General features: G+C 43.3%; 1 protein-coding gene across 1 annotated transcript; it reads right to left on the bottom strand.

The window, feature by feature from the left end:
• Nucleotides 1-14,771: 14,771 nt before the first annotated feature.
• On the bottom strand, nucleotides 14,772-51,386 carry LOC139640036 (glutamate receptor ionotropic, kainate 5-like; the record flags this gene model as incomplete). The annotated part of the gene is made up of 6 exons (XM_071514195.1): nucleotides 14,772-15,569; nucleotides 21,198-21,319; nucleotides 27,318-27,446; nucleotides 44,424-44,649; nucleotides 46,496-46,661; nucleotides 51,187-51,386. Coding segments are annotated over 6 exons (1,641 nt in total), but the record flags the coding sequence as incomplete, so codon positions are not given.
• Nucleotides 51,387-52,500: the final 1,114 nt, after the last annotated feature.

Here is a 52,500-nt window from a genome sequence, read left to right as displayed (position 1 = left end):
AATCTGAAAAGTGGAAATAGTTTTTTTTTTGGTTGCACTGGTCACCGCTCTGTATGTGACCCCTGAGTGGGCGGGGCTTCACTTTACATCACAAAAAAAACTGTCTGAGAAGCTCTGACGTAAATTCAGTGGAACTGTTCCTCATCTTAATATGTAAACACTGATGAGCGTCACTGCGTCCGTTATGGAGATTCTGCATTATCAGCAGAGGGACCCGATGTGCTCACACACACACACACACACACACACACACAAACACTCACTATCTGTCTGTGATGGGAGTGAAACCGTCACCCAGCCTTCAGCCGCTGATGCGAGCCGCTCTGTGGCTCCAGAGAGATAAACAGATAAACTAAACCCTAACCCGCATCACAAAGTTTTCAGTTACGACCAGAAACTAGTGAAAGAGGAGTTGGTGTCAAAAACCCCAAAATCTCCTGGACCCATTGCAGTTTGCTTACAGGGCCAATCGAGGGGTGGAAGACACAACTGCCACACTGCTAAATATGGTGTTCAAGCATTTGGAGGGACATGCAAAACTGCTTTTTATTAATTTTTCATCTGCTTTTAATACGATCCAGCCCCATATTTTAGCTAATAAACAAATTGCAAATTTTAATCTAGATTTGAATATGGCGGGATGGATTTTAGACTTTTTAACCCAGAGAACCCAGAGGGTAAAAGTCAATGGCTGCCTCTCTGAACTGCTGGTGCCCTCTACTGGATCTCCACAGTGTGTCCTGTGTGTCCTGTTGCCCCTGTTGTATATCCTGTAGGGTTAGGGTTAAGGTTAGGGTTAGGGTTAGGGTTAGGGTTAGGGTTAGGGTTAAGGTTAGGGTTAGGGTTAGGGTTAATGACTGCTGTAGCCAGTACGAAAACAGACACATTGTGAAGTTTGCTGATGATTCTGTTATTGTCAGCTTACTGGAGGAGGAAGAGACAGGCCATGGTCCAGTTGTTGATGATTTTGTTGCTTGGTGTGATGCTGCCTTTTTACAGTTTAATGCAGAGGTGGTGGACTCGAGTCACATGACTTGACTTGAGTCAGACTCGAGTCGCAAATGTGAGGATTTGAGACTTGCTTGACTAACACTGATAAAAGACTCGACTTGACTTTGACTTGGTATTCATGACTTGAGACTTGAGACAGATGACTCGAAAGGACTTCACTTTTTTTTTTTATTAAATATTTGCATTTTTCTAGATATTGATATTGAGAAGTTACTATTACCTGGCTGAAGGGGAGCCAGGGCAGGAGGCTTAACATTGTGATGTAAATTTTTTGTTTCGTACTTCTGTTTTCACTTCAGAGCCCTTTAGAGCTTTAGGGCTATATTATAATTTCAGAGCCCCACTCTCCATTGTTGTTCATTTAGGAGGCTTGTTATTGATTGCCACAAAATGTCAAATATCAGTAAGATTTATAAGATGTAAGCAGGCTGCAACAGTTTTCATTAATGTTGAAAATAAAATTCAACTTTTCATGACTACTGTCTTTTAACTGATTTAAATGTGGAAACTGGGGTAGATCATCAGAATTTCGTATGACTTGACTTGTGACTTGCTTGACTTATAGCAGGGACTCGACTTGACTTGCTTGATTCTCACCACAGTAACTTGGGACTTGCTTGAGACTTGAAGGTTAAGACTTGGGACTTGCTTGTGACTTGCACATGTGTGACTTACTCCCACCTCTGGCTTAATGTAACCAAAACCAAGGAGATGTCCATTGATTTTAGACGAAAACCCCTGGCTCCTATACATACCACTATCAAGGGCCAGGTGGTGGAGAGTGTCAAGACATATACTATAAGTATCTGGGAACTGTCATTGACAGCAAACTGTGCTTTGACACAAATACTGATGTCTTATGTAAGAAGGGTCAGCAACACTTGTTTTGCTTGAGCAAACTGAGGTCTTTCAATGTTGACAAGACACTAATGACCATGTTTTACAAATCTTTTATTCAGTCAGTATTGTGTTTTTCTGTGATTTGTTGGTTCGGAAATCTAAGTGTGAAAAGTAAAAACGCTCTTAGCCGGATTGTTCCAGACTCTCTCCTCAGGTTCCCGTCTCAAGGTACCGAGGATTAAAACAAACAGACACGAGCACTCATTTGTTCCAACAGCTGTTAGCTTGTTAAATAGATAAATAGATTAAAATAAATAGTTAAATAATAATTAAATAGATAGGCACTCACACTTTGCTGTAGTAATACGTTACTGTAATGCACTTTATTTTACCCTAGACTACAACCCACTGCGATGTGTGTTTCATTATGTCTTTTTTTAACTTTTGTATTGTGTTGTCTATTGCTGTGTTGCTTTGGGCCTGTGAAGCAATTGCCCTCTGGGATCATAATAAAGTTGAACTTGAACTTGAACTTGAACTTCTCTTCTTCTTATTCTCTGCTTCTGAACACATCAGATACCTTCTGCATGCTGGTGATTAATTATGTTGTTCATTTTAAACTCTTGTCTGGTTTAGAACCTCTACGAACCGGCAATCCCTTAAAATACCCTTACATTTACATGAATTCACCCCTTAATTCATGCAAATCCCATTAAAATGAATCAAGGGAGGAGATCCCATCAAAACCTCTTTCAACACCCCTTAATTTTTGACTCCTTACTTTCTAATTTAATGTAAAATTCAGGGAGACAGGAACCTTCCCTTAATAACTCATTAATAACCTGTAAACCTGCACAAAAGGCATAAGAAAAACCCTTAATTACTATAGTATCCACAAATCAACCAATGAATAAATCCCTTAAAACCCAGGATACTAACCTTACTTTTGTTTTGTTTTTTACAGCTATGTTATTTTTAATGGATAATTAACCCCTTGTACCCTGACTTTACCCTTAAATTTCCCCTTAAGCAGCTTCAAAGTTAGAAAAAAAAAATTTAACTGTACAACAACGTGCATCATTTTCTACACATTTCCCTGTAATTCAGCCTGACATGTTTGGTATCTTTGAAAATCTTGGGATCTGGACTAGAAATTAAAATAAAGTTCTGTGGGTTTGAACAAAGCTCGGCCGTGCAACATGTGTTTGTAATGACAGAGCCAGTGGTGGGGCCGGCAGGGAGGAAGTAGGATAGGGCTGCAACTAATGATTATTTTCACTGTCAATTAATCTGTCGATTATTTTCTCGATTAATAGATTAGTTGTTTGGTCTATAAAATGTCAGAAAATGGTGAAAAATGTGGATCAGTGTTTCCCAAAGCCCAAGATGACGTCCTCAAATGTCTTGTTTTGTCCACAACCCAAAGATATTCAGTTTACTGTCATAGAGGAGGAAAGAAACCAGAAAATATTCACATTTAAGAAGCTGGAATCAGAGAATTTTGACTTATTTTTCTTAAAAAATTACTCAAACTGATTAATCGATTATCAAAATAGTTGGCGATTAATTTAATAGTTGACAACTAATCGATTAATCGATTAATCGATTAATCGATTAATCGATTAATCGTTGCAGCTCTAAAGTAGGATAGCAGAGAATAGCAAAACAGACATTTATTTACATGAACATTTTAATTACTTTCAGGTTGAAAGTGCTCAAATCCGAGTCCAGAAAATGAAATGACCTCCAATGCAGCTGCTGTACTGTTCCCCTGAATTCAAGGGGAAAAAAATGTTTAATATGCAGCTAGTAGAACAGATAGCACACTGAATAAATCAAAGAAATCAAAGAACTACTTTTAATTTTTAATATATATGTCTCTTCACATGATATCTATTATCAGCTCCACTTTACAGATCATCTGACTCTCATTTTAATGTGGCGCTCTTCACTTCTGGACTTCATTTGTAAAATTACACCACATTAATTGAATTAGATTTAGACTTTTCTTTTTTCCTGTTTTAATTGAACTTAATTTGACTAATAAAAATGTTCCAAGTATTCCATTCCATTTCACAAGCATCTGTCTCCTTTATTTAATGTTATTATGATGGATTTCCCTTCTACCTTTAATATGTTAATTGACCCTGAACTGTTAATTGAGCTGTTTAATGAGGTGATTGAGTTGAACTGGGTGTGTAATGAGTCCAGTGAAGCAGAGCAGAGAGTGGGTGAGCTCAGTCAGATTCAAATCCCACCTCTTCTCTACTTAACCTCTTCCAACTTACTGTTGTCAGTCATGTGAACAACTGTATAAATAATACGATGAATGATGAAGGTGGTAAACACAGTAATAGGGCACTAAGTTAATTAACTGTCCATCCTTTTAGCTTCTGAGGATCTGAGTGTTGTTTTGATCCCTGATGATTAAGGATTGTTATTGATAAATCTCATTGTTTGTAAAGCATTGTCTATATTTCACATATGCAGCTTCATCTGGAAGTGTTCTGTTTCGGGCTCATGTGTGAACAGGAGCCGGAGTCAATAATCTGTTAATAAAAGTTGATCCGACTATTTCCCCCCTCAAAAGCAAGTAAAATTCCCGGGAATATTCCTTTGTACCTCTATAGTGTGAACAAAAGATTCCTGGGTGGAGCGTTCAAAAGGTTACGACTTTCATAATATGCTTTCATATTTTCATGTTTCATGCTTTCCAATCACAGAGAGCAGTGGCGTATACGTCACTGGCAGATCTTTCTGTTTCTGTTGAAATACGGCAGCCATGTTTGTGAAAAGGGCCTACATGGACGCTTGAATAAACAACCTGCAAAGTCATATTTTTCAGTAATGTGAACAAACAAGACACTGCAAAACCAAAACCCTTCCTTTTATCCCTGAAATGTCCTTAATTTCTCATTACATAAATACTAATTATCCATTAAAAATAACATAGCTTTAAAAAAGTAAGGTTAGTATCATGGGTTTATAAGGGATTTATTAATCGGTTGATTCATGGAGACATTGGTAATTAAGGGATTTTTCCTGCCTTTTGTGCAGGTTTACAGGTCATTAATGAGTTATTAATGGAAAGTTCCTCTCTCCCTGAATTTTACATTGAATTAGACAGTAAGGAGTCAAACATTAAGGGGTGTTTAAGGGGGTTTTGATGGGGTCTCCTCCATTTATAGTAATTGCAAGAATTAAGGGGTGAATTAATGTAAATGTAAGGGTATTTTTAAGGGATTGCTGGTTCGTAGAGATGATAAATGAAGGTAATCATGTATACACCTGGAGTTATGAGTCAGGTTTTGGATTTGGAAAATGTCTGTTGCATATTAAATTGTGTTTTTGATTGTGTGTTAAATTGTATTTTTGATAATTTTTGATAAACCTCTTGTTGTCTCAGTGTTGTGAAGCGAGAAGGAAACCCCCGGCCTCGGTGTGACGAGCGGATGCCTCTGATGCTGCCGGCTGCCAGCTGAAATCCCAACATGCCTCTGTGTGTTTTTTTTTTTTTCTGAGCCGTTGTCAGTATTGTGAACGCTCGTATAAAAGCAGAGAGAATGACTCAACGCTCGGAAACAGCTCAGCGGAGTGAAAACAAAGCCGAGTGTGAGTGTGAGTGTGAGCTACCTGCACCTGAGATTCAGAGAGTTGCTTTGATCCCCGATGTGGTTTAACTAAATGAGAGGAAACCAGTCTGCAGTTTGATATTAAAGACACTGGTGCTGCTTATAGAAAATACACACTGTTTTTTAGCCTTTACTCTGGGTCTTGGCTTTAAAAAAACACACTTAAGAGTCTAAAACAAACATCTCACCCTCTCTGCCCACAGAGCCACACAGTCTTCCTCCTTTAGCATTGTGTTTTTTTGCTTTTCAGTCTTTCCTCTGGACAGGGCTTGAACCCATAACCTCCATACTTCCATATCAACACCCAGCCTGTTGAGCCACAGGGTCTTAATACTTCTGCAGCTTGTTTTCTGATGGATTTTAAGTCTTTCCTCTGCAAAGTTACCTTTCAAAATGCCATTTCAGCTTAAGAGTAGAAAGGGGTCTTGAACCACCAACCTTAATCCCGTCAGGCAGCTGTTAAACCCACTGAGCTAATGCACATTTCAATATTTCCCCTGGCTATCGACATTCAGAAAGTATTCAGAACTGAAGCTCAGAGTCGGGTCTTGAACCTGTAAACTTGTGTTTCCATGCAGCAGCAGCAGCTTAACCTCTTGAGCTGCTGTGTGTTGAGCAGCTTGTTCTCTGCTGTTAAAAGTCAAAGTCATCAACTCAACAAGTTTGTGCATCTGCTCATTTACAAGTACAGTTAGCATGGTTTCATTTTTCTGACGTTTCAGTATTTCCTCTGGTTAACGGCTTTCAAAAGTTGCGCAATTAAAGAAATGAAACAGGGCTTGAACCCTTAAGATCGTCACTTCAGTCTGACTCACTCAGCACTTCTTCTTCTTCTTCTGAGACGTTTTCAGTGTTTCCTCTGAATGCTCAAACCAAAGTCAGGCATTGTGCCATAACCTAAACAGATGTATCTGCTTATTGCGATGAAATAATGCTTTGTTATGTTTTTTCTCTTAGTTTGTCCTCCAAGAGATTTTCTTTCCACCGGATGCTGCAGCTCTCAAAACACAACTGGACATTTAACATTCACAGTGAAGATCGGACTTTGTATAAAATCTCTTCCTTTAAGCAGCCGAGTCTCGTGGCAGTTGAGCTTCTCTCATTTCCATTTCCTTTCTAACCTGACGTGCCAGATGGTTTGTTACACAGAACCATCTGGGAAGTCGTCCTTGGAAACTGTTTGGAAAAGGGCAGGCTCTTTCAAAAAATACTTGGCAGGTGATTGGATGAACCATCTGTCTATCACCGTCTATCACAGGCTAACTTCAACCAATCAGATCAACGAACCACATGACGCAGTAGGACAGCGCCGAAGAGGAAAAACAACAACAAATTATGTAGTTAGCATGTCGGGAGATGATTCTTGCCGTCTTTGTAAGGAAAATTTGCGCATAAAGGGCAAACTCGTACTCTCCAGTTCAGAAATAACTGATGTTACAGCAGCATCTACGCAGCCTCTTTAGGAGCCGCCATTGTTGTGAACGAACAGTCGCTTCTCTCTGTCCTCACACCTAAGCCCCGCCCCCAGCTGCCCTCATAGGACACTGATTGGTCCAAACCACTGTGGTTCGGCCACAACCGCATAACTTGAAGCCTGGCAAGATGGATTCTCGCGTGATCGTGATCTCGTGAATCCAGCTGCCTCGCAAGTTCATTTCCTTTCAGCACTGCCATCAAAACACGACCCTCCGCTCCAGCAGGACCTGAACTCAGAACCTCTGGGCTTCTGACTGGTTTCACTTCCTGTTCAGCTGGAAGAGCTGAGAGTGTCAACCTGCCACAGATTAATGTAATCTAACCTGAGCTGTCACATGCTACTGTATGATACACTCAGTGGTGGAAGAAGTACTGAGATCTTTTACTTCAGTAAAAGTAGCAATACAACAATGTAAAGATACTCCATTACAAGTAAAAGTCCTGCATTCAAAATCTTACTTAAGTAAAAGTACATAAGTATTGGCAGCAAAATGTACTTAGAGTATCAAAGTAAACGTATTCATTATGCAAACTGTCCCCATTTAGAGAGTTATATTTTTCATAAATTATTGGAATATTAATACTGATTTATTGACATACATGTACATGTAAGCAGCATTTTAAAGTTGTCAACGTGAAGCTAATCTTAACAATTTAGCTCTACTTTTGGGTAGTCTAATCTATAACAATGCTATTTTATAGTTATTTTATAAAGATGATCAAATGTTTTAAATATAAAAAATTGATCTGAAAAGTAACTAGTAACTATAGCTGTGAAATAAATGTAATGGAGTAAAAAGTACAATATTTCCCTCTAAAATGTAGTGGAGTATAAGTACAAAGTAGCATAAAATGGAAATACTCAAGTAAAGTACAAGTACCTCAAAATTGTACTTAAGTACAGTACTTGAGTAAATGTACTTAGATACTTTCCACCACTGGATACACTATATTATAATGAGACACTATGACCTTCTGCGACACCAATCATGCAATATGATCAGCTGACAGGCTGTCACAACAACACATTTCACAGTGTCACTGTCAGATGCCAAAACTCAATATTCAAACTTTTTTGTGACAAAAAAAAAAACAAAAAACAAAAAACAAAACAGAAAAGAGCTTTATAAGTTGTCATTTCCAAAACAAAGGGAAAAAAATGCTTACTCCTTGAATTTCACCATTCAGTATTTCCAAAACAAAGAGGATCCGGTCTGTAAAAGTGTTTTTGTCAACCAAGCACTTGAGTTACTTACTCACATTTATAAAAAGTTTTTTTTTAATTTATGTGTGTTCATTGTAAGAGTAGGTGACACTTATTTTTCAAGTGGTCTCTTGTTTTATAAGGAAGCTCATTTTTTCTTAAATTTCCTTAAAAACCTTAAATCAAAAAGTCTTACATTTCTATTAAAATCTTTTATGTACTATTTATATTACTTTATGATTATATTATTATATTTTTATTGTATTTTAGGCTACTATATATACTATTCTACATACACTACCTCAAAAAGAGACTTATTCCCTGATTTATACTTTACATTCTTTTTATAACTTAGTGTTGTTTTATGTTAAATATGACCTACAGGAGCAAACCACCCAGCTGAATTCCTTGTAGGCTGTAAACTCACTGGTCCAGTAAATCTGATCCTGGTGCAGTTTTAGCCTGCAGCGCCCTCTAGTGGCTCACTGTGGGGAAACAGCAGCTGCAGTCTGGACAGATACTTCAGTCTCTTTTGGCTCAGTTCCTCCTTCTCTCCTCTGTCTGTCTGTCTGCCTGCTTGTCTGTCTCTCTCTCTCTGTCTGTCTGTCAATCTGCTTGTCTGTCTCTCTCTCTCTGTCTGTCTGCTTCTCTCTCTTTCTCTCTCTGTCTGTCTGCTTGTCTGTCTCTCTCTCTCTCTGTCTGTCTGTCTGTCTGCTTGTGTCTCTCTCTCTCTCTGTCTGTCTGTCTGTCTGTCTCTCTCTCTCTCTCTCTGTCTGTCTGCTTCTCTCTCTTTCTCTCTCTGTCTGTCTGCTTGTCTCTCTCTCTATCTGGCTGTCTGTCTGTCTGTCTGCTTGTCTCTCTCTCTCTCTCTCTCAATTCAATTCAATGTTCTTTATTGGCATGAAAGTTCACAGACAATATTGCCAAAGCATCAATGCTTGTCTGCTTCTCTCTCTCTCTCTGTCTGTCTGTTTGCCTGTCTCTGTCTCTCTCTCTGTCTGTCTGTCTGTCTGTCTGTCTGCTTGTCTCTCTCTCTCTCTCTGTCTGTCAATTCAATTTCAGTACAATTCAAGGTGCTTTATTGGCGTGACATACAAAAGTACATATTGCCAAAGCAAAGTCAACATGTCTCTCTGTCTGTCTCTCTCTCTCTCTCTCTCTCTCTGTCTCTCTCTCTCTCTCTCTCTCTCTCTGTCTCTCTCTCTCTCTGTCTGTCTATCTGCTCCTGCTGCTCTTACCTCCGCTCTGTGTTTGTCTGCAGTAATGCCCTTGGATATCTTGAAAGGGAATTTTTCAGAATGTAATTTTATTATTACAGTAACATCTTGGCAACACGGCCGGCGTTATGTTCTGCCAAGAAACCTGAGCTGAGAGAAAGTCCTGTCTGAAAACCTGTAAGGACTCACTGCACTGTTCCCCCACTGACAGGAGAAACAGTTAAACAGTTCATATCAAATCATATCTACATTAACTACAAAAATCTTGTTATTAAAGGGGTTTGCAGTGGAAAATCAAAAGGTGGCAAACTGTGACACACTCTGGCGGCCATATTGGAGGTCTTTTGGCAAAAGTAGCTGTGTTCAGAATGGTTCACTCATTCCCTCACTCACTAATCCCCATGTAGTGTTTATCATATAGTGAACTATATGGGCAACGACCAAACGAAATTTCAGACACTACAGTAAATAGCATCAAAAAAATGTGCTGGATATTGGTGTGACGCACCGGGACACGCCCAGCATCATGTAAACAAACCAAGCATCATGACAGCAGGTTGAAATGGACTCAGGTCGTATTGATTTTGACAAGTTTTGAACATTAAATTACAAATAAATTGTTGAAATTCTAATCATGTGCAAGTGTGGTTTTGTCAACTTGTGCTGTCACCTGGTGCTGTCTGCTAATGGCAGCAAGCTGTTTTGGTTTGGTAAACAAGCTTGTGAGCTAATGACTAGCACAAGCTTTCATATCACCTCCTGTATTGGTGGATAAAGTTAGCTGACCTGTAACGATGATTCCTGCAGTTTTGCTGCTCTTGGTTCAAAATGGAGGTGAACTTTAACTCGAACGAGGTGTCTAATACGTCTTTTGTTGATTTGCCAACGCTGTCAACCGGTAAATAGACCAGTTTCTATTAGCTAACATGTTAGCTAGCTGCTTCTTCTTCGGTAAGACACGATCACATTGCATTGTGGTATACAGGAGAAATTGTAGGGTACACTGTCTGTTCACTACAATTTGTAGTGCATTGTGGGTATCTTATAGTGGACTATTTAGTGAATCAAATTAACCGTTGAGAATTCGGACACTAGTAGAAAATGGCGGATACACTATATAGTGCATTATTTCTGTAACAGGGAACGGTTTCGAACAGAGCTAGTGACTGAAAACACCTGATTGAGTTTGTAAAAGTACAACCTGTCTGTCTCAACAGAATTGAACAGACGGTTAATTTCTGTCTGTTTGTGACTGAACTGATCATTTCATCACTGATCCATCTGATTGATTTAGTGTTTAGATCATGTCAGCTTGTTAGCTAGCTAACCATAGCATCTGGTCAGCTAACCATCACTGTCTTGTTGTCTTGTTGTTAACACATCTGATTAGCACACTAGCTAACATATCTAGTAGCAGCTAGTGTTAGCATGTTCACATTAACATCAGTGTGTTTGCTGGTTAGTTAGCTAGCTAACAGTTTGTTCAGGTTAACTGAGCTGACTCTTCTCAAGCTACAACTCTTCATGTTTTGGAGTAGAGACTAGGGCTAAAGACAAGACAGTTTACTGTGTCACAGTAACCTACATTTGGAAACAAATCCACCTTATCACACTATTCACTTTTATTTAGGACGTTACTCACAGATGGGCAGGATTATGTTAAAAAATAACATGCAACTTGTATCAAGATACTTTTGGAAGCGGTATTTTTGTATTTCAAAGTAGTCAAATTACTTTGCAGAATCTATCAGATTGCTATTAGAGACTTTCAAATTCAGACATTGTCTACAGCACAGAGATGATGCAATGTCAAGACAAGTGTGTTGGAGGAACCCAGAATAAAAAAACAGAACCTTCAAAATAAAACCTTTTGTGATAGATTTGTTGCATTGCACCCTTTGAACCTCAGGTAGGCTACCTGTAGGATGTCATTTTGGTTCAGTTTGTTGGTTGGTAAGCTTCTGTTTTGTCACTGCTGCTTGGCAGTTATTTTTGAGTGGGTATTTGCATGTCATTTTGGTTGGTGGTTTGGTTTTTTTTTTTTCCCTGTTAAGGAGACACATGTTTTTTCCCCAGTTGTATCCTGCTTTGTTTTGGGTAGTACTTTTCATTTGAATCCAGAGTCATCAGACCCTGTCACATCATTTAGGTAGGTCCTTACACCTTCACCCACTCACCTTGTACCTTGACTCACCTTGCTGTTTGTCTGGTGGGATTTGAACCCAGACATCCAGACCAGCTGACTCCAGAGGCGACGCTCTTAACCGCTCCTCTATCTTCGTGCACAACTGGAAAATGTTTGAGTAACACAAAGTACCAGCGTCACAGTGAAGAACCCAGGTAATGCTGATTTTTCCCAAAAGACATTTACACAGCAGAAATCCACAGGCCGAGGCTGGATGCCATGCAGCCAGTTTCACTTCATGTTTGATATGATTTTGTAGTTCTGTCCACTTCAAGTTTAATTATTCATTTGTTCAAGTGAGTGAAAAACTTCATGTTGGCCCTTGTGACTCAGTCTGCTAGGATGTTGTTCATGTAACTGTAATGTCCCGGGTTCAAATCCCACCTGACACTCCTCCCTCTACCTGCCTCTGTTTAAAGAGGAGGCCGGGCTACAATATAATATGGAAGCCCATTGAGGACACTTTCCTGTGATAAGGAGCTAAGTTTCTTTTTGTTTCTCAAGATATCAAGTTATGTCGTTATCTTGAGATAACACATTTTGTTTACCCGAGATAACGAGAAAATTCTCATTTTTCTACCCCGGGATCTCAAGAAAATGTTCTCAATATCTCAGGATAATAAAAAAAATGTTTTCTCGTGATAATAAACAATTTTCTGCTTGGAACTAAACATATTATTCAAAACCCAAATGCTGAAGTTGGAAATCTCGAGGAACAATACAAATTAATTCAAAGTTTAGTTTTCTCGAGATAACGACATTATTACTCTCTGCCCATTACTTTATTTTGAGATAATGAGAAAATTGTGTCGTTATCTCGGGAAAACAAAATATGTTCTCTAACTCAAGATAATGACATACATTACACATAAAATTAAAGAAAAATAACTTGTTATCAAAGGAAAACTTTGTAAATAAAATGTACGAATGTCTGTCCTCAATGGGCTTCCGTAGAGAAACATTATGAGTAACTGAACCTGGATCAGTTAAAAATCCCAACAAACCACAGCGTTTTTGGTACATTGATTTTTTTCTTTTATTCCAAACGTGTGTCTATATATTGAACATAAGAGGGCCGGACCCCTCCTACAGTTACCCCACACTTCAATAGCAATAATAATGATAACAATATAATCATCAGAATAATATCCATGTGTCGTCTTTTTTCTTAAGTATCCGTTGAGCACTGGTGTAGAAATCTGAGGGGGGTTAGAAAGAAAAGAAGAAAGAAAGAAAGAAAGCAAACAGCAGAAAATATGACGAAACGCATCATCCTTTCTCTTCTCTCTCTACACACACACACACACACATACACACACACACACACTTCTATCACCCATTGAAATCACATTGAACCACTCACATGTACATTGACATTCCTCTCGCCGTAAAACCAAAGCGGACTGTGCGTTTATCATTTTCATAAACAAACGTTTTCCCCCTCCTCTCTAAATAAATTTCTTCTTCTTCTCCTCTGCTGCTGGCTTCTTCTCTCAACATGGCGACCGTTTCTTTAACAAAGCACACATCATCATGTCTCTAAAGTGTAATCGCTCCCAAAATGTGCATTTGGCTCCTCCTCCTCCTCTGTACACCGCAATGGACTTGTTTTTTGACCCAACCGGGCCACCGTAAAGCAATTACATGTGATATTGATTAGCACTTATGTCTTGGATCAATCGGGACGGGAGTCGCTTTGCTGTCACCGTCGATACGAAGGATGGAGCTTGGAGAAACCTCTGACCTCATACATCCTGGCTCGGTGATTGGCTGGTGAGAGAGAAGGGGAGGGCGGGGGGGGGGGGGGGGGGGGTCTGTTACCTCGCAGTACAGTTGTCATGACAACAGTAGACAACTTTAGAAACCCGGATGGCGCGTTTGTAAAACCAGGACCCGATATTACAAGGAAAGAAAGAAAGAAAGAAAGAAAAACAAAGAAAAGAAATGCTACTCAGATAGACAGAGGAATCCCAATATTACGATGAAAGAAAAAAAGAAGGAAAGAAAGAAGGAAAGAAAGAAAGAAAGAAAGAAAAGAAAAGAAACGCTACTCAGACAGACAGAGGAATCCCAGGATGACACACTGACAGGAAGGAAATTACAAACACAAAATTTCTGTTTTTTCCTCTCTGGGTTGAAACTTTCAAAGCTCTCGCTGTTCTCGGAGGAAGAAAACAATCAATTCTGCAGTGACTTCTCACTCTGCCTTAGTTTCTCTGTAACTCTGTGTGTGTGTGTACGCGTGTGTGTGTGTGTGTGTGTGTGTAGGAGGTGTGTGTGTAGGAGGTGTGTGTGTGTGTTTGTTTGGAGCCTCTATGCTGCCTGGACTTGGGTTACTTCAAGTCCTCCAGCGATGTCCAAGTGAATGAAAACCCGACTGTACAGCTCCTCTGTTACTGTGTGTGTGTGTGTGTGTGTTTGTGTGTGTTTGTGTGTGTGTGTGTGTGCATGTGTGTGTGTTGGTCACCACGTAGTCCCCTCTACACACACAGAAACACACAGGTTCAGTATTCAAATGACATACTGCAGCGTCACAGCAGTATCTGTGATTAGCACGTCAAAAACTCCTCCACGCTCGACACGGAGCTCACTGATTGGTCGGTGGAGGCGGCGGCGGCGGCGGCGGCGGCGGCGGGTCGCACACAGGCGTGGCAGGGAGCCAAGATGGCGTCCCGGCTGTTTCCTGTCCGTTTAGAGTCCGTCAGACGCCTCGACGCAGCTGGTATAATCCAAACTTGGAGAAAACTCTCTCTCCCTACAGATGGGTGGTAAAGTGGTTTCATCCATCCACCCCCTACATTAAGGTGATTGGTTTCATCCATTCAGCCACAGAAAAGGGTTCAGAATGGTTTTGTTGTCATGGATACGCCTACAAACAGGTCAAAGTGGATTCATCCACCCAGCCTTGCACATGGGTGAAGGAGGCTGCATCCGTCCGCTACAAATGGGTCAAGTCGGTTTGGTTTTTCCCTAGAAAACGGGTCAAAGTGGTTTCATCCATCCCCCCCCCCCCACCCCCCCTCCAGCAGGCCGGAGTGGACCGATCCAGTGAGCGCAGATTAATCCCCTCCCTGCGGTCCTGCGGGGCCAAAGGGTTCAGTCCACTGACGCTTCCTCCCTGCGTTCTTAATGGAAACCGTGACCTTTGACCCCTCTGATGATGCGACACCCCCGCGGCGCCCCCCCATCCCCCCCCCCCTCCCCCCTCAGTCGTGCCCCCCCAGTAAGTCCGCGGGCGGGTGCGTGGGCGTCTTGACGGGGGGCAGCGGTCTGGGCGGCGGTGCCGGTTTGGACTTGGGTCTCCGCGGGCTCACCGGCCCTCCGCCGCCGTCGCTGTCCGCTCTGTCGCAGGAGAGGGGGGGCGGGGGCGGGGGGAGGCGGGGCAGCGACATGGAGCCGTGGTGGTGCAGGTGGTGCTGGTGGTGGAGGTGGTGGGTGGGGGGGCCCGGCGGGATCCGGGAGCAGGAGGCGGTGGAGGCGGAGGAGGAGGAGGAGGGGGGCGGGGGGGGAGGGGCCACGCTCGCCGGCCGCAGGCTCTGGATCCGCCGGCACTCCTGGCAGATCCGGACGTGGCTGCAGCCCAGCAGGCCGCGGGCCGGGGGGGGCGGGGCCACCAGGGACGACGACGAGGGGGGGAGGGGGGGAGGCGGCGTCCCGAGGGCGGCGTTGACGCCCAGCGGGTCGTCCAGGAGCCTCTGCGGCCCGGGGCCCAGGTCCGGGCCTCCCGCCATGCCCCCCATGGCCCCCGGCCCCCCTCCCCCTCCTCCCCCCAGGCCCGCCAGCCCGCCGGTCAGCGGGCCGGAGCCGCTGTACAGTTTTCCGTTGCTGAGGCGCATCTCGCGCACCAGGCGGATGGGCCGGGGCGCGGCCAGCGCCAGGCGGGACGGGTGGCGCAGGACCCCGCCCCCCGAGCTGCTCAGAGGACGACGGCGACGAGAACGAGAACTCTTCTTACAGGAGACGGCGTTCCTAAACTCTGTCAACATCTCCTGACACACAGACACCTGAGAGAGAGAGAGAGAGGGAGAGAGAGGGGGAGAGGGGGGGGGGGGGGAGAGATGGAGAGAGAGAGAGACAGAGAGAGAGCAACAGAGAGAGAGCAACAGAGAGAGAGAGAGAGAGAGAGAGAAAGAGAGACAGAGAGAGAGGGAGAGAGAGAGGGAGGGAGAGAGAGAGAGAGGGAGAGAGAGAGACGGAGAGAGAGGGAGAGAGACGGAGAGAGAGGGAGAGAGAGAGGGAGAGAGAGAGAGAAAGGGAGGGGGAGAGTGAGTGAGAGAGAGAGAGACAGAGAGAGAGGGAGAGAGAGGGAGAGAGAGAGAGCAAGAGAGAGAACGAGAGGGGGGGAGAGAGTGAGAGAGAGAGAGCGAGAGAGGGAGGGAGATGGAGAGAGAGAGACGGAGAGAGAGAGAGAGGGAGGGGGAGAGAGAGAGAGAGAGAGAGAGAGAGGGAGAGAGAGGGAGGGAGAGAGAGAGAGAGGGAGAGAGAGGGAGAGAGACGGAGAGAGAGAGGGAGAGAGAGAGAGGGAGGGGGAGAGAGTGAGAGAGAGAGAGAGAGAGAAAGAGGGAGGGGGAGAGAGAGAGAGAGAGAGAGAGAGAGAGGGAGGGAGAGAGAGCAACAGAGAGAGATGGAGACAGAGAGAGAGGGAGAGAGCAACAGAGAGAGAGAGATGGAGAGAGAGAGAGAGGGAAAGAGAGAGAGACAGAGAGTGAGAGACAGACAGACATAAGCATTGTGACATTTTTAAAAAATCTCCCAAAAAATAGAGAAGTTTAAAGGCAGAGTGGAACATGTCTTTCTCCATGGAGAAAATCCTGAAATGACAAAACAGTGAGAAATCTACTGTGATTTAAACAAGAAACAGACACCAAACAAGCCACACTGTCTTTTAAACCTCCTACTTCTGTCTCAGTGGTTTTCTCATTATTATCCCATTAACATGTGTGTACTTCTGTGTTTCTATTGTATTAACTCCCATTACTTGTCATAATTCTTTCCTTAGTTTTATTTATTTATTTATTTATTTATTATGCAATTATTTTAAGAAGTTGTCTTTGTTTTTTATATTTTATTGTTTATTTGTACTGTTGTACTGTTGAATGCTTTGGCAATACTGTAACATCCATGCCAATAAAGCAAACTGAATTTGAATTTGAAATAGAGTGAGAAAGAGAGAGAGAGTGAGTGAGAAAATGAATGAGTGAGCAAGTGAGAGAATGAATGAGTGAGTGAGAGAGACAGAGTGAATGAAAAGGTAAATTATTGAATGTATGATGTGTGTGAAAAAGGGAGCGAGGAGATGAATGTGTTTGAGTGAGTGAACGTGTGAATAACTGAACAACTGAGTGAGTGAATCAATATGTTTATGTGTAAATGAATAAGTGAGTGAGTGAGTGAGTGAGTGAGTGAGTGAGTGAGAGAGAAAGTCACTGTGAAATTTCAATGAGCACTCACTGAGCGAGAAGACGTGAACACATACGCTCTCTGTGTGTGTTTATCTGTTTCTGTGTGTGTGTGTGTGTGTATTAAATGCTTTGTGGCTTCCTACCCCAAACCAAACCCGTCAGTGTTATCTGTGTGTGTGTGCCTCTGTGTGTGTGTGTGTGTGTGTGTGTGTGTGTGTCCTATAAGCTTTCCAAAAAACCCCCACAAACAGAATATTGGGTCAACAAAACGACGCGTCTGAAATCTGCAGCGGAGATAGAGGAGCGGCGGGCGGCCCGGGCGGAGAGGCAAATAAACTGCAGATAAATGGAGAGCAAATGAAAGTCAAAAACTGTATCTGCAGAGGGCGAAGAAATAAACCACACAATGGACGGACGGATGGAATACCAATATGGAGGATAGAGAGAGAGAGAGAGAACTATGAAGAGACAGAGATAGAGAAACAGACGACAGAGATGCAAGAAGAGAGACAGAGAGAGACAGAGAGAGAGAGAGAGAGGGGAAGGTTATTATTGTTCAAACCCAATAATTTGTTAAGGTTAAATGTGTAATATTTCTACTTTCCTGAAAGCATAATCTGACTGGTAAATATCAGCAGGTTCCTGAATGGTAGAGAGTGACACAAAGTGAACAGATTTCTGCATTCAGAAACACAGGAGCGGGCCGAGGCTGAAGGCCCACTCCCGCCGCACCGAGGTCCCTTCACAAATCTGCCGCTTTGTTGTTGCCTCGCTTATCGGCAGAAAACACACGTCGGAAAATATAATTTGAGACTTTATTACTAACAACTGGGGTGTTCGGGTAAATTCGGCATGTATATAAATCCTCAAAAACAGCTCGAATTTTAACAGACCGGCCCGTTTATGCAGCAGGGAAGTGGTGCTACTTCACTCAGAACATACACTCCTTACCTGCCATGACTGAGTTTACATGGACTTGGTTTTGATCATATTTGGCATATGGCGTTTACATGGAACACAGAGAGATCTGGTTATTCATATCCCCGTATACATGATAAATACTAGTATTTGCGCAGGCGCCTGTGATGTTTACAACACAAACTGGCAATTTTGAAATCGTTAATCTGATATTCCTCTGTAACTGTTTTGTAAATTAATCTGACTGTTTTGTTTTGATGTTTGGCTGTAGTAATGTTTCTTTAGTATTTTCCACTGTGACCTGACTTGCTCCACTGTACGTGTTGGGAAACCGGCGTCCTGTAGTCTGTATACTACAGACTTGAATAGGTCAGCATTTCCATGCTTTCTCCCATCTGAACTGCCAAGTATATTTAAGTCTTTCATCACCAAAAGACAAAACTCTGTTTCCTCATCGCTCCAGAAGTGAGACGCTCTCGTGTTGGCAGCGGTCAGAAACCGGGATAAGATGTATACAGTGTCCCGGTTTCTTTCGGAGTTTCTCAAAACCGGGATTCTGAAATCGGGATATGATGTTTACATGCGCAAACACAAAAACGGGATACTTCAAAAACCCGATCATAACCGGGATACTCAAGTCCATGTGAACACAGTCCATATGTTCCAAAAATCCACACACAACCCAACTGGATTAAACATGACAGAAGGTTGATTGTTGCTGGTTGTGAAACAGTCCGACCTGCCCACCATGCTGATGATGGTCTCGCTCTACGGAGGGCAGACTGTTGTTGTCATGACAACGCCTAATGATGGACACCAGCATTGGACCAGAAATTACACACAGAGCCTTTAATTATTACTGTGTGTTGTGCTTTATTGGAAGGAGTTAATCGGAGTCTGTTTTGAGCACCACTATTGATAATTCAGACAATAAACACTGAGGTTTAATACTCTTGAGCACTTTTTTAGAACAACACTTTTTACTTATACTTGAGTATTTGTTTACATCAGTAGTTTTCCTTGTAGTTGAGTAAAACTTCTGTTAAGTATCAGTACTTATAGACACATTGTCAGAACTCTTTGCACCTCTGATTGTTATTATATTGATCATTACGTACCAGAGTAAGAAATTAACTTTTTTTGTTTTTTCAAAGGACATTTTTTGCCCCATGATCTGTTTTTTGTTGGGGCATTTTAGTCTTTTTCAGGTGGCAGTTTTATTTAACTATGAAATATTACATTTGCGTTGCATATTGGAAAATAAACACTCAGTTTGTGCCACTAAGATTTGTTTTAACTTCTTAGAGGATGGCCCATCTTCACCCTCTGTTGTTGAGTTTTTTTTACCACATTGTTTTATGTTTTGTTGACACAGTGCTTTGTGGCGTTGGCATTTTCTCCTGCTGCAGGCTGTTGTTTCTGATCAAAAAACATTCTCGATTTTCTCTCCCAGAATGCACCAGGGAGAATCGCCCGGTCATAGACTCCTAGGAACCAGCTAAGGTGGCCCGGGGGGGACAGTAGTTGCATTCACGCGTCAACAAATAAAATGTGAATAGGCTGAAGTGCAAAAAAGGAAAAGATCAGACTACCAGGTTTGTTTTTTGCCCCCTCATATTTAATTTCACAAGCATGTTTTGCACTTTAAAGGGCATTTTTAGCCTAAACCCACATTAGTTTCTGACCTGTTTCTGTTATTTACTCTGGTTTTATCATGTCAGTATGGTTTGAAAGTATAAACTGTTTTACTTTTGCAATATTGGTTCTGAGCAATGCCAAAAAAGTAACTAAATTGAATAAAGTAAATGAAAGATGGAGGTAGAGAAATACAGAGACAAAAATAAACTGCAAAATGGAGAAACGCAGATGAAACCAGAGAAGATTGATTGATTCAAAACAGATGGAAGAGTTCTGCGTGATAAAAATCACTTCAACATGGAATAAATCACACAGAGAAACACAAACAACAAATGAACTGACACAGACAAAGTGTGTTGTCATTATCAGCTCCTTACACACACTGACACCAACACACGTCCACTGAAAACACACACACACAAACACAAATAACACCAAGAAATAACACGCTAACTGACTCTCACACACAGAAACACACACACACACACACACACACACACACAAACAGGCAGGGTTCCCACACTCACTTGGACATCAAATCCAAGGAAATTGGTGAAATTCAAGGACTCAAAATTGTCATATTTTGAGGTAAAACATGAAACGGGTCAAAATTTGAAATAGTAGAATGGGAAGTGTTGATCCTCAGATGGAGAGAGTTGAGGTATAAAGATAAATTTGGGTGCAAAAATTTAATAATAATAATAAAAAAAATAAAAATAAAGAACTTCCAAGGCCTTCCACTCATTTTCAAAAACTTTTAAGGCCTTATTTTATTTTTTTCTCAAATTCACAAACCCTAAAGGCACGGCCCACCCAGTTAAAAATGTTAATTTTCTTCTTCAGTATCACTTTTAAGTTCTGTGTTCATCATCCACCAAGATCTGAATGTTTCTAACATTCAGTAACTGTAATAAAACAGAGCTTTTGGCTGCTGCATTTTCTATAGTGAAACAGTTCAGAGAGAGAAAGAGAGAGAGAGAGAGGGAGAGAGTGAGAGGGAGAGAGGGAGGGAGAGAGAGAGAGAGGGGAGGGAGAGAGAGAGAGAGAGAGGAGAGAGAGAGACAGAGAGAGAGAGAGAGAGAGGGAGAGAGTGAGAGGGAGAGAGGGAGGGAGAGAGAGAGAGAGAGGGAGAGAGAGACAGAGAGAGGGAGAGAGAGAGACAGAGAGAGTGAGAGGAAGAGAGAGGGAGAGAGGGAGAGAGAGACAGAGAGAGGGAGAGAGAGACAGAGAGAGAGAGGGAGAGAGAGACAGAGAGAGAGAGAGAGAGAGAGACAGAGAGCTTGAACTAAAACATTCTCCAGCAGAAATAATTTTTATCATCATAGATTAGCCGTTGCAGCTAAAAACACACATCGCTACGAACCTTGGTCGAGCGAGCTTCACTGTAGACTGGAGAGAGAGAGAGAGAGAGAGAGGCGTGTTGAGGTCGACTTCTGATTGGATTTCCCACTCTGATGTGTGAAAGTGGGAAGCCTGATACACACACACACACACACACCTACACACACACACACAGACAGGACGTGGCGCGGTTGGGAGACCTACTGGGGGGTCAGTGCTGTATCTGAGGCCGGGGCCGGGGCCGGGGCCGGGGGCGGGGCAGGAGGAGGAGGAGGTGGAGGAGTGAGGAAGAGGAGGAGGAGGAGGAGGAGTAGGAGGAGGAGGAGGGCGTACCTCGTCGGTCTCGGCCGAGCGGCGCGTCGACCACACGAACTCCATGATCGCCACGAAGACGGCGATGATGAGGCCGCAGATCAGAACCACGAAGATCCCGCCGATGTTCTCCATGCCCAGGCCTGAGGGACACACACACACACACACACACACACACACACACACACACACACACACACACACACAATCAGCAACAAAGAGACACTTGATTAGACTTCTTACTGACTTCACACACACAAGAGAGGATAACTGTCCTGTACAAAATAATTTTCTTGTCCTTGGGGAAGAGGAAGGCTATTTATCATAATACTGTATATTGATCATACTTGAGTGCAGATGATCAATACTCGCTCAATACCAAACACATGTTCCCATCATACTCCCTCTGCTGCAGGTCTCTAATCAACATGTTTGTGAGTGTGAAAGTCGATAAACACAAATCGCCTCGTCTTGTTACAGCGTGTCGCAAAAAAAAACAAAAAAAAAAAAACATATAAAAACCGTTTGGAGACAAAAAGGAACAATTCAGCATCCAGTTGGTGAAAAACAACAATCATAATTCTGATCAAATCTTGCTTTAAAGTCAGACAGAAATGGAGAGTGAAAGAACAGAGAGAGAGAGAGAAAGAGAGAGAGAGAGAGAGAGAGAGAGAGAGACAGGCTGAAAAACAGGCTGAAAAAAAACAACAACATATAAAAACCGTTTGGGGACAAAAAGGAACAATTCAGCTCCAGTTGGTGAAAAACAACAATCATAATTCTTACCAAATCTTGCTTTAAAGTCAGACAGAAATGGAGAGTGAAAGAACAGAGAGATAGAGAGAGAAAGAGAGAGAGAGAGAGAGAGAGAGAGAGAGAGAATGGCCTTTCAGAAACCTGTGGGTTTCCTATGGGTCACTCCTCCATCTGTTTTTACTGACTATGCTCCAAACCCTTAAACCCATAAAGTGGTGTTGCTAAAATATTTGAGGTGTGTACTGTATATCAGTGACTGTCACAGAAAAACACCACCCACAACCACCAAAAGAAATGTCTATATCTCTAATCTTTAAATTGAAGTTTGAATTTATATGGAGTGATACGCTTTAATTAAAAATATAATAAAACATACATCACGTTTACTGTCAGTTGTTGACATGTTTTCCATGCTCTCTCTCTCTCTGTAAACGTCACATCTCAGCAACTTGGGGATCACAGGAAAGTTTCCCTGTCATATTCACCCTGTTGTTTATATTGTTCATGTACACTCGACTCGTAACTGATATTTCCCACGGCACCTGAAGGCAGCGTATAGAACAGCTGCAGCTCTGTGGCGACATCACAGCAGAACTGACGCATGTTGCTCTCTCAGCTGTATTCAGACCAAATAAATTGATCAATTTGTGGCGTTTGGTCTCATCTGCCTCAGCGGACGGTTTGTTTCACTTCATTTTTCAGCTTCACTTTTGCATTTTTCTGCTCTGCAGCTTTTCCATGTTCGTCTGTTTGCAAATTACATGCAACACAATCAGTCTGCTGTTGTCAGCTGAGCGCATGAGAGGTAAAAGTAAAGTTGGCAAAGTGGGGAGAAAGATGAAGTCAGGAGATGTGATGAACTATTGATTCCCATTTTGGAAGCAAAAAACGGAGATTATTGAACTGGATCACTCCCATCGATTTATTTTTTTAATTGATTTATTTAACGGCCAGAGGAACTTCCTAACTTCTCACCCTGAGAAAGACGCAGCTGCTGAGTTGCTGCAGAGACAGAAAATAAGAAAGTAATGACAAATAAATAAAAGAGAGGGTGATCATCTGAGAAATATGTCAGAGGATGAGATTAAAACAAATTATAGATTGCCAAGCGATATTTATGAGGATAATGATGATGATAACATTTTATCACTGCTTGATAAAATTGAAAAAAATCAACCTACAGCTTTAACACTGAATAATGACCAATAGAAAACAAGTAAAACTGGTTGACAATGACGACAAACGTGTAATTATTGTTTGCAACCACGGGGAATTACACATCCATCCATCCATCCATCTTCAGCTGCTTATCCGAGGTCAGGTCTCAGAGGTAGCAGTTCCAGCAGGGGGCCCCAAACTTCCCTTTCCCTGGCCACATTAACCAGCTCTGACTGGGGGATCCCAAGGCGTTCCCAGGCCAGCGTGGGGATGTAATCCCTCCACCTGGTCCTCGGTCTGCCCCGTGGCCTCCTCCCAGCTGGACGTGCCTGGAAAACCTCCCTGGGGAGGCGACCAGGAGGCATCCTTACTAGATGCCCGAACCACCTCAACTGGCTCCTTTCTATGCGAAGGAGCGGCGGCTCTACTCTGAGTCCCTCACGGGTGACCGAGCTTCTCACCTTATCCCTAAGGGAGATGCCAGCCACCCTCCTGAGGAAACCCATTTCGGCCGCTCGTATCCGCGATCTTGTCCTTTCAGTCATGACCCATAGATCATGACCATAGGTGAGGGTTGGGATGAAGATTGCCCGGTAGATCGATAGCTTTGCCTTCTGGCTCGGCTCTCTTTTCACAACGGTGCGGTAAAGCGAACGCAGTACCGCTCCTGCTGCTCCGATTCTCATCTACCGCTCCATGGTCCCCTCACTCGAGAACAAGACCCCGAGATACTTGAACTCCTTCACTTGGGGTAAGGACTCATTCCCGACTCGAAGTGGACAATCCACCGGCTTCCTGCTGAGAACCATGGCCTCAGGTTTAGAGGTGCTGATCCTCATTCCAGCCGCTTCACACTCGGCTGCAAACTGATCCAGTGAGTGTTGAAGGTCACAGACTGATGATGCCATCAGGACCATGTCATCTGCAAAAACCTAAGCCCACCAAACTGAAACCCCTCCCCTCCACGACTACGCCTTGAAATCCTGTCCATGAATATCACAAACAGGATAGGTGACAACGTGCAGCCCTGGAGGAGGCCAACCCCCACTGGAAACAAGTCCGACTTACTACCAAGAAGCCGGACACAGCTCTCGCTTTGGGCGTACTGCTACGTTATGAACCGTCCAGACCTCTCAGGTGGTCTGGGACAGGTCTGCTTTCTGTCCCCAGAGTCAAAACTAAACATGGAGAAGCAGTGTTCAGTTTTTATGCTCCACATATCTGGAACAAACTCCCAGAAAACTGCAGGTCTGCTGCCACTCTCAGTTCTTTTAAATCAAGGAAGACTTTTCTGTCCGCTGCCTTTTATTAAATCAAATAACTATTCATCTCTCACACTGCACTGTAACCTTTATTCTTGTATTTTACACCTGTCTTGTTCTATTAGATATAGCCTATTTTTTTGTTTTTATTCTCTTAGCTCTTTAATGAACTTTATTTTTCTTGGTCTTTTATATGAATTTTATCCTTTTCATTTTGTCTCGATGCTTTTAATGTTTTATGTCAAGCACTTTGAATTGCCTTGTTGCTGAAATGTGCTATATAAATAAACTTGCCTTGCCTTGCCTTACAGAGATTGGATGGCCCTTAATAGTGACCCCTGCACCTACTCCCGCAGCACTTCCCACAATATCTTTCGGGGGACCCGGTCATAGGCCTTCTCCAAATCCACAAAGCACATGTAGACCGGATGGTCATACTCCCAAGCCCCCTCCAGGATTCTTGCGAGCCCGGGTATTACACATATGGAGAATAAACAATAATAATAATAAACTTTATTTATAGAGCACCTTTCAGAGCGCTTTACAAAGGATAAAACAGCAACAGATAAACACAACAAAGGATAAAATAAAAGAGCAGCAATGTGAGCAATATAAAATGAGATGAGAATCATAAAAGGGAGGTCAGGAAGAAAATGAAAGGTGTTTACGTGTGAAAGCGAGTCTATAAAAACATGTTGAGAAGTGATTTAAAAGATGAAACCGATTTGTCGAGACAGGCTGATCCAGAGTCTGGGAGCGTTAAGGATAAACACTACCAGGCAGAAGTCTGGACACACCACACTTTTCTTTATTTTTTTACTATTTTCCACATTTTTTAACAGTTAAGACATCAAAACTATGAAATAACACAAACAGAATTATGCAGTGACCAAAAAAACGATCTTATATTTTAGATTCTTTAAAGTAGCCGCCCTCTGCCTTGATGCAAAGGCAAAGGCTTTGGAAAGAAATTCATACATAGGATCAACTTCAGTATTTATATTTGTCTAAGAAACTCATTTCAAGCATTTAAGCAGAAGCCTGTAGATCAAAATGAAATGAAAAACACAGAACATTCAATCAGGTGGGTCCAGACTATTGACTGATAGTGTGAATATAGATCTCTTATATAGATGTGTGTGTGTTTAGTGTGAGTGATTGGTGTGTTATTCATGTTTAGATCCATCCCCAGGATATAAAGACCTATCACAGATGCCTTGGAGGTATTTTTTCACCTTTTTTTTTATGCCTCTGTGGGTCTATATAAGCTCTCATGGGCCTTGCATATAGTTTGTTTGTGTTGGTGATGATTAGACATAGGCTTATAAGAATGTGTGTTTGACATTTGTGTGAAAAAAAAAAAAAACACCTTATCAAAAGCCAGACTAGGCCGAAACGTCGGTTATTAAATCCTGTATGTGGAGCTGAGTCAGTCTGGCTCTGCTGCACAGTGTTAAAACAGGTAAACAGGTGCATGTTTCACTCGGAGCTTATCCTGCGCCTCGGGTATTCCGATCGGAAAATTGCGACTGACTTTATTTGCATACATTGTCTTATGCAATAAATCAGGCGTTAAACTGCAGAACGCCGCGCTCGTTAATGCGCAGCAGTAATTAGCGCGGCTCTCGGTAATCGCGGCCCTCAGACCTGTGACATTATTTACAGAGACGCTCCCAGCTGGCAGCCTGTAACTAACACCGACCTGCTCTGAACCCGCTTTATTTCTTCTCCGTTACACGATCATTTCAGCGTCACGGGAACATTATCGGGGCGGCGAGGCTCCGACCCGGCATGCTCATTATTACCGGCTGTTTGTAACACTGATGATCTGCTGAGTTCAAGCTGATTCCTCTGCTCTGCCCGCTGCAAGTCGCTCTGGATGAGAGCGTCGGCCAGACGAGTAAAATGTGAAAGTCTTACTGGCCCAGAGGGGCGATTTGTGTTGCAACTAGCAGAGCTGAACATATAGGAACATAATAGTGAGACAGGATAACGGTACATAAAAAACATCTAACACCTCAGCACCAAGATGTAACAGTTAATAACTTCAGTCAAAAATAAAGACGAAAAATGCTTCAACAAACAACAGACTGGTATACAGCAATAACTGAAACCAACATCATTAACGTCCTTTAAAGGATAAGGCCGGTGTTTTTTAACGCATTGCTTACCGTCAACAAATCCTATGAAAATAACAAAATCAGCAATGATTTTGTTTTGCCAACAAATGTCGTCCATGTAGCCGGTGCCCAACGCAGCCATGTCCCAGCAGCCATAGAACTCCATTGTATTAAAAAAACAATTAAAAACACGTCAAAGAGCCATGCTGCTGCTCTGCAGCATATTTCATCATCGCGATGCACCGGGCCGGCCGACTTTTTCCTCAAACAACTTAATAAGCCGGCTGTAAACATGTTTACGATCTCAGGAAAGTAGTTCCGTAGCACAGAAAATAGCCCCCGGCGTAATGAAGAATTTGTTCCTGTTTGAATTGATTTGGTAATAACTACAACAGCCTGACCTTTCGTGGTAACAGCAATTTTTAAAATTGAAACTATGTCTTTGTGAGCTGTATTTCAAGGTTTTTAGCTTACAATTGGATCCAATGACTTCCGGTTAAAAGGCTAAAAACGGTACGTGGGAAGTCAGAAAGTAACGGGAGTAGAGCAAACACATTGTTGATTTTGTTATTTTCATAGGATTTGTTGACGGTAAGCAATGCATTAAAAAAACACTGGCCTTATCCTTTAACACTCTTCCTGGAGTCAAATCTGTAGGCTATTTGTTAATAAAATCAATTACATCTGGAACAAAAGAGTTCCTTGACCTGTTAGTTTTGGGCTTCCTAAATTTGTGTTCAGATGGGAGATGTAGTGGATGCTGAGGATGTGACAGAATAGCCTGGACCTTGTTGGTGGATTTATGTTGTGATCCTGTGTGTTGTCCTGTCCTGTGTGACACCCACCTTTGGCCCGGTGGTCCTCCTCTTTGGGACACTGCCCCCCCTCCCACCAGCGCCTCTTCAGGATCTCCAGCCTGTTGTTCTCCTGCAGCTGTAAGACTCCCAGAGTGATCTCATCTCTGTATGGAGAGCCTGGGACGGGAGAAGGGGGAGAGAGAGAGAGAGAGAGAGAGAGAGAGAGAGAGAGAGAGAGAGAGAGAGACAGAGAGAGCAGCAGAGTCAGTATCCAGTCAGTGTCTCACATCACCTTCTCCCCGCTGAGTCACATCCCCTCTGCCACCTCTTCCTCCTCCTCTGCTCTGTTTATTCTTAACAGTATTTATCCAGGGGAAGTCGACTGAGCATGCTCACTCTCTCCCAGCAATACCGCTTCACATTCATACACACATCCACACCAGCAACACAACAGCTACTCACTGTTGGCCAGTGATTCTCAACCTTTTTCATATCAAAGACCCCTAATTTAGTCCACATTAGAACCACGGACCCACATTTGGACAGTCCACCATTGAGATTTTGTCTCTCGGACCCAAATCTGAGAATATTCTTATTGTCAGATATGATTTTGTCCAGATTCCATGACTGTCTGTATTGTAGGTAGAGAGATAACAGAGAAACTATGATCAAAACAGTCATTCTTCTACATTCTCTAATTGTGTTAACTTCTTGTAAATGAAGTTTAATGATTCGTCAATTTGCTGGGGACCCCGTGGGACCCCCTCAAGGACCCCTGGTGGTCCCCGGACCCCACGTTGAGAACCACTGGTGTAGGCAACACAAAGCTACAAACTCCAGAGTGTAAAATGCAGCAGCTACAAACTGAAGTTCAGCCGCTTCAACTTTTATCCCCACACTCTGATGACGCAGTGAAGTGCGAACCAATCAGAGCAGAGGGAAGGAAGGGGAGGGTTGTTATATTTACTTTATTATTATGTACTTGATTAATTATTTTAATTAACAAGAATGGTTTTTTGCCAAATAAAATAAAAATGAGACAAAAAGTGATGACAGTATGACATTATTATGACTAGTTTGACAGTTTGGACTCATTGTTGCAGCAAGAGGCGGCAGAGCTCACTGCTTCAACAGACAGCTGACTGGAGACAATACTGTCTGTGGGTCCAAGAACTACAGGGAGGAAGAGACTCATTATATATAGGAACAAAATCATCTATCAGTGAAATATGAACCGTCTCTTAAACAGTCAGTGAGCAGCGCTCCGTCCAGAGAAAGCTGGACTCACCAACGATGGCTGAACCTCTTCACCTCCTCATCCTCCACCAGACACCGAGAAGAAGACATTTAATTTACTCAAGTCAGAGTGATTTCTGGGTAATGAAGTCCCCAGGTTTCAAGCAGTTACCTCTCACTGCCTTTTGGGGCCACCAAACGTGCAAAGTTGCCTTTAAATTGCCTTCTACCGCTCTCCTCTGGTTATTTTTATTTCTTTTTCTAGCACTTTCTCTCACCCTTGACCTCCTTTATATTGGCTGGTAATGTTTGTGATCTAGGCATGAAAGCTTCTTCTGCTGTTGCACTAACTGTGCAGAAAGTCACTCTGGATAAAAAGCGTCTGCTATAAATGCTTAACATGTAAAATGTAAATGGAGAAAGAGCGAGAGAGAGAGAGAGAGAGAGAGATGAAACTGTCTGGTATTTTCAGACAGTCGGCGTCATCTCACGTCTAAATACAGAATCTGGGTGAGAGACGGGGAAGAGAGAGAGGGGGGGGAGAGAGAGGGGGGAGGGGAGAGAGAGGGAGAGAGAGAGGGAGGGGAGAGAGGGAGAGAGTGAGAGGGAGGGAGAGAGAGACGGAGATAGAGAGAGAAAGAGAGAGAGAGAGAGAGAGAGAGGGAGAGAGAGAGGGGGGAGGGGAGAGAGGGAGAGAGGGAGGGGAGAGAGTGAGAGAGGGACGGGAGAGAGAGAGGGAGAGAGGGAAAGAGAGAGGGAGGGGAGAGAGAGAGAGAGAGGGAGAGAGAAAGAGAGAGGGAGAGAGAAAGGGAGAGAGAGGAGAGAAAGAGAGAGAGAGAGAGAGAGAGAGAGAGAGAGACAAAGAGTGATTGAGAGAGAGAGAGTGAGTGAGTCCAGGATTTGTTATTCAATTTGTAAATGAAGCTCCAGCAGGAGAGATAGCAGGGAGAGGTGATGAGAGAAGGAAATGGAAAATGGAAATGTGGAAGGGAAAATCATCTGATATAAACGGGAGGCGAAGACCGTCATTAACACAAAAGGAAGCGTTGAATCGAAGTGAAGCGTCACTGAACGTTTCTTTATTATTATATTATTGCTGATAACCTTGATATTTATCATTTTCTGTTTAATTATTACAAGTCATCTGTTAATCTATATGATATTACCTCCACTGATAGAACATATTGCTCCTGGCAGCACAGGATTCTGTCTTGTCAAGGCAATAAAGTCTATTTGAATGGAACTGAATGGAGCTGAAAAGCTGGGGAGGGAGGAGAGAGAGAGAGAGAGAGAGAAAAGGGGGAGAGAGAGTTTTGCGTCTATTGATATTCAAAGTCGACTTCACAGGAATATCAAAATGCCTCAACTCTTTCTGGATGAAACCCAGCACCTTCTGCTGCTGAGGGCTTGTAAGGTTCTGGATGTGATGCAGCTCCAGGCTCCCAAACCCTGCAGTGTAGGGTACAATTTAGTCAATTTGTATGTAAATATACACTCGTCCTATTGGTCTAAATCACAAAGTGAGGCTGCAACAGAGAAGATTTGAAGCTCTTCCTGCTGACCTCCAAACTAAAGCCGGAGTCGGACAGGATTCATTTTCAGGACAATGTGCCTAAAGTAAACTGTTAACACGGGACTTATGTCATGTTAGTGGATAAGAGATCTCTGTATCAGTCTGTATCAATTACAGAGACGTGATCTACTCCATTTACGCTGCAGAATTTGGTGTTCCCGCTTTGCGACTTGGTCGATTCCCGAAAAAGAAAAAACAGGAGGGAAGTGGAGCGATGGTTCTAGGTAGCCTGGAGGCAACAGAGACACATTTCTGTAGCCACCAGTACAGTGGCCGAGACGTGTCGAACGAACTGCATATCCAAAACGCTTTGCAAATTCGAAAAACACAAGCGCATTAACGGAAAACACAAATGCAAAAGCCACAACACAGTTCTTGCCCATTTGAGAAGTAAGTGAAACGTTGTTCGCTTGCTAACTATGATTACTATCGCTATGTGATTGTCACAAATGAGCAAAGTCCTTCTGTCTGTCTGTCTGTCTGTCTGTCTGTATCCAATTTGCTCCTCAATGGGTTGGCCAATCAATCTGAAACTGCATATGGGCATTGAGCGTTGGCATAGGCAGGGACTGACGAAACTGATTTTTCCATTTTCCCAAATTTACACTGTTTATGCGCATTTTTGGCAAGTCTGCGCGGAGTTGTGGTGCGCGCATCCCCGGGTATGGACTAGTGTCTTTATATTTCCACATGTGCAGGCAATAATAGTCCACCGGCAATAATAGGCGGCCCGTTTCATTGTCAACATCCGTTGTTGCTCACTTCCGTTGTTATGTTGTGGCTTTTGCATTTGTGTTGTGATTTCTGCATTTACGTTTTCCGTTAATGCGCTTGTGTTTTCCGAATTTGCAAAGCATTTTGGATATGCAGTTTGTTCGATACGTCTCGGCCACCGTACACCAGAGGAGCGAGCAGGTGAGTCAAGCTCTTCACAAAAACCAGCGGGAAGAACCGTGACATCCTGCCATTAAGTTTTTTAAGGACTGACGAAATCTCTAAATCTAGCTCGCTATCATCCAATTCCTTTGCCGGCTGCCATTTTGGTCGTTGTTGTCGATCTGTTAACACTCATCTTAAGGAGGTTTGTCCCGCCTACGTCCACCATCCAATCAGGTTTGTCGGACAGTATCTGTCTGAATTAGCTGCCGGTGGTTAGACAGACCGCTATGAATCAGCATGCAAATTCAAAAAGTGCTAAAGACGTGTCATGGGGGCTGGACACCAGGCAACAACATAACTGCATTTTTTTTGCATATCGTCCCTAGATATATATGGTCCCATGACCGCTGATACATTACTGATAAATATTTCTTCAGTAGGTATTTCTTCTTCAGGGATCGCTCACTTTGGCACTGCTGCTGTGCACAATTGGCAGTTTCGGGTTTTTTTCGTAGTTGATGTATTTTGCTCAGTAATAAAGCACAGAAATGAAGTGATAAAAAAACAGTAATAAAAAAACAGAAGATGGGGAGAAAAAAAATAGACAAATTTGTGCCGGGGAGATAAAAACCAAAACCCCAGGGGTCTGATAAAACATCTCAGCTCAAAACTGAAAAAAGAAAAAAAAAACATGAGATGTAATATACAGCCATCTGCTGGTGGCATGGATTGACTTTCAACTATCAGTCAGCCTGGCTTCTTCTGGGCCAAAAAAAAAGGAGAGAAAGGCAGAGAGAGAGAGAGGTTAAGGATGAGTATGAACAGGTTTTAAAAGAAGACTGTGATAGGAGAGATGAGAAACGGAGAGAGAAACAAGGCGGTACACACTGTTAATTGCGTACGCAGTGGGTATTGTCATTTATTTGCTGCTATTGATTTATCCCTTGTGCTCTTGTTCCCTGGCAGTGTAAGACAGAGACTTATCGTGCCAATAAAGTCGGTCCATTCAACAGAATAACAATGAGAAGGAGAAGCGAGAGAGAGAGAGAGAGACGCACAGAGAGAGAAAAGAGGCAGGGGAGAGAGATGAAGAGGAGAGAGAGAGAGATAGAGCGAGATAGACGAGACACAAACGGACAGAGACAGAGTGACAGGAGAGGAAGTAATGAAGACAAGAAATGAAAAGAAAAGGGACGTGACGGAGGAGAGCGGAGAGCGTCCCGACAAACAGCATGAAGGAGAGGCAGCCAGCAGACGGACAGACAGGAGGGGCGGCAGCCAATAATTGGACCAAGAGAAGAAGAGTTTCCATTTGTCCCGAGCATTCGCTTTGCATGCTGTTCATCACAAGAACACAAACTCTACCTTAAAGAAAAACAGGCTTTTTTTTAAATTAAACTGCACCGCTTACTGTGCTGCTGCTGAACTGAATAAAGGCTGGAATCCAAACAGTATTCTCCTTTATTGTAACTTCGCCCATGTTTTTCTGTTCGGAGAGTAAATTGAAATGAACACTGAAGTATTTCTAGTAGTTTCTGTTATGTGCAGTAGGGCGACTGTATGCTTATTATCACAGGAGAGGTAGGAGAGGTACAAAAATCCCAATTCTGGCATCTCATTGCTGCCACTTTACTACCATTTTTATTGGTGACCAATTCCCGCAATTTTACAGCAAAAAACACCTAAAATGTGGCAAATTATATGCAATTTTTAGGAAAATGGTGTAACGTGGTGTAGCATGGTGTAGCATGGTGTGACATGGTGTGACATGGTGTAGCATGGTGTAGCGTGGTGTGACATGGTGTAGCATGGTGTAGCATGGTGTGACATGGTGTGACATGGTGTTGCATGGTGTGACATGGTGTAGCATGGTGTGACGTGGTGTGACGTGGTGTAGCGTGGTGTGACATGGTGTAGCATGGTGTTGCATGGTGTGACATGGTGTAGCATGGTGTGACATGGTGTAGCATGGTGTAGCATGGTGTGACATGGTGTGACATGGTGTGGCATGGTGTGACATGGTGTAGCATGGTGTGACGTGGTGTGACGTGGTGTAGCGTGGTGTGACATGGTGTAGCATGGTGTTGCATGGTGTGACATGGTGTAGCATGGTGTGACGTGGTGTGACGTGGTGTAGCGTGGTGTGACATGGTGTAGCATGGTGTAGCATGGTGTGACATGGTGTGACATGGTGTTGCATGGTGTGACATGGTGTGACATGGTGTAGCATGGTGTGACATGGTGTTGCATGGTGTGACATGGTGTAGCATGGTGTAGCATGGTGTGACATGGTGTGACATGGTGTAGCATGGTGTAGCATGGTGTGACATGGTGTAGCATGGTGTAGCGTGGTGTGACATGGTGTTGCATGGTGTGACATGGTGTAGCATGGTGTGACATGGTGTAGCATGGTGTAGCGTGGTATGACATGGTGTTGCATGGTGTGACATGGTGTAGCATGGTGTAGCATGGTGTGACATGGTGTTGCATGGTGTAGCATGGTGTGACATGGTGTTGCATGGTGTGACATGGTGTAGCATGGTGTAGCATGGTGTGACATGGTGTTGCATGGTGTGACATGGTGTAGCATGGTGTAGCATGGTGTGACATGGTGTTGCATGGTGTAGCGTGGTGTAACATGGTGTAGCATGGTATAGCATGGTGTGACATGGTGTAGCATGGTGTGACTTGGTGTAGCGTGGTGTAGCATGGTGTAGCATGGTGTGACATGGTGTAGCGTGGTGTAGCATGGTGTTGCATGGTGTAACATGGTGTAGCGTGGTGTAACACGGTGTGACATGGTGTGACATGGTGTAGCATGGTGTAGCATGGTGTGACATGGTGTAGCACAGTGTAGCATGGTGTGACACGGTGTAGCATGGTGTAACATGGTGTAACATGGTATAGCGTGGTGTAACATGGTGTGACACGGTGTAACATGATGTGACATGGTGTAGCGTGGTGTAGCATGGTGTAACGTGGTGTAACGTGGTGTAGCATGGTGTAACATGGTGTAGCGTGGTGTAACATGGTGTGACATGGTGTAGCATGGTGTAGAATGGTGTAGCGTGGTGTAACATGGTGTGACATGGTGTAGCATGGTGTAGAATGGTGTAACATGGTGTGACATGGTGTAGCATGGTGTAACATGGTGTAGCGTGGTGTAACATGGTGTGACATGGTGTAGCATGGTGTAGAATGGTGTAGCATGGTGTAGAATGGTATGACATGGTGTGACATGGTGTGACATGGTGTGACATGGTGTAGCATGGTGTAGCATGGTGTGACATGGTGTGGCATGGTGTAACATGGTGTGACATGGTGTAGCATGGTGTGACATGGTGTAGCATGGTGTATCATGGTGTGACATGGTGTGGCATGGTGTAACATGGTGTATCATGGTGTAACATGGTGTGACATGGTGTAGCATGGTGTAACATGGTGTGACATGGTGTGGCATGGTGTAACATGGTGTATCATGGTGTAACATGGTGTGACATGGTGTGACATGGTGTAGCATGGTGTGACATGGTGTGACATGGTGTAGCATGGTGTGACATGGTGTAGCATGGTGTATCATGGTGTGACATGGTGTAGCATGGTGTGACATGGTGTGACATGGTGTAGCATGGTGTGACATGGTGTGACATGGTGTAGCATGGTGTGACATGGTGTGGCATGGTGTAACATGGTGTGACATGGTATAGCATGGTGTCACACGGTGTCACACGGTGTCACATGCTGTAACAGTTTTAGGGAGGAACAAAGTGTGTAAAAGCAGCAATTCACCTGCTCACTGTTGCTTTTGTTAAATTTGTGCAGATCATCAGCTGTGTGTAAGGAGCAGTAATGGGAACAGCGTGTTGTTTATCGCTCTGTGGGTTTTATATTGACATTTCTCTTCCAGGGAGAACATTTGCTCCTAAATTGAAAAATTTAAGAGCGCACGGGGGAAAGAAATGAAGCAGCAGTATATTTTAAAATAATCACAAATGCCAAACGCCTCCTGCTTTGAATCTCCACCTGCACCTGGGTTCCACTTTCAGTTTTATGCAAATATGCAGAACTCTGGGTGGCAAATGGGAACATGCTGATTTTGATGACACATGACAGCATCAGCCGCAGAGCAGGTGCCACTGTGGTAGGTGGGTAAATAATAATAGTAATAATAATAATAAGCTTTGAAAATAATAAACTTTATGCTAACATTTTATTGTCACGGCCCGCTATTTCCTAATAATTTTCTAGAAAGGAATTGGGTGAAATGAACATGAACTCCACCAAACTGACATTTTCCATTAACTTCCACTAACATTTTCTAGATAATTTCCTGGTTCGGCTAAAGAAATCGCCAGCCACTAACTGAACTCTTCCTCCATTTTCCCCATAATTACTGCATAATGTCATGGTTCTTTCCTGGAAACTTCCCTAAGAGATGAACAGTTACGTATCGACTTATTTCTTGGATATTATTAGGAAATTGCAGACTTGTAAATCAACTGTATTTATATTTCAAGACATATGGAGGCAGAGACAGCTTTACAAAAAGACGATAAAACAATAACAGTATTAGAAGGAGAGGAAAAACATGGGGAGACATGAAAGAAAAATTGTAAAGAACCGAGCTTAGTTAGTTGTGTTCTATTTGGATAGGAACTATTTTTTCTCAGAGACGCACTACCTTCTAAACCGGTGTAAGCTCCACGAGAGCCAGAAGAGTCCAAAAAGAACTGCTGACAAAACAACGTTTTTTGCAAAACAACGTTTATCATAGTTTTCAAAGACTGTGGCGTATGCCCCTAGGTTTCTATTGCAGTAGAGTGGGAGGGGGCCGCCCGGTGTCACCGGACGGCCAGTGCAGGCGGCTAGCGAAGTTCTGGTTTCTACTGATAGGGATCATGACTTAAAACATGTCATTTGGGCCCAGGATTAAAAATACCAAACTATCCCATTAACAAAGAACAAGAAAAGACGAATGACAGATGTTACGGCCTCACCAAGTTCTCAATTAGGAAAAGAAAGTCTATAAAGGTTTGTTTTAAGAAGAGATTTAAGAGAAGATGCAGATCTGGAAAGCCTAATATCCTCAATGCGGTGACATCAGCAGTTTAGTATCCAGTCTGACGCTGACAGCTCAGACTGAGACAAAATATATCTTCTTGCATCTGATTTTTTGTGAATCAGGCTCTAATTGCTCTGCGTCTCAAGCCAAACATTTCAACACTGTCGAACATCTTCTTACATTCATTCCACTCGCAATTACGCCGCTGCAGATCTTCTTAAGCCCAAAATGAGTTTGGGTGCGTGTGGGGAAGCCGTCCAGAACGAGGCGGAATCACAACTAATCCCACCTGTATCCAATCAGAGCCGGAGAGATCAGCAAGGTAAATATGAACAGACTGAAGAGATTTTACTCAAATCTGGACTTCCTTCGCCGCGGCAGACAAATAAAAAAAACAAAAAAAAAACAGCAACACAACGAAGTGTTTGTTGTGTCTTTACAGCTGGCGGCAGCAGAAAGAGAAGAGTCGACTCTCGGTTAGTGAGTCAGAGAGTGGAGACGCAGCAGGAGAGACTCTTCTGACCCTCACCTCCCACCGTATCACACACTCAGATCCCTTCAGATCCCTTCAAGTCCTTCCCTGCAGGGTTTTATGCTCCTGAAGACTATCCAGGCATACACACACACACACACACACACACACACACACACACATACACACACACACACACGCAGAGTTGCTTTCGTTTTTATCCGTACTTTTGCATTTATATCCTTAGCTCCTGTGTTCTTTGCTTTGTGAAGTAATTTGTGATGAACCTGTAGACTAACATTTTTTTTTATTATATTCTTTATTTTTATCTGCATTTGATCTGAATTGACTCAAATTTTGGCTTTTTTGCATTTCAAATCTGTAACTGATCTAGTAGAAATGAACACGATCTCTAAAATGGCAATTTACGTGCTATGGACACATGTTATGGAAAAATAACGTTTCTCCACCACGAAATGAATTACGTTCCAACGAATCGAAATACGTTCCTCCACCACAAATTTAAAAATGTTTATCCGCCACAAATTGAATTACGTCCCAAAGGTTGGTTAACGGTTAAATTTAGGCAAGTAAAACGACTTTGGGTAAATTTAGGCAAGTAAAACGACTTTGGGTAAATTTAGGCAAGTAAATCTAGCATCAGTGAGGCGGTTTACTGTGGAGGAACATGGCTGCCACTGAAAACTGCAAAGTGGGAACAGCAGAAAGTCTTGGAGCTGCGCTTTGATCTTTATTTTCAGGGGATTTTTCATGTATGTACAGTCAGACTGATGTGAGGTTATGTAGTAAACAGATGGGAGATGGCAGCCATCTGTGAGTTCATGTGTGTGTGTGTGTGTATTAGTATTCCCATGCATGTGTGTGCACCTGCCTGCTTGTCTGTGTTTACGTGTGTGTGTGTGTGTGTGTGTGTGTGTGTGTGTGTATTCACATGCTAACTCGCCCCAGGCTCAGAAATTTGAAACTTCCCATCAATCGAAATGTTAAAGGAAGTCCAGAGCCGTAACATGTAGGAGGGGAAGCTTCAGATCAGAGAAAACGCCTCAAGGAGAGGTGAAGGTGGAGGGATGACAGCTGCCGAGGGGGAAGGAAGGACGGAAGGAAGGAAGGAAGGAAGGAAGGGTAGATCAGCTGTCAAATTGTAGAGGTGAAGAGTTTAGTTCTAAAAGTAGGGGAAGACAGGAGGAAGAGGTGATTTGAAGGAAAGAGTGAAGGAAGGAATGAAGGAAGGAAGGATGGATGGAAGGAAGGAGGGAACGAAGGAAGGAAGGAAGGAAGGAAGGAAGGGTAGATCAGCTGTCAAACTGTAGAGGTGAAGAGTTTAGTTCTAAAAGTAGGGGAAGACAGGAGGAAGAGGTGATTTGAAGCAAAGAAGGAAGGAAGAAATAAAGGAAGGAAGGAAGGATGGAAGGAAGGAAGGAAGGAAGGGTAGATCAGCTGTCAAACTGTAGAGGTGAAGAGTTTAGTTCTAAAAGTAGGTGAAGGCGGGAGGAAGAGGTGATTTGAAGGAAAGAATAAAGGAAGAAATGAAGGAAGGAAGGATGGAAGGAAGGAAGGGAGGGAGGGTAGATCAGCTGTCAAATTGTCTGGGTTGAAGAGTTCAGTTCTAAAATGAGGTGAAGAAGGGAGGAAGAGGTGATTCATATCAGGTGGTAAGAAGAGGAAGGAAGGAAGGAAGGAAAGAAGGAAAGGGGGAAGGAAGGAAGGAAGGGTAGACCAATTGTTGAACTGTAGAGGTGAAGAGTTTAGTTCTAAAATGAGGCGAAGAAGGGAGGAAGAGGTGATTCCTATCAAGGTGGCTGGGGAAAAGAGGGAAGGAAGGAAGGAAGGAAGGAAAGATGGACAAATATGGGCAAATGGGGATGGGACGCTCTTCTCTGCTGCAGCTCCACTTTGTAGTTCAGGCTGATATTTTCGGTGTATTTTGACATAAAAAATAATAATCAAAACCACAACCAGTCAGAGAAGTCAGAGGCCGTTAGAGAAACCATCCCACTGCTTGTCAAGGTGCTGTTGAGCAAGGCAGTGAACCTCAAATATACATGTGTGTCTGTGTGTCTCAGTGCTTTAAAGACAGAAATCTGACAGCAGTGAGTTCTGATTCCCTTTGAGGCCAAAAAGAAACGCTCAAAACGTCGAATCTCCCAGGTTCAAAGCCTTGCTGCATCGTGATATTATCCTTTCTTTATAAATCTCTCCCTCCATCCTCTCTCTCCCTCCCTCCCACTCTCTCCCATTCATCTCCCTTTTCATTACAGAATGAGTTTAATTCCAGAAGTGACAGACTTTTACAAAAAGACCGACAGCAGAAAGCCAGAACAAATTATGGATGTTTTTTTAAAAGGTATAAAAGAAGATAATTGAAGTCACTTTTACAGACTGGATGCTCCGTGTTTTAGAGATAGTGAATGATGAATTTTAACATCATCATTTTTTATTTTTATTTTTTTACCTTTGTGGAAATTAACTCTTCAATTTGTAGCCAAATACCCAGTTAGGCTGGTTTCCAAAGAGATTCACAATGATCAACTTCAGGTAATGATTTTTTTTTCCCCAAAATGGATGGATACCATTTTTGAAATTAACTCATTTATTTGCTTCCCCTCTTTCCTCTTTTTGTTATTTTATATTTGTTTTTTCTATTTTTTTTTTTCCATTCTTGTTACCTTGTCTGCTATTTATTCCATTTGCTGTGTCCTTGTAGCTGGAACCATTTATATATTCAATTTTTTTTAATTTTATCACGGCTTTACTTCACTGTCCTTCTGTTTTATGTCATTTATTCAGTCTTTTATTTCTCTTGAATGTGAAGCACTTTGTAACTTTGTTTTGAAAGCTGCTATTTAATAAAGACTAATATTATTATTCCCACTTCACATGACTCATGGCCCCTGTCTTCTCCTTGTCCCTTGTCTCCTTACCTGTCTGTTGCTTTTTAATTCCTGCTCTATAAGACAGTGTGCACAGGAGAGAGAGAGTTTACAGTATGCCTCTCTTTCCCTTTCTTCTTCTTGACCTCAACCAGGACTGTCGAGGAGCCGCTGACAGTTTTGGGGAAATCGGCCCGTTGGTGAGAACACAGACACCAAAATCACCATTTAGCTTCAAAGCTGCGACAAGCGATTTTTCCGACCACTAGAGGGCGACAGAGACCGCAACACGTTTGTAAATAACACACAGCAAAGCCACTGCACTACGGAGGCCTAGAGGGACAAATGGAAGGATAAATGCTAACAGCTAAGCTAAACGTAGCTGCTGAGAAGTGTCACCGGTTACCAAGTCAAGTCAAGTTTATTTATATAGCCCTTTGTCACAAGCATGTCTCAGAGGACTTTACAGACTTTACCAGTCTCACTTTGACAGATCTTTCTCCCGCTGAAGGTCACATGTCCCACAATGACAAGTGAAGAGGCAGGTAGCAAGTTTACTGGTTTAACAAGTTTACTCGCTCACTTCATCGATTCTGCCATTACGAGAATTTTTTTCAGGAATGTGAGGGGATGAGCGCCGCTTTTAAACAGCGAGGGAGAAGACAAGCTAGTTCTAAAAAAATGAAAAGCTGCTGAGGAGGAGCGGGAGGAGCTTTGTTCAGGAGCGGAATTTGACAACAAGCTTTAGAAAAGAGGAGAAAACAGCAGGCTGCTGTGTGGATATTGGTTTATATCATTATGTCTCAATGCAGGGGTGGACTTAGTGATTTGGGGGCCCTGGGCAAAGGCAATTATAGGGCCCCCTGAGTCCCAACATTCACTGTTTTCAATCCATCCTTTCTATACATTACCTTAAGTTGGGGCTGAGCTTGGAGGCAGTGGTAATAGGTAGTTAATAATAGGTAATATTGCATTTGGCAACATGGTGGCCATGACTCAAGACTGAAACAATTAGGGTGCTTTTCAATAAGGGAATTTCTTTTAAATTGATGAGAAACAGGGTTATATTGGCTCTATTCTTGTCTTTTATGGGGCCTAAGGCATTCGCCTAATGGTAAGACCGCCCCCGTCTCAATGAAATCTCCACATAGCACACATTAGATTCAGGACTGGTTATAAGGTCTGATATCGCTTATTGCAGGTTTAAAGCTGCTACAAGCTCTCATTTTCTCATTTTTGATGTGATGCTAGTTGCCAACTATCACTCCTCATAGTGTAATCTCCCAAAAACTGTGTATTTCCTTAAGGCTTAAGATTAGGCGCCCTCTTCTTCTCGCCACCTCTGTTTCTTCCTCAATCTTCACCTCATCCCTCACTCCCCCCCCCCCACCTCCATTAACTATGCTAATATATGTGCTGCTACTGTCCACTTGTCACCGGAAACAAGTCTAAGGCGGGTGATTAGGCGAAGCCAGACACCGGCATCGCTGAAAATGTTCTGCTTGGTGAGCAGACCAAAGCCACATTAGAGTCAGAATGGCTTTAATTTGCCAAGTACAGCAGTAAAACAAGGAATCTGACCTGGATAATTGCTGCCGATGCAAGAAGACAGTTGTGAAACAGTTTCACTAAACAGGGATGACGCTCCAGGGGCCAGGAGAAACGTGACAGAGACTCAATATACTGTAGTGCAGACCAGTGGTTCTCAACGTGGGGTCCGGGGACCACCCGGGGTCCTTGAGGGCATTCCAGGGGATCCCCAGCAAATTGATGAAGTGTTAAACTTAATTATTTTGTCATTTTAGAATGACTGTTTTGATCATAGTTTCACTGTTATCTCTCTACCTACAGTACAGGTAGTCATGGAATTCTATACAATAAAAATATTCTCAGATTTGGGTCCGAGAGACAAAATCTCATCAAATGGGGGTCCGTGGCCCTAATGTGGACTAAATTAGGGGTCCTTGATATGAAAAAGGTTGAGAATCACTGGTGCAGACAATACTGTGACAGAAGACTAAATTAACACGACACTACAAGTATACAGATGAAGTATTGCGATGAAGCCTGAGTATATACACTACCAGTCAAATGTTTGGACACATGCATTTTTCTTTTCTTTTTACTATTTTCCACATTTTAGGATAACAGGAAAGACATCAAAACTATGAAATAACACAAATGGAACTATGCAGCGACCAAAAAAGTGTTAAACAAATCAAAACGATCTTATATTTTAGATTTTTTTAAGTAGCCGCCCTTTGCCTTGATGGAAAGGCAAAAGGCTTTGGAGAGAAATTCATACATAGGATCAACTTCACTATTTATATTTGTCTAAGAAACACATTTCAAGCATTTAAGCAGAAGCCTTTAGATCAAAATGACTTTAAGAGAATGAGAGACACAGGTGGGTCCAGACTGTTGACTGGTAGTGTGTGTATCTTTTTTTACTGCGTGATTGCTGAATCAATGCTGCTTTTTTTTACTCCACTTCCAGGAGGGGAACTGTTTGGAGATATCTCTTTTTTTTAATTTTCTCTGCAGAGTTCAACCAAAGAATTGATTTTCCCTTTTCAGGTTGTTTCATTTGATTCAGTATCTAGAGGCTGAAAACTGTTCAGTATTTCACAAGAAAAAAAAGCAAAAATTTGAGAAAAATCAGAAAAAATACATGACAATAAATTTGTAGAAATAGTAGAAATATACTTTTTTCCAATCCCATAAATCATCTTGTGACCCTCCAAATTGAGAACCACCATGGTAACCAGTCGCTTGAGAGAGTTTTGTGCCACAATATACTAATGCGGTTTACTAATTTAGTTCTACAGTATAACATTCAACAAAGAAGTTAATGCAGGACATACAGTACAGTAGATGTAGGATAAATACATAGAGGACTTCAAAGAGATGTATCATAGTTGGTTGCAGTATTGACTAGCTTGATGCCGGATCTCTGAACCCATTCTTCATCTCGGTTTTGTTAACTACTCTGCACAAGTGTCTGGCCGAGATTAGTAACTGGATGTCTCAAAAAATGTTCTTCAATTAAATCACAGTAAAACTGAAGTTCTGGTTTTCGCCCCAGATCAAATCTCTACTACATAACATCCTCCAACAACTCGGTCCATTGGCTACAAATAGAAAATATTTTTCCAAAACCCTAGGCGTCATTTTTGACCACCAGCTGAAATTCGATAAACACGTTAAGTCAGTTATTCAGTCCTGCTACTTCCACCTGAGGAATATTGCAAAAATACACCCACTGTTATCCTTCCAACAGTTGGAAATGCTTATCCATGCTTTCGTGTCCTCCCGCTTAGATCACTGTAATGCTCTTTATTCCTGCCTAAGCCAAGACGCTGTTACCCGGCTACAGTTAGTCCAAAACTCTGCAGCAAGATTACTCACTAAGACCTCACATCACCCCGGTTCTTATGTCACTACACTGGCTTCCGATTACATTTAGGATTCAATTCAAGATCCTCCTCCTCACCTATAAGGCTTTGAATGGTCTTGCTCCAGAGTATATTGGTGAACTACTAATGCCTTATACCCCTGCTATAGGCCCCTCAGGTCCTCTGAGCAAGGCCTGCTAGTTGTAGCTCGTTCCAGACTGAAAACACGAGCGGACTGTGCGTTTGCTGTCCCGGGTCCCAGGCTGTGGAATAGTGTTTTTATGATTGAGTGATCATGTACACAATTTTGATTTGTGATGCCTTTAACTGTTGCTTTATTGTTGTAATGTTGTTAAATCTCATCGTTTGTTCTTTTAACCTTTTGTTCTTTTGTAAAGCACTTTGTAACCTAGGTTTGGAAAGGTGCTATATACATAAAATTTTACTTACTTACTTACTTACTTGTTCAAAATGAGATATCTCCCTTTTGAAAAACGTGACACCCGCTCTTAGTAAATGACAGCCAACGCTTGAAACAAACTGTGGAGCTTTTTAAATGATAGTCGGTAATCTAAATTATTGATTTATCCAGGAAAAGACAACTTGCTTGCTGTTTTCTTGTAACATCCTGCCTCACATTCACACAGCGCCACACGCTCGCCACTTGACATCCAGCTGCACTGGAGCAGCTGGAGGTCAAGTGCTTTGCTCAAGAGCACACAGACAGGAACTGTTGAGAGCTTGGAGAGCGTTACTCCTTCAGTTTCCTGAACCACATTGTTCAAGGTCTGGGGATTTGAATAGGCGAGTCCGACTTCTCTAACCTCTAAACTACTGCCACTGATCTGAAGTCCTCACACACGATCCTCCACACACATTCGCATTCTCAGTCATTTAAAGATACTTACTGATAAACTTCAGGTAATGATTTTTTTTTACGAAAATGGATGTAAAGCATTTTGGCGAGGATCTCCCTCCCTCTAGATCAGTGCTGTCACGAGAAGTTTGACTTTGGTAACAGTATGCTTTGGAGCATCTTTGGACACACTGGTACAAATAAGTGGTCATAATTGCCAAAATGAGAATCTCAGAATTCTGACTTTAAACTCAGAGTTGAGATTCTGACTTTATTCTTAAAATTCTGACATCAATTTCAGAATTCTGTTTTTTTTATCTCTGAATTCTGACTTTAATTTCTTTAATTTCATTCTGGCTTTAATTTAAGAATTCTGTCTTTTTTCTCTGAATTCTGACTTTAATCTCAGAATTCTGACTTTAATCTCAGAATTCTGGCTTTAATTTCAGAATTCTGACTTTAATCTCAGAATTCTGGCTTTAATTTCAGAATTCTGGCTTTTTTCTCTGAATTCCGACTTTTATCTCAGAATTCTGACATTTTTATTAATGATTTGATTAATCTCTGAACTCAAACACATTTTCCACATGTGGTCCTAATCCTCTTCCGTATACGCTCTCTGAAGGCGACGGCGAAACAGAATTTCAGTTTGCAGAACACATGGAACATTTATAAAGTCCGGTATTGAATTCAATCTTTCGGAGCGGGATTGAGGTGTTATTGAAATTTTGGTCATCATGACAAACTCTACTCCACATTACTCCACCTTCACCCCCCCCGCCACACTCACCCAGCGGCATGCCGATGCCGTATCCCTTGGTGTCCAGCAGGCCTCCGATCTGCGTCAGGTTGCAGTTGAGGCGGCGGTAATACTCGTTCATGGTGCTCTCCATCAGGAAGGCATACTTGGAGTTGAGGACGCGGGCGATGCCTTCCTCCGTGCTCTTCACAAACACGCTGGGCTGCTTGGAGTGCATGTAGTTCCACATCCGCTGGTACGTCTGGTACCGCGAGTTCTGGAGGGAGAGAGAGAGAGGGAGAGAGAGAGAGAGAGAGAGAGAGAGAGAGAGAGAGAGAGAGAGAGAGAGAGAGAGAGAGAGAGGGAGAGTTATATATCATCAGTCTATGATTTTCAATGCATTCCAGGAGTTATTTTGTGATGAAAAGTGTTGTAATTTAACTTTTTGTTTTACTCACTTTTCCTCAACCTGCCTCATCTACTTCTGCTTTAGTTAGATTTCCTACATTTCCCAGAATGCCTTTCGACAGCCACCAGAGAACACACACACACACACACTTCACCCCTCTTTCTCCATCTCCCCCAATCGCTCATTCTGCCTCACACACATACACAAACTTTGTTCTTTCTTTCTTTCTTTCTTAAACTATAACAGTGACTATGATAATTTCCTACTGAGCTGAGCGAGCGGGGAAACTCTGCCAGACAGACTCTGTGGACGGTCATCAAGCTTGTCAAGAAAACTCGGCCACGGTTGAACTTTTGGCGGCCATCAGCCATCAACAGCCAATCGGATTTGCATGCTTTTCCTCCCGATATGATTTTGTTTCATTTCAATAGTTCCGCCTGGCAAGTGCAAAATGGACAACAAGCCATTCAAACCATCCCAGTTCTCTACAACTTTAATTTGAAAGACAACAGGAATAAAAGTCCCAAAACGACGCTTGGGGAACTTTGCAGCTGCAGATCACGACTCAGATGCAATCAGAGCTTCTCGCACCGCCTACAATCAGTCAGAATGCAGAATTAGAATAGAAGAGCTTGCAGTGTGAACACGGGGTCATCCTCCTCTTTCTCATTCTGGAGAAGGTCATGGCAGCTGCTGTATGTTTGGTCTTTCTGCTCTTTCTGCTCTCGCTCTCTGTCCCTCCCTCCCTCTTTCCCTCAATTTTCAATTCAAATCTGTGTGCTTTATTGACATGAAAGCAACAAATAAACCAACAGTAAACATGTTGCCCCACATGCATGATGAAGTCCCCGTCTGGGCCAATCAGTAACAAATATGTCACCTTGTTTTGAGCTGTAATTGCAGTTCCCCCTTGGGAACATTTTGTCATTTTGCATGCTGGATCTCAGCGGTGAGATGCATCAAATCCCAAGCTTTGTCAAAAACAAATCAGTTGTGTCTGGATATTGCGTGACAGATTGACGAGCGAATAAATTATGTACTGCCCCTGCCCTTTGGACTGATCAGTGTAATTCTGAAATGTGAGAACGCAGTGGTGAGGTGCATCATTCCCTCAAGTTTAGACAAAATCCAACAAGGAACTAGAAATAACCGCCTCGCGGTTGTATGCCTCCACCAATAAACTTTGTTTTATCATTACAAGGACAGTCTTTATTTATTGAACATATATAATTAATGTGATTATAAGGTGAACTTAAAGATTAGACATTTGTGTGAAATTTTATCATAATTAGCGTATGAATTCTTGAGTTATGGCCAAAAACGTCTTGACCTTTGACCTTTGACCACCAAATTCTAATCAGTTCATCCTTGAGTCCAAGTGGACGTTTTGTGCCAAATTTGAAGAAATTCCCTCAAGGCGTTCCTGAGATATCGCGTGTTGTTGCAGCGCCTCTCTTAGGCCAATCAGTGCAATTTTGAAAATACCGGAACAGAGCAATGACACGCATCATTCCCCAAAGTTTCGTCGAAATCTGATCAGTGGCTAGATATTGCACCTGACAGACAGATGGACGTACAGACTGTCCCACCAACCGACCACAGTGATCCAGAGTCCCACCCCTGATTTCAACGTGGGGATACAAAACTTGCCAAAGCATCAAGATGAAAGACCAACATGAAGCCCCTCCCTCCCTATTAGTTCTGTCTCTCTCACCATGAAGAAGGTCATGGTGGACCCTCCGTGGATGGTGCCGTACTGGATGTTGGTCTGGTCGGCCAGGTCGTCCGGAGACTCGATGGGAACCTCCATCCTCTGGACGGTCAGGAAGGCCGCCAGGTTGGCCGTGTAGGAGGAGATGATGATCAGGGTGAACGCCCACCTGGACCAAGAAGAGACAAGAGAAAAGACGTGATGTTTTAACCTTTATTTACCCTGGGAAAATTTGCTGAGAACGCCTACTCTTTTTTTTTTTTTTTTTTTTTTTCAGCAAGGCCTGGAGCTGAAATGAAAAAGAGAGACAGATGGAGAGCGCTGCAAGAAATGTCGGTTTTAAAGCTGCACCAGGAAAGATGTTTAGGTAAAAATCCACTGGTGTCATCAATCATGAAGTTGGGGCTGCAGCAGAGAAGACCGGACAATTCCCATTAAAGTGCTGTGGAGATAGAGGTGATGAGCGAGGGAAGTAGGGACAGAGGGAGGGATTTAGATGGAGAGATGGAGGTAGAGAGGAAGAGAAGAAAGGAGAGAAAGGGGGAGAGAAGGAAGAAGGAAGGTTAGCCGGGTTCATATGGAGAGCGAGATAGAGAGAAATGGAGTCAGACAAAAAGGAGTTAGCAAAAAAAGGAATTAGACAGAGAGAAGAGAGCAAAATGGAGTTACACAAAAGATGGAATCAGGCAAAATGGAGTTAGAAATAAGGTGTTAGCCAAAAAGAAATTAGACAAAGTGGCCTTAAACGAAAAAGAAGTTTCACGAAATGAAGTCAGACAGAAAGAGGGAGTCGGACAAAATGTGAAGCAGAAAGGAGTCTCACAAAATCGAGTTAGATAAAAAGTGCAGTGGTTAAAAAAAAAAAAAAAAAAGAGAGAGCAATGGTGGAGGAGAGACACGAATAAATGAAGGAAGGCAGGAAGGGAGAGAGAGAGAGAGGGGGGGGGTGAATAAAGATGGGGATGGATGGAGATTAAGAGTAGAAATCAGCATAATGGCTCACCTGCGGGAATCAGAAAAAGGGAAAAGGAAAGCTGAGAAACCTCTGATAACAAATTGCAGGCTCTTGTAATTTGGAAATTGCAGCAATCAATATTGCAATTTTAATTTTTTTTTTTTTTTTTTTCTCTACGATTAATTGTGCGGCCCCACCAGCCCGGCAGCCAGCCAAACACACAGACAGTGCATAGCAATTTCTGCCACAGCCATTATGAGTTTTTATGGGCTAAGTGCTTGGCGAGGCCGGGAGCTGCAGGCTGAGACTGTCAGAGAAAGATGCTGATGGCCCCTCCAGTCCCTCCAGTATCACTCCACCATCTGCCTGGAAGAGGCTGCTGGGGCCGAGGGATGGAGGGATGGAGGAGAGGAGGGGGGAAGAGAGGAGAGGGGATGAGAGGAGAGGAGATGAGAGGGAATGAGGAGAGGAGATGAGAGGGAATGAGGAGAGGAGATGAGAGGAGAGGAGAGGAGAGGGGATGAGAGGAGAGGGGATGAGAGGAGAGGAGATGAGAGGGAATGAGGAGAGGAGATGAGAGGGAATGAGGAGAGGAGATGAGAGGGAATGAGGAGAGGAGAGGAGAGGGGGTGAGGAGAGGAGATGAGAGGAGAGGAGAGGAGAGGGATGAGAGGAGAGGGGATGAGAGGAGGGGAGGAGAATAGAGGGGATGAGAGGAGAGGAGATGAGAGGGAATGAGGAGAGGAGATGAGAGGGGATGAGGAGAGGAGAGAAGGAGTAGAGGAGGAGAGGAGAGGAGATGAGAGGGAATGAGGAGAGGAGATGAGAGGGAATAAGGAGAGGAGATGAGAGGGAATGAGGAGAGGATATGAGAGGGAATGAGGAGAGGAGAGAAGGAGTAGAAGAGAGAGGAGAGGAGAGGAGAGAGAGAGGAGAGGAGAGGGGATGAGGAAATAAGAAGAGAGGAAAAGAGAGGAGAGAACAGGAGGGGTGGAAGTAATAGGAGAGGAGAAGGGATGAGGGGAGAGGAGAGGAGAGGGGATGAGGAGAGGAGATGAGAGGGAATGAGGAGAGGAGAGAAGGTGTAGAGGAGGAGAGGAGAGGAGAGGATGAGGAGAGGAGGAAATAAGAAGGGAGGAAAAGAGAGGAGAGAACGGGAGGGGTGGAAGTAATAGGAGAGGAGAAGGGATGAGAGGAGAGGAGGAGAGGAGAGGGGATGAGGAGAGGAGATGAGAGGGGATGAGGAGAGGAGAGAAGGAGTAGAGGAGGAGAGGAGGGGATGAGGAGAGGAGGGAAATAAGAAGGGAGGAAAAGAGAGGAGAGAGAACAGGAGGGGTGGAAGTAATAGGAGAGGAGAAGGGATGAGAGGAGAGGAGGAGAGGAGAGGGGATGAGGAGAGGAGATGAGAGGGAATGAGGAGAGGAGAGAAGGTGTAGAGGAGGAGAGGAGAGGAGGGGATGAGGAGAGGAGGAAATAAGAAGGAGGAAAAGAGAGGAGAGAACAGGAGAGGTGGAAGTAATAGGAGAGGAGAAGGGATGCGAGGAGAGGAGGAGAGGAGAGGGGATGAGGAGAGGAGATGAGAGGGAATGAGGAGAGAGAGAAGGTGTAGAGGAGGAGAGGAGAGGAGGGGATGAGGAGAGGAGGAAATAAGAAGGGAGAAAAGAGAGGAGAGAACAGGAGGGGGTGAGTAATAGGAGAGGAGAAGGGATGAGAGGAGAGGAGGAGAGGAGAGGGGATGAGGAGAAGAGATGAGAGGGAATGAGAAGAGGAGAGAAGGTGTAGAGGAGGAGAGGAGAGAAGTGTAGAGGAGGAGAGGAGAGGAGGGGATGAGGGGAGGAAGAAATGAGATGGGAGGAAAACAGGAGAGAACAGGGAGGGGTGGAAGTAATAGGAGAGGAGAAGGGAAGATGGGAAAGGAAGAGAACAGGAGGTAGACCAAAGAAGAAGAGGAGAAGAAGAAGAGGAGAGGACATGGAAGCAAAGGATAGAGGAGGAGAGGAGGGATGGAGAGGGGAGGATGGGACAAAAGAGGAGAGCAGTGGGAAAACGTGGAAGAGGGGAGAGGAATTAAGATGGGAAGAGTGAAGAGGAGAGGAGAGGAGGAGAGGAGAGGAGGAGAGGAAATAAGAAGGGAGGAAAAGAGGAGAAAACAGGAGGGGTGGAAGTATAGGAGAGGAGAAGGGAAGATGGGAAAGAAGAAGAAAAGAAGAGAAGAGGAGACAAGAGGAGAGGATATAGGAGCAAAGATAGGGAAGAGAGGAGGGATGAGAGGGGAGGATGGGACAAAGAGGAGAGCAGGTGAGAAAGGGTGAGAAGAGGGAGAGGAGAGGAAACAAGAGGAGAAGAGATGAGAGACAAAGACAGGAGCAAAGGAGAAGGGATGAGAGGAGAAAAAGGAGAAGAAATTGAGAGAAGATGAGAAGAGGGAAGAGGATTTGATAAAAAGTAATAGGGGAAAGAAGAGGAGGTAGGAGTAAAGTCGAGGGAAGGAGAGGTAGGGACAGGAGAGGAGAAAAAGAAGAAGGGAAGATGAAATAAGAGAGGAGAGGAATTAGAGAAGAGGAGAAAACAGGAGAGGAGAGAAGAGGAGGTAGGAGAAAAGGAAAGGAAGGGAGAGGAGAAGAAGGAAGAGGGGGACATATGTGAAGAGGGAGAGGAATTGAGAAAAAAAGTAGAGAACATAAGGCCAAAGGAGAGGAGGAGACGGGAGATGGAGTGAGAAAACAGTACTTGAGGGGAGGAGAGAGGGTGGGAATGGAGAGAAGAAGAAGAAGGGGTGAGAGCAGAGGAGAGGAAATAAACTGAGAGGAGAGGAAACTGAGATCATCATTTTCACAAGAGAGCCACTTTACCATCTGTCCACATGCTGCTAATGTTTCTGAGGAATGAGGGATGGATGGAGGGGAGAGCAGAGGAGAGAGGAGAGGAGGAGAGAAGAGGAGGGGAGGAGAGGAGAGGAGAGAAGAGGAGGAGAGAAGAGAGGGGAGGAAAGGAGGAGAGAAGAGAGGAGAGGAGGGGAGAGGAGAGGAAAGGAAAGGAGTGGAGGGGAGGGGAGAGGAGAGAAGAGGAGGAGAGAAGAGGAGAGGACAGGAGAGGAGAGGAGAGGAGAGAGGAGAGGACAGGAGAGGAGAGAAGAGAAGAGAGGAGAGGAGAGGAGGAGAGAAGAGAGGAGAGGAGAGGGGAAAGAGGAGTGTAGGAAAAGAGAAAGGCAAGGAGAGATGACGAGAGGATGGTAGAGAGGAGGAAAGAAAAGAGAAGAGAAGAGAAGAGAAGAGAAGAGAAGAGAAGAGAGCCAGGTTCTGGACTCCTGAATCTCGTCCCGCCCACTTTTAAGACTTTGTCCAGGAGAAACAATCGAGCCAATCAGCGCCTTTGTGGGCGGGGACTAATGTTTTAAACGTTTTTCATTGGCGTTTCAGCAGAATAAAATTTGTTGAAATCACCTGCTTAACCTGCTACAACCTCAGGCTGAATAATGGAGTGGAAACAAAATGGACATTCAGTCTGAATATCAGGCTAGAGAAGAGTTTAGGAAAGAAGAGAATAAGAGAGAAGAGAGGAGTAGAAAGGAAATTCAAAGCTCACCTGCCCATCCATAAAGTCCCCACCCCACCCAGTCCCAGTCCCACTCAGTCCCAGTCCCACTCAGTCCCAGTCCCAGTCCCACCCAGTCCCAGTCCCAGTCCCACCCAGTCCCAGTCTCAGTCCCACCCGGTCCCGGTCCAGTCCCAGCACCCACCAGACCCCGCTGACGCAGCGGGTGGACAGCGCCCGGGGCATGATCTCTGACCCCTGCTGCATGAAGCCTCCCACCGGGAACCACAGGCTGTTCCCCAGGGTGTACTGGTTCTCCAGGACGTCCCGCCGCTCCCGCAGGCACGGGTGAGGGTTGTACCACTCATAGGGACTCAGCCTGGAGAGAGAGAGAGAGAGAGAGAGAGAGAGAGGGAGAGAGAGAGAGAGAGAGAGAGAGAGGGAGAGAGAGAGAGGGAGAGAGAGATTCAGAGACACAGAAGGACTGGTACACTTTTTTTTTAAAAACTCAAAAGCCATTGAAACATTTAGTATGGCTTCTGACATGTCTTTACTAACTTTTGAATGATTTGCAAAACTACATGTATTCTATAGTACAATAGCTTCAAACAAACATAATATCCCATCAATATGGTTTCAATACACTGTAGCCTATACTGTACACTATAATGTTGTAATTTTTGGACTTTCAGATATCCAAATTTTAATTTTTTCTTCACCTATGGTAAAAATGTATGGGTTTTATGGATCCCATTTGCCAATTGTTCTGTTTTTACAGTAAGTAGAAATGATATGAAGAGGATATTATATTTTAACACGTTGCTGAATTCTTAGAAATATGATGCTGCTTTATCTTCGCTTCACAAAGCCATGAAATGTAAGCTATGGCTAGCAATTAATAAAAAAAATAAATAAATAAAAAAAAAAATTCATTGCAGCTTCAAAACGATCAGAATCCACCTCAACAAATACAGAAATGCAGAATAGAGGAACCCCTGAAACCAAAAGTAGGCAATATTAGCTTTGGACCTAGTTAAAGGTGTCAACATCACACTATTCATTTTCACGTTAGACTGAAAGGGGGCGGGGCCAGAATCCCTTATTTGGCCAAAAAATTCTTGCTTGAAAGGATAATTTTTTATAGCTTTTTATAACTGGGTTTTGAAAATGTACATTTGTATACTGCTTTGGCAATGCTGATTGCGATAAACAGTCTTGAATTGAATTGATGGGTACAGAGTAAATAGAGATGGAGAAAGAGGAAAGTGTATGTTTTTTATGTTATACTGAAAAAATAAATACTGTACAGCACAAGACTGTGTTTGTCCCACCTGTGTGCCACATAAAGGATTGCTTCATATTATACTATTACAATAAATGTGCCGTATGTAATGCTGAGGCAAAGTGTTGGGAGGGAAACAATTGTGAGAGCGGAGCAGACAGAGAGAGACTGAAAGAAGGAAGCTACTGAAAGAGAGAGAGATAATTTTACACTTTATACACAAAAGACACAAGTGAA

The sequence above is a fragment of the Centroberyx affinis genome, unplaced genomic scaffold (assembly GCF_046629955.1).
Source record: "Centroberyx affinis isolate AG114_WGS23_722 - 3 ecotype Tasmania unplaced genomic scaffold, CSIRO-AGI_Caff_v1 ptg008227l_1, whole genome shotgun sequence".
NCBI lineage: Eukaryota > Metazoa > Chordata > Actinopteri > Beryciformes > Berycidae > Centroberyx > Centroberyx affinis.
Note: the sequence above shows the minus strand (reverse complement) of the source record. Positions and strands in the feature narration are given on the sequence as shown.